The 71,775-nt window shown below is 45.0% G+C and overlaps 2 protein-coding genes across 2 annotated transcripts; one reads left to right on the top strand and one right to left on the bottom strand.

Annotated features, from left to right (window-relative positions):
* Positions 1 to 1,548: 1,548 nt before the first annotated feature.
* rpl36a (ribosomal protein L36A) lies at positions 1,549 to 17,220 on the top strand. The gene is made up of 5 exons (XM_063060554.1): positions 1,549 to 1,671; positions 2,814 to 2,919; positions 6,151 to 6,218; positions 16,536 to 16,658; positions 17,148 to 17,220. The coding sequence occupies exons 1-5, from the start codon at positions 1,669 to 1,671 to the stop codon at positions 17,166 to 17,168; spliced, it is 321 nt and encodes a 106-aa protein (XP_062916624.1). The 5' UTR covers positions 1,549 to 1,668; the 3' UTR covers positions 17,169 to 17,220.
* Positions 17,221 to 35,905: 18,685 nt separating this feature from the next.
* Positions 35,906 to 49,941, bottom strand: gla (galactosidase, alpha). Its single transcript, XM_063060552.1, has 7 exons — positions 49,731 to 49,941; positions 45,280 to 45,454; positions 44,656 to 44,833; positions 44,254 to 44,345; positions 39,083 to 39,244; positions 38,770 to 38,967; positions 35,906 to 37,639 (listed from the first exon to the last, which is right to left on the bottom strand). Exons 1-7 carry the CDS (start codon positions 49,904 to 49,906, stop codon positions 37,313 to 37,315), a joined length of 1,308 nt encoding a protein of 435 aa, XP_062916622.1. The 5' UTR covers positions 49,907 to 49,941; the 3' UTR covers positions 35,906 to 37,312.
* Between the last annotated feature and the right edge of the window lie 21,834 nt (positions 49,942 to 71,775).

Raw genomic sequence — 71,775 nt, 5'->3', positions numbered from 1 at the left:
CCCCACCTTTCAACTCCCCTCCTCAGCTTTTTTTCTCCAGTCCTGCTGAAGGGGTTCGGCCCAAAAGGTCAACTGTACCATTTTCCATAGATGCTGCCTGGCCTGCTGAGTTCCTCCAGCATTTTGTGTGTGTTGCTCGGAATTCAAGTGTCTGCAGATTTTCTCTTATTCCCAACTCAAATGTCGGTGGTTATGAATTATGCATATGTTTCCGTCTATCACATTACCTTACAATAACAATGAAGAAACACCAAACGAGGCGCGAGCCCTGAAGTGGCCTGGAATAGGCGGGTACACTAGGCTGCATGCACATGAAGGACCAAAGGCTCGTTTTTCAGTTGTGAAACACTTAAGATATGAGGATAGAAAGTGGTACAGTACTGAGGAGGACGATCAGCCAATGTTACATTGCAGACATCCCACCCTGCAAAAACTCATTTCAAGGAGGTAGCACTATCAATTTGCGGGAGATTTCCAGGAGAGGTGGGATGTCTGCAATAGAGTAGCTCCTTAGCAGCTGGCCAGCCAGTTTAAATAATGTAAGCTATGCTAATGAACGAATGACACCTGTTAAACTCACCTCTACACATCTTTTACAGTCTTAACCCACCATGGGCAATAGAAAAGTCACTGTTGCAAACAATGCAGCGAGCAACACTGTTATTATTTTTGACCCCTATTAGGCAGGGGTACACTTTAGTGTAGTCTGGGGTGACATACGTTTTATTTTTTTTGGAACACTCTGCCATGGCGCTCTCTCGCTTGCTTTCTCTCTCACAACATGCTGGAGGAACTCAGCAGGTTGGGCAGCATCCGTGGAAAAGATCGGTCGATGTTTCGGCGAAGGGTTCCAGCCCAAAACGTCGACTGATCTTTTCCACGGATGTTGCCCGACCTGCTGAGTTCCTCCAGCGTGTTGTGAGTGTTGCTCTGACCCCAGCATCTGCAGATTATTTTGTGTTTGCTTTTTCTCTCGCTCGCTTGCTTGCTCTCACTTTCTCTCATGGTCGCTCTCGCGCTCTCTCTTGCTTTCTCTCGCTCGCTCTCAAAAAATTTGATTTCCGTGATATTGTATATAATTTGCGGGCATCAGGGAGCCACTATTAATATGCAGGAGACTCCCAGAACTTCCGGGAGAGGTGGGATGTCTGACATTGAATATCAGGGGTAAATTAGAAAGACCAAACGGCCCACACTCTGCTTCTATATCCCGTTGTTCTGACTCAAGACTCCAGCTCCGCCTTCCCTCAGTCCTCCCGCCGCGCCTTTCCCTCAGTCCTCCCGCCGCGCCTTCCCTCAGTCCTCCCGCCGCGCCTTTCCCTCAGTCCTCCCGCCGCGCCTTTCCCTCAGTCCTCCCGCCGCGCCTTTCCCTCAGTCCTCCCGCCGCGCCTTTCCCTCAGTCCTCCCGCCACGCCTCCCCCCCCCCAGCCTTCCCACCCCGCCTTCGCTCAGTGAATCCTCAATACTCTTTCCATGGACGCTGCCCGGCCCCCAGCATTTTGTGTGTGCTGCTGGGATCGCCAGCTCAGCAGATTTTCTCCATTCGCTCAGTCCCCCGGTCAATCGGCTCACCGATATCCCAGAATTCCACCGCCTCTAAAAGCTGCGTGCTGACGTCATCGCGTCCCTTTTTTCCTCTCTCCGGGTGCAGGGCGGCAGCGGGAGAAGATGGTGAGTAGTGCCTTTAGAACTGGCGATCATCCGCTGTCATCCGTGGCAGTAAAGGTCGGGAGCGGGTGGACAGTGGCGCAGCCATGACTCCCGCGCCGGGCGGTCCGGACTTTGACCAAATAGGCCGATGTTGAAGAAGCAGAAGGCAGCGCCGGGTAGAGCCTGCGGCCTTGAGAGAGGGCCTACAGGCCTTTGAGAGGGTGCAGCGACTATTCACTAGGGGAGGGAAGGTTGGTGTCCCGCTCGTGGAAGAGGTGTAGGGAACGTGTCTCGTCCGTGCGGGGTCTGGAGTGTGATGGTGAAAAGGGATTGGATTGACAAGCAATATTGTTATAAAAGTTCAGGAGAAAGAATAGAAATATCTTTAAAAATATAAAAATCATCAATATTTCATAAGTTCCCCAAGTAAAGATTATTAGACACGTGAGGGAGATCTATGAAGGGAGAAACTATCAGATAAAAGTTCCCCCACGTCAGAGCTGTCTTCAATCTAGGATGTTAATTGTTTCTTTCTCCGAGATCCTACTTAAACCAGAGTGTTTTCTGCATAGTCTGTTTTATTATAACATTCATAAGGAGTTCAGTAGACTTGAGGCAGAGAAAATGCTTCCCTGACTGACCAGGGGTTACAGTCTTAGAAAATGTCTTAAGTGGTTTGTCACTGACTCTAGGAGCAGTCCTTCACCTCAGACATTGTTTGCATGGTGATAAATTACTGGATCAAGAGATGTGGGGATAGGGCAGGCAACTGGTACTGAGGTAGAATCCTTTCAATGGCAGAGCAAACTAGAGGGGCTGAGACAGTTCTGTTGCAGTTTTTTGACCCAAAATGTTGACAGTTCCTTTCTTCATGCAAATGCTGTTCAATCTGCCACATTCCTCCAACAGGTGGTTTATTGCAGGAGGGAATGAGTGACCTCTTGCTGTTCTGAACCCTGCGACAGTTTCACAGTGAGAGATAATGTTCCTGTGAAAGCTTACTGTGCAAATCTACAGCACCATAAGATAATGAGATTTGCTAGGGAGAAGCTTGAAGTGCTTGGACTTAAGAGCGTGACTTTCTTAGTGTGCCATGTCATCTTCAACTTGGCAGTGGTTTCAGGGAATGTTGTGTCATTGTTTTTCCTTTCCTCTTCCTGCAGGTTAACGTGCCGAAGACCCGCAGGACATACTGCAAGAAATGTCGCAAGCACCAACCACATAAGGTGACCCAGTACAAGAAAGGAAAGGATTCGTTATATGCACAGGGTAAGTTGAACTAAGCTGACCACTTCTAGTAAGTTTACTAAAAGCAGTCAGAGTGTAATCCACTTGGAGATGTTTGAATGCTGGCTGTAGGCCATTGAGGCCTGTTTGCTGAGAAGGTACTACTCCTTGTTTAAAAGTTAACACTGGGATGATTAGAAATTATAATTAAAATGTGCTTTTTCCAATGTTTTCATTTGCTCATTGGCCAGGTAACCTTGTTTAGAGCTTTTCTACATGGACATCCTATCAGAAACATCACCCCACCCACTTTGAAAGTTTACAAGCTCCTAGTTCTGCTGAAGGATTACCAAACTCGGATGCTAACTCTTATCTGGGCTTTCCATTAGATAGAACAGTGCCGCCTGGGAACGATCCCTTCAGTCTATCATTGATGAGCTGAATGCTCGCCCAACCGATCCATCTGCCTACATGATCCATATTCCATGCTTATCTACATTCATTTTTAGAACTTTACCACTCAGCTTCTACCACTCTTATTTAAAAAAAACTGTCTTGAGCATCTCCTTAAACTCCCTCGGACTCTGCTTCAGGGAAACAATCCAAGTTTGTCCAATCAATCCTTACAGATACTTTATTGATCCCAAAGGAAATTACAGTGTCACGGTAGCAGTACAAACATTTGAGAAGTAGAAGGAATAAAAAATTGGTTACCTCAAACAGTCTAAGGGGAGGGAGTCATCACTTCTCCGGCTATAGGTTGACTCATTATAGAGCCTAATGGCCAAGGGGAAAAATAACCTCATAAAGTGCTCCATTGTTCAGCCAAGGTGGCAAGCAGAGGGTGAGAAACATTGTCCAGAATTGCCAGGATTTTCTAGAAGGTTATTTGTTTCTGCCACAGCCTCCAGTGTGTCCAGTTTGAATCCTATAACAGAGCCAGCCTTTCTAATCAGTTTTTTGAGCCTATTGCCATTGCCCCAGCACACCACCACATTGATGATTGTACCAGAGACAACAGACATGTGAAGAATAGGCCTGCATATTCTGAAGGACCTCAGTCTCCCCGGGAAGTAGAGGTGACTAGCCCTTGTTCACGGCCTCTGTTAATGCTCTACTATATTATGGCTGATACATTCCAATCCAGTTCACATCTCATTCCTCCAATTATGGACGAAGCAAAGTTGCATTCATCTGCATCTTGCTATATTTTATATTCAATGTGGCAGATTAGTTTACATGTGTAACTTGGAAAAATTAGCTTTGCTTCAAAGTTCAGTGTAAACTTATGAAAGTATGTATGTGGTTCATTTTCGTGCGAGCATTTACAGGAAAGTACAATAGAATTTTACAAAAAAACTATACATAGACTAAAACTGGCAAACAACTGATGTGCAGAAGGCAAACTGCAAATAATAACAATGAGAACATGAATTGTAAAGTTTTTGAAAGTGAGTCTGTAGGGTACAGAATCAGCTCAGAATAGTGTTGATTGAAGGTGTACATGCTGCTTCAGGAGCCTGGTGGTTATAGGGTAATAACCTTCTGAACCTAGCGCTGTGGGGCTGGAGTCTTCTGTCTCTCTACCTGATGGTAGTAGCAAGAAGACAGCATGGCCTGGATGGTGGAGGTCTTTGGTGATGCGTGTTGCTTTCTTGGGGCAATGCTTCACGGGAGTGTGTTTAATGATGGGGAGCACTTTGTCTGTGACAGGCTCAGCTATATCCACCTCTTGTCTTTTCCATTCCTGGATACCAGGCTGTGATGCAACCAGTTAACGTATTCTCCATTGTGCATGTGTAGAAATTTGTCAAGATTTTTGCTAATATGCAAGATCTGTGAAAACTTTTAAGAAATTAGAAGTTCTGTTGTGGTTTCGTGATGACACTTGCGTGCTGGTCACAGGGTAAATCCTCTGATATGTTAAACCAAGGAATTTAAAGCTTCACTTCCGTTCACTTGATGGGGGTTGGCTTGTGGTCTCTGGCTTCTATCATTTGTAGTGGTTAGCACAACGCTTTACAGTACCTGTGGCCACTGGGTTTCCTCTGGGTGTTCCAGTTTCCTCCCATAGTCCAAAGATGTACTGTTTGGTAGGTTAATTAGTCATTGTAAATTGTCCGTGATTAGGCTAGGGTTAAATCGGGGAGTTGCTGGGTAGTGCAGCTGGAAGGGCCCATTCCATACTGTATCTCAATTAGTAAATAGTGGTGGTTTTGCTGACATGAGACGTCGTGGCATCAGTCATCCAGATTTTCTGTTTACTTCCTATATGCCAATTCACCATCACCTTTGATTAGGCCAACAATGGTGATGTCAGCAGCAAACGTAAATAACAGCATTGGAGTTGTACTTAGCCGCACAATCATGATTATGAAGTGCGTAGAGCAGGGGACTAAGCACACTGCCCTGTGTACCTGTGCTGATGGTGATCATGGATCCATTTGCACTGAGGCCCGGGTCTTGGACCTCAGTGAGTTTCAAGGGGATGATAATGTTGAATGCTGAGCTGCAGTCAATGAAGAACATCCTAACATGCATCTTCATTGTTCAGCTTTTCCTGAGATGAGTGAAGAGAAATGAAATGCATCGTTTGTTGACCTGTTGTGATGGTAGGCAATTTGGAACAAATCCAGTTCACTTTTCAGGCAAGAGTAAATATGCTTCATGACCAACCTCTTGAAGCATTTCATCACAGTGAAAGTAAGTGCTCAGAACGATAGTTACCGTGCTCTTCTTGGGCACCAGTATGGTTGAAGCCTGCTTGAAGTAGAAGGGTATCTCAGGCTGCAAGGTGAGAGGTTGAAGCTGTCTGGAAACACTCCAGCACAGGTCTTCAGTATTTGGCCAGGTCCACTGTCTGGACCAGGTACTTCCTGTTGATTCACTTTCACTTCAGCCTCAAGAGACTGATCACAAGATCATTGGAGGCAGTGGGGTTCTTGAAGGTGTCTCCATGTTCCATTCGTCAAAGGGAGCAGAAAAGGCATTGAGCTCATTTAGTAAAACCTCGTTGACATTTATGTTTAGATTTGCTTTGTGGGGCTGGTGGCATTCAAGTTTGGTCAGGAATTGCCACTTTGCACATGAGATGGCTTTCTCGAGGTCATGTATGAACCTTTTATACTTTTCCTGGATGACCGGTCCATAATACCACCCATCTAGCCATCTGCAGAATTTGAATCTGTTTGTTCATCCTGGGCTTCTGGTTGGGAAGACTGGGGATCTGCTTGAATGCTTTGGAACTGTGTCTAACTGTACCTCCTCCTTTAGGTAAGAGGCGTTATGACAGAAAGCAGAGTGGTTACGGAGGACAGACAAAACCTATTTTTCGTAAAAAGGTAAGTAGAGAGTAACTTTGTTCACTTCAGTGCTATGTTTCTGTCAGTTCATTTAAACTGACAACCACTAGTCAATGTAAAAACTTAAATGTATTAATTCTGTGCAGAGCATGGTAACAACATAAGATTGCAAATGTTGCTCCGCTATTTAAGAAGGGGGCAAGGAAGCAAAAAGGAAATTATAGACCTGTTAGCTTGACGTCGGTGGTTGGGAAGTTGTTGGAGTCGATTGTCAAGGATGAGGTTACAGAGTACCTGGAGGCATATGACAAGATAGGCAGAACTCAGCATGGATTCCTTAAAGGAAAATCCTGTCTGACAAACCTATTACAATTTTTTTGAGGAAATTACAAGTAGACTACACAAAGGAGATGCAGTGGATGTTGTATATTTGGATTTTCAGAAGGCCTTTGACAAGGTGCCACACATGAGGCTACTTAACAAGATAGGAGCCCATGAAATTACGGGAAAGTTACATACGTGGATAGAGCGTTGGTTGATTGGCAGGAAACAGAGAGTGGGAATAAAGGGATCCTATTTTGGTTGGCTGCCGGTTACCAGTGGTGTTCCACAGGGGTCCGTGTTGGGGCCGCTTTTTACATTGTATGCCAACGATTTGGATTATGGAATAGATGGCTTTGTGGCTAAGTTTGCTGATGATACGAAGATAGGTGGAGGGGCCGGTAGTGCTGAGGAAACAGAGTCTGCAGAGAGACTTGGATAGATTGGAAGAATGGGCAAAGAAGTGGCAAATGAAATACAATGTTGGAAAGTGTATGGTTATGCACTTTGGCAGAAGAAATAAACGGGCAGACTATTATTTAAATGGGGAGAGAATTCAAAGTTCTGAGATGCAACGGGACTTGGGAGTCCTCGTACAGGATACCTTTAAGGTTAACCTCCAGGTTGAGTTGGTGGTGAAGAAGGCGAATGCAATGTTGGCATTCATTTCTAGAGGAATAGAGTATAGGAGCAGGGATGTGATGTTGAGGCTCTATAAGGCAGTGGGTGAGACCTGGAGTACTGTGGGCAGTTTTGGTCTCCTTATTTAAGAAAGGATGTGCTGACGTTGGAGAGGGTACAGAGAAGATTCACTAGAATGATTCGGAATGAGAGGGTTAACATATGAGGAACGTTTGTCTGCTCTTGGACTGTATTCCTTGGAGTTTAGAAGAACGAGGGGAGACCTCATACAAACATTTCAAATGTTGAAAGGCATGGACAGACAGAGTGGATGTGGCAAAGTTGTTTCCCATGATGGGGGAGTCTAGTACGAGAGGGCATGACTTCAGGATTGAAGTGCGCCCATTCAGAACAGATGCAAAGAACTTTTTTTAGCCAGAGGGTGGTGAATCTATGGAATTTGTTGCCATGCGCGGCAGTGGAGGCCAAGTCATTGGTGTATTTAAGGCAGAGATTAATACGTATCTGAGTAGCCAGGGCGTCAAAGGTTATGGTGAGAAGGTAGGGGAGTGGGACTAAATGGGAGAATGGATCAACTCATGATAAAATGGTGGAGCCTTTGAGACCTGGCAACATTCTTATAAAATCTTTGCATCCTTTCATGTTAATTGACATCCTTCCTAGAACAGGCTGACCAAAACTCTACATAATGTCCCAATACTTCTACTCATTGCACTAAATGGTGAAGGCCAGCATGTCAAATGCCATCTTCTACTCTTCAGCCCTCATGCGAAACACTACCATTCACTGTATAAGCCCTGCCCTTGTTTGACGCCCCCAAATGCAACACCTCACACTTACCTAGATTGAAATTTTCTCAGTCTCTTGCCGAGCAGATTAATATTTTCCCTGTTAATTTTTGATACCTTTAACTGTCAATGATTGATTTTAGTATTATCCATAAACTTACAAGCCATGCTTTATACATTCTTGTCTTTTATATAAATGTCCGATCACTGGTCCCTGTGGCATATCATTAGTCACAGGACTCCAGTCCAAGAAACAGCTTCCTACCATTGAGCTAACTTTAAATCCAACAAGCAAGCTCTCCCTGGATTCCTTGTGATCTGGCCTTTTGTGTGGGACCTTGCTGAAGTCTATGTAGTCCGTTGTCACCTCTTTGAAAAATTTTTGGAATTTGTCAGACACGATTTCTCATATGCAAAGCTGAGCTGACTATCTCTAATCAGACCTTGTCTATTCAAATCCTCCATCCTCTCCTGTAACTTCATCACTACTGATGTCAGACCTGCTGCTTGGCGTACCCGGGCTTATCTATGCCACTCTTCTTAAGTACCAGTAAAACATCAGCCACTCTTGCCTGAGTTAAATTGTGTCTGGCTTTTGAATGCATAATGTTGAGGAACTCACAAGTTCAGGTACAGAATTCACAATCAGATTTAATATTGTTGGCATGTGTTGTGAAATTTATTAACTTTACAGCAGCGGTACAATGAAATACATGATAAATGTGGAGGGAAAAAACAAATTGCATTAAGTATACATGTCTATTAAATAGTTTAAGTAGTGCAAATAACAGAAATTTTAAAAAAGTGGTGAGGTAGTGTTTGTGGTGTTAATGTCCATTCAGAAATCGGCTGGCAGAGGGAAAAGCTGTTCCTGAATAGTTGAGTATATGCCTTCAGGCTTCTTTACCTCCTTCCTGACGGTAACAGTGTGAAGAGGGCATGGCCTGGATCGTGGGTATCCTTAATGACGGACACCGCCTTCCTTGAAATCTTGAAATGTCTTGGATATTACAGAGGCTGGTACCCATGTTTGAGCTGGTGCAAGAAGCTGTCCCAGAGCCTGTTGGACCTGGCTTCTATGTTTCCTGGATGGTAGCAGCTGGAATAGATTGTGGTTGGGATGTTATAATTGTTGATGTTATAACAAGTGAGTGTTTTTTGGAGTGCATAGCCATGAATGCATTGAAAAATAACTCATATTTGTATTTTTATTTTCCCATTACAAATCTGCTTACCTGCACATTTACATTTTCCTGCTCCTGCAGTGTAGGTTTACATAAGCATTTCTTATAAATATTGTTGTGGAAAATGCAGTCTTGGCAAGTTCACAATTTAGAGCATTGAAATAATTGCCATGGGGGGGGCTGTTGCGGGATTTACTGTGGGGTGTGACATGGATTGGTTAAAAGGGAACAGAGGCGATTCAACTAATCTCTGGTAGTTTGGTCATCGCTGATCTGTGACCTAATGCCTCTTCCTCAGAAACATTAATGGTCTGATTGCAAGCTTCTAGTGTGTCCTGACATCGCGCCTGAAAGGCTTGATTATTCCCCAGCTGTGCTTTCCTTAAGAAGTGGAGATAGTTTCATATTTTTTTAGAAATGGATCCAGTACCGGAGAAGGATGGTAACTTAGAACACTGGGTGTTCAGTGCTGAGAGGAGAACAGATCCCAAAAACAAGGTTGGAAACCAATGTCTGTTCGATTATGTTGTGCAAAAGCACTCTCGCCACCTTGACTTGATGGATATTTTGGGGGAATGCACCTCAAAGAACTTCGCAGAAATGAAGGACTTTTGATTTGTGGTGGCCATTGAAGAATACAATCGGCCCTCCGTATCCGCGAGGGATTGTTTCCGGGACCCCCCCCCCCCCAGTCCATTATATAAAGTGACATAGTATTTGCATATAACCTACGCACATCCTCCCATATACTTTAAATCATCTCTAGATTACTTATAATACCTAATACAATGTGAATGCTATGTAAATAGTTGTTTTACTGTAATGTTTAAGGAATAATGACAAGGAAAAAACTACACTGTACCTCGCGCTCACAACTCAAGCAGCGAGCGAACAACGCGAGGCGAAGAATAATAATACAACGAGTAAAACTTGTAATAATCTCTAGATGACAGAATTTATAACACCTTATACAGTGGAAATGCAATGTAAATAGTCATTACACTGTCTTATTAACAAGAAAAAAAGACTCGTGTTCATGTTCCTCCTGCTCACAACACAAGCAGTGAGCGAACGAGACACGAGGCGAACAATAATCAAACGAGTAAAACTTGTAGTACACTGTACCTGTACAGAAGTTGTTACACTGTCTTATTCATGGAATAAGGATGCTTTGCAGGAGGCTCAGTCAGGATCTGTGGAGGTTGAGGACTGAGGATCTTCAAGCATTGAACGTCGAGACTTCATAATTGCAGATGCTTTAGTTAGAAACATTGTTATAGGAAGCTGTCTCTTCTTTTTCTTTGCATCATCAAACAAATCTTGCAGTGGTTGTAGGCATGTTGTTATCCCTCAGGTGACACGGAGATTTCGTTCCATCAAAGGATCATAGTCGAGGATCATGTCCTTTAACACTTGTGCCTGTTGAAAAACTGCTGCAAATTTTTCAAGTGTCCAAATTGATGGCTCTGCCTCTTCTAAATCTTCATCATCATCTTCTGCAGAGGATTTCAGCAGATCGTCAAGTTCCTTGTTGGTAAGGGTTTCACTATGCTCTTCTATGTGTTCCTGGACGTCATCTTCGATCATGTCAGAGAAGCCTTCCCCGCCAACGTCCCTTGCAGCATTCAAGATATCCCTGACTTCTGCATCAATAGTGGGGAGGCCCCTGAAATCATTGACTGTCTCGGGCTTTACGATGTCTACAGCCTCTGCAATAAGCACAATTGCATCTGCAGTTGTGAATTTCTTCCATAAATCCAGGATGCTGCAATCAGGGTTAGCATCAAGGGCAACACGAATCCTCCCGAAGGTGAGGCGGGTGTAAATCGCCTTAAAGCACTTCATGATGCCTTGATCAAGTGGCTGCAGCAGTGGCGTAGTGTTAGGAGGCAGAAACATCACTTCCACATTATCGTCGGCGAAGCAGAGAGATTGGGGGTGGCCGGGAGCGTTGTCAATTATGAGGAGAGCCTTCAATGGCAGCTGCTTCTGTTCAAGGTATTTCTTCACTTCAGAAATGAAGCACTGGTGGAACCATTCCAAGAACAAAATGGCTGTCACCCAAGCCTCCTTATTGTGTTGCCAGAACACGGGTAGGCAATTTTTGTTTTTGTTCATAAGGGCTCGGGGATTGTTTGCTCGGTAGACGAGTCCTGACTTGATCATGTGACCGGCTGCGTTGCCACACAGCACCAGAGTAAGGCGATCTTTCCTGGCCTTGAACCCAGAGGCCTGCTGGGCACTCTTATGGATGTAGGTACAATTGGGCATCTTCTTCCAGAACAAGCCCGTTTCATCACAATTGAAGACTTGCTCTGGAAGGTAGCCTTTCTCTTCTATGAGTTTCTTGAGCTCTGGGAACGCTGCTGTGGCCTCGGCATTAGCCGATGCCAATTCTCCCGTGATCTTTACATTCTTGAGGCTGTAGCGCTTTACATAACCAACCATCCATCCCTTACTAGCCTTAAATTCTTTTCTCTTGCTCTCATCAACCCCATCACAGTAGTTCTCATGGAGCTTTTTCACGTATGATTTGGCCATCGACTGGGATATACTTCTGCGACATGTCCTCTAGCCACACAATGCTTTCTCAGTCTTCGCAAGCACTTTATCACGAACCAGAGAGGCCATTTTTGCCATTGTAGGGGCAGCACTTACACTTCCACGGATTTCAGCTTCTTTCTGCTTTATTGTGCGAATGCTCGATTCGTTCTTACCGATCTTACGGCCCACTTCAGAATGCGACATGCCACTTTTCAAAAGATCTAATATTTTTACTTTCTCGGCGTGTGATAGCACTTTTCTTTTTACTTTTAACCTTTGAGGAATTGCTTTGAGTACCTGAGTGCTTTTTAGGAGCTATTTTTCGCAAAAAAGTAGCGCACATGAGGTGAATACAGTAATGCTGGAACAAGTGCTGGAAGATCACTTCCGGGTTTTCTCGATTCGCGGTTGGTTGAATTCGCGCATGCGGAACTCGCAGATAAGGAGGGCCGACTGTAGCTGACAACCTTGAGTTTGGGAAAATCCCACATGTAGTTTTGCTAGGATATAGGTATTAGATAAGACATGGGCAAATTGTTGAAAGTGCTAGATAAGGTGGATGTGGAGAGGGTGTTTCCTATGGTGGGGTGGGGGGGGGGGGATATCCTGAACTAGAGGGCACAGCCTGATCAGTCAGGGCAAAAAAGGATATGGCAAGGCAAGTGTATGGGGTTAAGTGGGATCTGGTATCAGCCGTGATAGAATGTCAAAGCATACTTGATGGGCTGAGTGGCCTAATTCTGTTCCTTTGTCTTATGGAATTCCCCCAAACCAATTTTCTATAAGGTCTTGTTTTTTTTTCCCAGTAGAAGAACATAGTATCCTAGATTGTTTCATTTGAAAGATGTTGACTGTAGCACTCTTTCTGAACTGAATCTGGAACATGGCCTCAGATATTCTTCACTGTAGATATCTCGAATGACATGAATCTCAATGGTGAGGAAGCATTATCATTTACCTCAAAAAGTAGTATATCTTAGAAGGTACAGGCAGGCAATAAGACCTAATTTAAGGTGGTATTTGGTTGCATTTTTTTCTGATCACAATTGTCAGAGCCTCTTCACATGGAAAATCGGATTCTTGTTGAACCAGGCAGGTTCAGCTTTCTCCCTCTGGGCTTATGCTGGTAATGCATATTCGAATATTCTATAGCTGGGATTCCAACTTGGTGTCCACAGACCCCTTACTTAATGTTTGTAATCCACGGCATAAGAGGTTGGAAGTCGTGGTCTGTACTCTTGATGACTAAGTGATAGGTGTATGAATTAATTGTTGGGTTCTGATGGTCCAAGGTTCTTTCAGAAGCCAGGAAAGAGGCACAAAGCTTGTTGCTTCACAATCGTTTTATTAAGTGTTAATAGAACAAAGTGTTGGAAATAAACGTTGATAGAGATCTATTAAATGAAGGGGTATAGAAGCAAACAATGGTGTTGCTAACAACAGGAATTCTGCAGATGCTGGAAATTCAAGCAACACACATCAAAGTTGCTGGTGAACGCAGCAGGCCAGGCAGCATCTCTAGGAAGAGGTACAGTTGACGTTTCGGACTGAGACCCTTCGTCAGGACTAACTGAAGGAAGAGTTAGTAAGAGATTTGAAAGAATGGTGTTGCTACACAGCTCTTTTTATACCTAGGTGAGAAAAATTCCATTCAAATTTTCAGGTAAGTCAGCCAGTCAGAAAGCACCTATTTCAATAATGCAGTACCAGCTTTCCAAAACATAACCAATGTAACCACTAGGGGGCTCATTGAGTAACTGCATTTTCATACTGTAGCCACTAGGAAGCGTACTAAGTGGTTACTTCATTTATTGAAATACAGTGCAGAATAGTCTGTGCTCTACTTGTACATAACTAGTTATATGATACCGACAATTAATTTTGAAGTTGCAAGAAAAATAACAATTAATAGTCATAGTCATACTTTATTAATCCCAGGGGAAATTTGTTTTTGTTACAGTTGCTCCATAAATAATAAATAGTAATATGTAAATTATGCCAGTAAATTATGAAATAAGTCCAGGACCAGCCTATTGGCTCAGGGTGTCTGACCCTCCGAGGGAGTTGTAAAGTTTGATGGCCGCAGGCAGGAATGACTTCCTATGACGCTCAGTGCTGCATCTCGGTGGAATGAGTCTCTGGCTGAATCTACTCCTGTGCCCACCCAGTACATTATATAGTGGATGGGAGACATTGACCAAGATGGCATGCAACTTGGACAGCATCCTCTTTTCAGACACCACCGTGAGAGAGTCCAGTTCCATCCCCACAACATCACTGGCCTTACGAATGAATTTGTTGATTCTGTTGGTGTCTGCTACCCTCAGCCTACTGCCCCAGCACACAACAGCAAACATGATAGCACTGGCCACCACAGACTCGTAGAACATCCTCAGCATCGTCCAGCAAATGTTAAAGGACCTCAGTCTCCTCAGGAAATAGAGACGGCTTTGGTCCTTCTTGTAGACATCCTCAGTGTTCTTTGACCAGTCCAGTTTATTGTCAATTCGTATCCCCAGGTATTGGTAATCCTCCACCATGTCCACACTGACCCCCTGGATGGAAACAGGGGTCACCAGTACCTTAGCCCTCCTCAGGTCTACCACCAGCTCCTTAGTCTTTTTCACATTAAGCTGCAGATAATTCTGCTCACACCATGGGACAAAGTTTTCTACTGTAGCCCTGTACTCAGCCTCATCTCCCTTGCTGATGCATCCAACTATGGCAGAGTCATCCGAAAATTTCTGAAGATGACAAGACTCCGTGCAGTAGTTGGAGTCCGAGGTGTAAATGGTGAAGAGAAAGGGGGACAAGACAGTCCCCTGTGGAGCCCCAGTGCTGCTGATCACTCTGTCGGACACACAGTGTTGCAAGCACACAGACTGTGGTCTGCCAGTCAGGTAATCAAGAATCCATGATACCAGGGAAGCATTCACCTCGATCGTTGTCAGCTTCTCCCTCAGCAGAGCAGGGCGGATGGTGTTGAACACACTGGAGAAGTCAAAAAACATGACCCTCACAGTGCTCGCTGGCTTGTCCGGGTGGGCGTAGACACGGTTCAGCAGGAAGACGATGGCATCGTCAACTGCTAGTTGGGGCTGGTAGGCGAACTGGAGGGGATCTAAATGTGGCCTGACCGTAGGCCGGAGCAGCTCCAGAACAAGTCTCTCCAGGGTCTTCATGATGTGGGAGGTCAACGCCACTGGTCTGTAGGCATTGAGGCCGCTGGGGCGCGGCGTCTTCGGCACAGGGACGAGGCAGGACGTCTTCCACAGTACAGGAACCCTCCAGAGCCTCAGGCTCAGGTTGAATACATGGCAAAGTACTCCACATAGCTGAGGGGCACAGGCTTTGAGCACCCTGGTACTGATACCATCCGGTCCTGCAGCCTTGCTTGGGTTGAGACGTTTCAGCTGTCTTCTCGCCTGTTCAGCCGTGAAGCCCACCGTGGTGGTTTCGTGTGGGAAAGGGGTATCGTCATGAGATCAGGGTGGAGGGGTAGGAGGGGAGAGTGGAACATTTGTTGGTTGGGGGCCGACAACAGATGGCTCGTGTGGGATGGGCAGGGGCCACGCTGTCAAATCTGTTAAAGAACAGGTTAAGTTCAGGCTAACAATAAAACAGTTTGATCCAACGGAGTCCACACAGCTGGTGGTTAATTACATCCTCTGTCCGTGGTGTTGAGATTGGCTTTTCAGATGTTTTACTGTAAAGTGGGAGTACAGGGTGGGTTTTTTTTTAAATTGAGAGATGCAGCACAGAAAAAGCCCTTCCATCCCTTCAAGTTGTGCTGCTCAGCATCCCAAATTTAACCCTCACTTAATCACAGGACAGTTTACGATGACCAATTAAACCTGCTAATCATGTATGTCTTCGGATTGTGGGAGGAAGTCCACGCATTCCACAGAGAGGGTGTGCAAATTCCTTACAGGGGATGCTAGGATTGAACTCCCAATGCCCCAAGCTGCCTCTCACTTTGTGATCATGCCATTTCTTCCTGCTGCTTTAAGTAATTGCCACCTACAGAAATTGTTTTGCCGTGTACTGTAGTTGTCCAGATTGGACTGCTCTCTCATGTCCATTGGATCCCTTTCATCAGAAATTGTTTCCCCATTCACTGAATGTGGTCACCATAGGTTGGCAGAGAGAGTGTCACTCACACCTTCACCAAACATTGCGCCCATTTGGTTTAACAGCTGCTTGCACAGCACATATACAGTACTTTCTGCCCACCGTGTTCTGGCTGAACATGAAGCACCAGTCTACACCAATCCCATTGGCCAGCAGTTAGCCCATAGCTAATGTGTTTTGGCAGTCGAAGTGCACATCTGGATATGTCATGAGAATTTCTTCCTAAGTCCCTTGTCCCTTAACCTAAGCCGAAATCCTCCAGTTGTGCAGGGGTGGGGGGGAAGCTTTGTTATCCAAAACCACTTATTTTTTAAATATATGTTTGCCTCATCTTCTCAACGCAGACAACATCCTGATGAATCTTGTTTACACCTCTGGTGCAGGACACTGCTCCTGTAGTGTAGTGACCAGAACTGCACATTATATGCCTGCTAGTGCAGATGGGTTACCAAACACTTTCAGTATATCTACCTGTGCTGCCACCCTTGGGGATCTGTAGGCTTGTGAATTAGGAGATTTTGTGTACAAGGCAAGTATGATTCTGGTCTGTACGAGTATCCTCTGTTGGAGAAGTATAATCTGCTTTTCAGTATTTACTTGCTGTTTATGTGTGATCCAGAATGATGGTCTGTTGGATACAGACATTAATTCTGCGTGTTTTGACATCTATTGCTAGCTGCTTGGTGAGAGGCTGGGGTATGGGTGAGCCTCTCCTGACCAGCCATTCATGGTGATTGTGATTTCAGGCCAAGACCACAAAGAAGATTGTGCTGAGGCTGGAGTGTGTGGACCCCAACTGTCGCTCCAAGAGAATGCTGGCCATCAAGAGATGTAAGCACTTCGAGCTTGGAGGAGACAAGAAGAGAAAGGTATGTCTGAGCCTGGGACAGTCAGAATGATTTTTTTTGTGAGGTCTTGTGGCTCCAATATGAGAGGGGGCACATTGAATTGTCCTGCTGGATGTGTGGCTGCCATGTTTATAAGAGTACAGTTTTTAAAGCAGATGTGAATGTAGTACAGGACTGAATTCTGAATTGATGCCAGATGTTTAACGTTGTGTGGGTGCTGGAACTGATTATACATCGAGGTGGTGCTGTTTCATGTCCTGGGGCAGTGTAAAGGTAGCTTTAGCCTACTGCACTTAGCCCAGAAATGATGGGCACTGAGAGCAGATATCTGGTCAGTACTGGCTGGTTCTTGGGATGTTATCTGTGGTGGTGCTGCAACTTTGTGCCAATGCTTGGGGAGCTAACCCTGTTGATGAAGATGTTGAATAATGAGTCACTGGGCTGTGCTGTTGCTGTGAGGTGGTATTTTAAATATTTTCTAATGCCCTTTGTTCTCTGCTTGTTTTGCAGGGCCAAGTCATCCAGTTCTAAGCTACGTTATTAGATTTTTGGAGTTCACTTCACAATAAAAGTTATCACATTTTCTGGTTGTTTGCTTTCTTTTCTTACATTTGACAAATGTTACAAAAAACCTTCATTATGGAGTGGAGTAACTTGGCTGCTACACTTTAACAGTGTTATGACCTTGCGGGTTAAAGTGACTCGCCAGAACCAGCACATTATTATTTAGAAAAAGTTGATTGTTAATGGAGAAAATTAAGGGGTTTAAGAGCAACTGGTACAAGGGGTGCACAGATAGGATTTCTTCATCTGAACTGCTGCTCCAAAGCTGTTGCCGTTCAGAAATCATTGAAGCAATTTATAGGTGGAGGTACTGTGGATATAGAAAGTCAACGGTTTTTATCGCATGGATACAGATCCTTTGAACTTGCTGACCAAGTTGCCTACCTGAGCTGGTCTAATTTTTCTGAATCAGGCCCACATCCCTCTAAATCTTTCCTATCCACGTATTTGTCCGAATGTCCTGTGAGCATTGTATTTATAGCAACCTCTACCACTTGCTTTGGCAGCTTGTTGCATAGACCCATCCCCCTCTGTAAAGAGAACTTGTTCCTTAGGGAGATCAAACACAACAGTGCAGAAACAGACCCTTTGGCCCATCTAGTCTGATCTATTAAACTGCCTAGTCCCACTGACTTGTACTCAAACCATAGCCCTCCATACTCATTCCATCCACACACCTATCCAATTTCTCTTGGGTGTTGAAGTCAACCCCACATGCACCACTTGTGTTGGCAGCTCATTCCACACTCACCACTGTGAGTGAAGTTCCCCCTCATGTGCCACTGAAACATTTCATCTTTCACCCCTAATCCGTGACCTCTAGTTGTTGTCCCATCCAACCTCTGGAAAAAGCCTGGTTGCATTTTTCTCATAATTTTCAAATCCACTCAAACTTCCCCTCATTTTTCTATAGGTTATAGTCCTAACATATTCAACGTTTCCCTATAAATTCAGGGCCTCAGCAATGCCCTTAAATTTTCTCTGCACTCTTTCAACCTTATTTACATGTTTCCTGATGGTAGGTGACGAAAACTGCACATAATATGTCATGTACAACTTCAATATAACATGCCAACTCCTGTATTCATACTTTGATTTATGAAGGCCAATGTACCATAAGTTTTCTTCACCAATATATCTACATGTGACACCACATTCAAGGAATTAAGGATCTGTATTCCCAGATCCCTGTTCTACTGCACTCCTCAGTGCCCCACCACTCACCATGCAAGTCCTATCCTGGTTTATCCTCACCAGTTGCAACACTTCAAATTTGTCTGCATTAAGTTACATCTGCCAGTTTTCCAGCTGGTCCATTATCCCACTACAAACTTTTGATAGCCTTCCTCACTGTCCACCGCGCCCCTAATCTTGGTGTCATTGGCAAATTTGCTGATCCAGTTCACCATATAAATCAGACTTGATATAGGTGTCAAAGCACCAAACCTTGTGGCACACCATTCCAGTCAGAGAGGTCACCAACTACTACCACTCTGCTTCTCTGGAGAAGCCAGTCTAATCCAATCCTGAATGCCAGGCAAGCAAACCTTCACCAAGGTTAGTGGCTGAAGATTTAAAAAGGCAGTGTTTCACGGCATTTTTTGGAGATGGACTGCACCCAATCAGTGAACCGGATTCATTAGAAAGGGCAAATTAAAATAAGGCAGGGTCAAGCAGAGTGGCCATTGTGTGAGTGGACCAGTGGAGTAGCTTGGCAAGGTAAGTACCTGGTTAGTTTTTTTAACACTTCATTCCTCATCAGTTAGTGCAGTGTGAATGGCTCCAGGGGTTGCTTTGTTCTGTGTATGAGATGGGAGAACTCCAGTCTCTCGAATAACATCATCTGCACCAGGTGCACTGAGCTGCAGCTCCTATTAAGGAAGTGGACGTGCAGTTCATACAGGAGACTGAGCTGAAGTGATAGATAGGAGCTATAGGGAGGTAGTCACCCCTAGGTTGTAGGAGGCAGGTGGAAGGGAAATGGGCTGTAAGTTCAGAGAGACCCTGCAGCCATTCCACTTTGGAAACTATTGAGGGGAATGACCCACTAGGGGGAGTATAGCGACCAGTTCTCTGGCACTGGCTGATAAGGAGGGGTGATGAGGATGTCTCAGGTTGGATCCATAGTGTTCTAAAAGGGAAGGGTGAGCAACCAGTAGTATTAGTACATATTGACACCAATGACAGGAAAGGTGAAGTCCTGAAGAGAGAATTGAGTGCTGGATAGAAAGCTGAAAAGCAGGACCTCTGGGGTAGTAATCACCACATGCCAGTGAGGGTAAGAATGGGGTGATTTGTCAGATGAATGTGTGGCTGAAGAACTGGTGCAGGGGGCAGGGGTTCAGATTTGCTGGATCATTGGGATTTTTTGGGGGAAGGTATGACACCTAAACCTGAGGTGGGGTGCAATGTCCTCCAGAGGAGTTTAAACTAATTTGGCAGAGGATGGGAACGGAAGTGAAGGGGCTTGAGAATGGGATGGTTGGTTTACAAACAGAAGCAATGTATAGTGAGATGGCTAGTAAGGACAGGCTGGCAAAGCAAAATCGCAGTTGGAATAGGTTGCAATGTAAAGTCAACGAATAAGGTAGATGCATCACTGAATCATGGCCAAAAGATTATTGCTGGGAGCTTAACATCCAAGGATCAAAGGATCAGGCAGAAAGATCCTCACCACCCAGGCAATGTTCTTTTTGGCTACTGCCAACAGGTAGAAGGTACGGGTGCCTTAGGACACCACCAGGTTCACGAACCATCAGGCCCTTGAACAAAAGGGGATAACTGCACGCATTTAAGGATTGTTATATTGTTATTTCATGCTTGTTAATTGCTTTTTATTTATAACTGCATTTGCACAGTTTGTAATTCCTGGTGTTTACTGTTACTGAGATTTTTAAAAAATTAGATTATGAGGACACACAGTCCTCTTTTATTGTCATTTAGTAATGCATGCATTAAGAAATGATACAATATTCCTCCGGTGTGATATCACAGAAACACAGGATAGACCAAGACTGAAAAACTAACAAAAACCACATTATTATAAAATACAGTTACAATAGTGCAGCAACACCATAACTTAATGTAGAACAGGCCATGGACACAGTAAAAAAAGTTCAGTCTCTCGAAAGTCCCACATCTCACGCAGACGGGAGAAGGAAGAAAGCTCTCCCTGCCGTACCACTTCGAGCTCTGATCAGCCCTATGACGCCGAGCACCATCTCTATCTGAACGCTTCAACCTCAGCCTCGGTCGCCAGCAGCAGGGAAAGGTGGGGTTTTTGGGGCCTTCCCTCCGGAGATTCTGAATCGCACAGTAACAGCGGCAGCGAACCAGGCATTTCAGAAATTTCTCCAGATGTTCCTTTTTGCCTTCTCATGTCTGTCTCCATCAAATCAGAATTGTGCACGGCATCCTACTTACAATTACAAATACGATATCATTTCACCGGAGAGCTGCATGTGCTGTGTTGCACTGCCATCTTCTCCTCCCGCCTTCGCTAAGTATGGCCACAGAAAGAATCTCAAGGTTGTATGTGGTGACATATATGTACTCTGGTAATAAATTATACTTTGAACTTTGGATTAAAAAAGTAAAATCCTTAGAGGATGGGAAAGTGTGGAATCCTTATGGGTAGAGCAAAGAAACTGCAGGAGTAAAAAGACCTAGATAGAAGTTTTATGCAGATTTCCGAACAGCAGCAAAGATGTAGTCTACAAATTACAACAGATGATAGAAAAGGCATGTCAAAAGGTCAATGTTACGATAGTCATGGGAGATTTCAATGTACAAGTAGATTGGGAAAATCAGGTTGGTGCTGGATCTCAAGAGAAGGAATTTGTAGAATGCCTACGAGATGGCTTTTTAGAGCAACTCGTGGCTGAACCCACTAGGGGAAAGGCTATTGTGGGTTGAGTGTTGTGCAATGAACCGGAATTGATTAGAGAGGAACCCTTGGGATCATAATATGATGGAATTCACCCTGTAATTTGAGAATTAGAAGCTAAATTCGGGTGTATCAGTATTACAGTGGAGTCCTAATTGTAGAGGCATGAGAGAGGAGCTGGCCAGAATTGATTGGAAGGAAACAGTAGGGATTACAGCAAAGCAGCAAAAAAGGTCATAAAGAAGGAAAAGATGGAATATGAAGGTAAGCTAGCTGATAATATTAAAGAGTTTCTTCAGATAATAAAGTGTGAAAAAGGTGAGAGTAGATATGAGAGTACTGGAAAATGATGCGAGAGAGTTAGTAACTGGGGACAAGGAAGTGGCGGATGAACTGAATAAGTATTTTGTATCAGTCTTCACTGTGGAAGACACCAGCGTGTGCTGGGAGTTTGAGTGCCAGGGCAGAAGTAAGTGCTGCTGTTATTGCTAGGGAGAAGGTGCTTGGGAAACTGAAAGGTCTGAAGGTAGATGAGTTACCTGGACCAAATAGTCTACACTCCATAGTTCTAAAAGAACTGGCCGAAGAGATTGTGGTGGTATAAGTAGTGATCTTTCAACAATCTATAGGTCTATGCGGTTCTGGAGGAATGGAAAGTGGTAAATGTCACTTCACTCTTCAAGATAGGAGAGGGGCTGAAGAAAGAAAACTAGGCCAGTTAGTCTGACCTCCATGGCTGGGGAGATATTGGAGTTGATAGTTAATGATGTAGTTTCAGGGTACTTGGGGGTATGTGTAAAATAGGCTGAAGTCAACATGGTTTCTGACAAATCTGTTGAAGAAACAACAAGCAGGATAGATAGAGGAGAATTGGTAGATGCTCTGAACTTGGATTTTTATAAGGCTTTTGACAAGGTGTCACACATGAGGCTGCGTAACAAGTTAAGAGACCATGTTGTTACAGGAAAGATACTAGTATGGAGAGAGTATGGGCTGACTGGCAAGAGGCAAAGAATAGGAATAAAACGAACCTTTTCTGATTGGCTGCCAGTGGCTAATTGTGTTCCATCTGGGACTGTGTCAGGAATGCGTCTTGTGCAGCAGCAATGATTTGGGTGACAGAATTGATGGCTTTGTGGTGAAATCTGTGGATGATATGAAGATAGGTGGAAGGGCAGGAAGCAGAGAGGCCACAGAAGGTCTTAGACAGATTGAGAGAATAGGCATTGAAGTGACAGATGGAATACCGTGTTAGGAAATGTATGGTCATGCACTTTGGTAGAAGAAATAAAAGCATAGACTATTTTCTAAAAGGAGAGAAAAAATTCAAAAATATGAAGTACAAAGGGACTTGGGAGACCTCATGCAAGATTCCCTAAAAGTTAATTTGCAGGTTAAGTCAGTGGTGAGGAAGGCAAATGTGATGTTAGCATTCATTTCAAGAGAATGAGAATATAAAAGCAAGGATGTGATGTTGAGGCCTCACTGAGTTATGTGAGCAGTTTGGGTGCCTTATCTAAGAAAGAATGTGCTGACATTGGACAGGTTCAAAGGAGGCTTATAAAAATAATCCAAACACAAAGCCTGCCGAAAGTTTTCGGCCTGAAATGTTGACTGTACTCTTTTCCATAGATGCTGCCTGGCCTGCTGAGTTCCTCCAGTGTAGTGTGTGTGTTGTTCACAAAAATGATTGCAGAATTAAAATGCTTATCACAGAGGAGTGTTTGGTTCTGGGCCTGTACTCACTGAAATTTAGAAGAATGAGGGGTGATCTCTATGAAACCTATCGAATGTTGAAAGGCCTCAATAGAGTGGGTGTGGGGGGGGGATATTCCCTACAGTGGGGGAGTCTAAGACCAGAGGACACAGCCTTAGAATGGAGGGCATTCCTTAGAAAAGAGATGAGGAATTTCTTTAGCATGAGTGGTGAATTTGTAGAATTAGTTGCCACAGGAGGCTGTGGATGCCAAGTCATTGGGTGTATTTAAGGCAGAGATTGATAGATTCTTGGTAGAGTCAGGGCATGAAGGGATATGGAGAAGAAGACAGGAGATTGGGGCTGAGTGGGAAATAGTCAGCTATGATGAAACTGTAGGCAGACTCGGTGGGTCAAATGGCCTAATTCTGTTAATGCCAAGACCTCCTCATGTCACCTGTATCTCTTTAACCCCTTTCTTGCACTCTTTCCTAGCAACCTGTCTGATAGCTGCTTCGTTAGTATGCTCTTGACTAGATCCTCCACATCTATTGTCAACCTCACCCTACATCCTTTCCCTGGTCAATGGGACAAACCTATCCAGAACCTTCAGCAAGTCCCCACTAAGGTATTAGCATTAAGGGAAACCCCAACGTATTCTTCACGTGTGAAGAACGAGAGAGTGACTAGAGTGAGGGTAGGACCAATCACACACAAACGGGGAAACGTGCCTGAATTCGGAGTTAGGGGAGGTCTTGATTGAAAAACTTGCTTCAGTTGTCACCAGTGAAAAGGACCTTGAAGTATGTGAGGAGAGTTAAAACAGGCTTGTGTGCTACTATATGATAGCATCAAAGACAATATCCTGCAAATTATGAAAAACGTGAGAATCAATATGTTCCTGATGCCAGACATGATACGTCCCAGGTTAGTACTGGAAGTGAAAGAGATTGCTGCACCACAGCGATGATCTTTGTTTCCCCACTACCCTCATGAGTAATACCAGAAAACTGGAGAGTGGGAAGTGTTATTTCTTTGTTCAAGAAATGTAATAGGGATAATCCTGGAAATTATAGACCAATGAGTCTAACATCAGAGGTGGGCAAAGGTGAGGATTCTTAGAAGCAGGATTTAAGAGCTTTTGGACAGAAATATTTGATCAAGATTTGACAAGGCTTGCCACAGTCAGGAGGCACGGGTTGCAGGTAAACCTGGCCATGTGGATTCAGAATTGGCTTGCCCACAGATGGCAGAGGGTGGAGTGTACACTGCCTGGAGGATAGTGATCACTGGTGGTCTGCAGGGATCTGTTCTCGGACCCGTGCTGTTTATGGATTTTACAAGTGACTCAAATGAGGAAGTGGAAGTGTGGGTTAGTAATTCTGCAGATGACGTGAAGGTTGGTGGTGTGTATAGTGTAGTAGACTGACACAGGTTACAATGAAACATTGATAGCATGCAGATCTAGGCTGAGAAGTGGCAGATTGTATTAAATCTGGAAAGGTGTGAAGTGAAGGCAGAGTGCAGGGTTCTGAGCAGTGTGGAGAAACGGATCTTGGGGCCCACTTACTTAGATCCCTCAAGGGTGCCGCGCTATTTGATAGGGTGATTAAGAAGACATCTAGTACGTTGACCTTCATTAGTTGGAAGATTGAGTTCAAGAGCCACAAAGCAATGTTGCAGCTATAAACAACGTTTTAGACCAAACTTGGAGTTGCGTCATTATACTGCAAGAAGGATGTGGATACTTCAGATAAATAAGTATTTTATGGATCCCAAAGGAAATTACAGTGTCACAGTAGCATTACAAGTGCACAGATATACAAATATTAGAAGAGAAGTAAGAAAGAATTTTTTTAAGTTACTTTAAAAATAAGATGTACAAGATTTACAAGTCAAAAATTACAATTGACACTGATGGGATGATAGTGCAAGAATTTCTGCAGTGTTATACAGTAATGGGTGCATATTCACATTGTCCAGATAAGAAGTAATGGTTTATTGCACTGGGTGTCTGCAATAGTAGGGTGTGGTAAACAGAGTTTAAACAGAGGTTACTAAGTCTAACAGGAGGGGTCATCACTTCCCTGGCTATAGGTTGACTCATTATAGAGCCTAATGGTTGATAAGGATGACCTCATATAACGCTCTTTGGAGCAGCACAGTTGTCTTAGTCTATTACTGAAAGTGCTCCTCTGTTCAGTCAAGGTGGCATGCAGAGGGTGAGAAACACTGTCCGGAATTGCCAGGATTTTCCAGAGGGTTCTTTGTTCTACCACAGCCTCCAGTGTGTCCAGTTTAACTCCTATAACAGGGCCAGCCTTTCTAATCAGTTTACTGAGCCTATTGCCATTGCCCCAACACACCACCACATAGATGATTGTACTGGCGACTACAGACTGGTAGAACATGTGAAGAAGAGGCCTACATACCTCAGTCTCCTCAGGAGGTAGAGGTGACTCTGACCCTTCTTGTACACAGTCTCTGTGTTGGTGCTCCACTCAAGTCTGTCATCCAGGTGCACTCCCAGGTACTTGTAGGTCCTCACCACATCCACAGCCTCACCATTAGTAGTAACAGGGAGCTGTGCAGGCTTCCTCTTCCTAAAGTCCATCACCATCTCCTTTGTCTGACTGACGCTGAGCTTTAGAGTGGGTGCAGTGGTTTACCTCCTGGATTAGAGAGCTTGTCTTGTGAGGATGGATTGAGTGAGTTTGCAGTGGAGGAGGATGAGAGGTGAATTGACAGAGCTGTAATAAGTGATAAAAGGCATGGATGGAGTGAACAGCTAGAGAGATATTTGTCCCAGGGTGGAAGTGGTTAATCCGAGGGGGTCATAATTTTAAGATAATTATAGAGGGGATGACAGAGTTAAGTTCTTTAACCAGAGGGTTGGGTGCATGGAATGCACTGCTAGGTCTGCTGGTAGAGGCGGATGCATTAGGGGCTTTTCAATAAACACATGTGTGAAAGATGGGGGGCTATCTGGCGGGGAAGGATTGGATTGATCATAAAAGATAAGAGATGAAAAGATTGGTAGCTTGTGGGTCAAAGGGCAGCACGGTGCTGCACTGTTTCATGTTCTATACCGTAATAAGGCCAGCCCAAGCCCCTCTGTTCCAGTGGAAACAATTCCAAGCCATGTCGTTTGGTCCCTCTCTGGCTTAATAACGTGCTTCCCAGAGGCTGGCGATTTGAACTGTGCATAACGCTCTCAGCCTCTGGATAAATAGTCCAGTAACCTCATCACATTGATGAGTTCCTGAGAATGGTGTTGCTCTTGTTTGTCTGAGCTGCACTCTTCCACACCACTCTCAGTATTCCCAGTTGTGTGTGGCCAGTGATGGCTGCTCTAATCCATTATGCAGCCCAGTTCTGGATGAACCAACCTCTAGCAAGACAGAAGCAATTTCCAGCAGTCTATCCTACTGCTATCAGTTAAAATATGGTGAAAGTATTTTCTATGGTCCAGTCATTGGTTTAGCAGTGATATACTTTGTTGCTAGGACCACTGACATCTGGTCACCTAAACAGCTGGGGCATGGCTGGGAACTGGGCAGTGGGCCAGAGTGGAATTGGAGCATTGGGAGGAAATGGAAATCAGGAGACATAACATTTCACTGACAGAGAAACGCAAAGTGCTGGAGGAACTCGGGAAGCATCTCCAGACGTGAATAAACAGTTGACATTTTGGGTAGAGACCCTTCACTAGGACTGAAAAGGAAGGGAGCAGAAGCCAGAATAAGAAGGTGGAAGAAGTACAAGCTGGCAAGTGATTTGTTCCCCTCCTCTTTCTTTCATGGTCCATCGTCCTCTCCTATTGGATCGCAGCTTCTTCAGCCTTTTACTATTCCACCACTTCTGAACTGGAGAATTCCAAATGTCACTCCACTCTTTAAGAAGGAAGGGAGGCAGCAGAAAGGGAATTAAAGGCCCATTAGCCTGACTTCAGCGGTTGGGAGGATGTTGACGTCCATTTATTAAGGATCAGGTTTCCAGGTCCTTGGAGGCACATGATAAAATAGGTCAAAGTCAGCATGGTTTCCTCCAGGGGAAATCTGGCCTGGCAAATCTTTTGGAATCCTTTGAGGAAATTACAGGCAGGAGAGACAAAGGAGAGTCAGTAGCTGTTGTTTACTTGGAATTTCAGAAAGCCTTTGACAAGGTGACACACATGAGGCTGCTTAACAAGAGTTTGTGGTATTACAGGGAAGATACTAACATGGCTAGACGATTGGCTGACTGGCAAAAGGCAAAGAGTGGGAATAAATGGGGACTTTTCTGATCGGCTGCCAGTGGCTAGTGGTGTTCTGCAGGGGTCAGTTTTGGGACCACTTCTTTTTCAGGTTATATGTAAATGATTTGGATGATGGAGTTGATGGCTTTATGACAATACAAAGACAGGTGGAAGTGCAGGTAGTGTTGAAGAACCTGGGAGTCTGCAGAGGGACAGATTGGGAGAATGGCCAAAGAAGTGGCAGTTGGAATATTGTGTAGGGATGTGTATGGTCATGCAATTTGGTAGAAGGTATAAGAGTGCAGACTATTTTATAAATAGGGAGAAAGTTCAAAAATCAGAGCTGTAAGGGACTTAGGAGTCATCGTGCAAGATTTCCTAAATGTTAACTTGTAAGTCAAGTCGGTGGTAAGGAAGACAAGTGCAATGTTTGCGTTCATCTTGAGAGGACTAGATATAAGAGTGTGGAAGTGATGCTGCGGCTTTATAAGTCATTGACAGACTGCCCTTGGGAGTAGTGTGAGCAGTTTTGAGACCCATATCTAAGAAAAGGTATGCTGGCATTGGAAAGGATCCAGGGGAGGTTCAAAAGAATGATTCTGGGAATGAAAGGGTTAACGTATGAGGAGTATTTAATGGCTCGACGGCTGTACTCGCTGGAGTTTAGAAGAAAGGGGGGATCTGGTTGAATGATCTGGATAATAAATCAGCCGTGACGGAATAGCAGAGCAGACTCCGTGACTGAATGGCCTAATTCTGCTCAAATGTGTTGTGGTCTTAAGTGCACTAAAATTTACCTTTTTTTTCACAAACAAGAGAAAATCTGCAAACGCTGGAAATCCTGGGGTGTCGACTGCACTTTCTCCCACAGATGCTGCATGGCCTGCTGAGTTCCTCCAGCACTTTGTCTGTGTTGACATTTTCTTTTGTTCTGAGAGATAGATAGATACTTCATTTGTCACAAAGGAAATTACAGTGTCACAATAGAATTACAAGTGCACAGACATACAAATATTACAAGAGAAGTGGAAAGAATTAAAAAAAAATAAGTTGCCTCAATCAGTCTAACAGGAGGGGCCCAACACTTCCCTTTCTATAGGTTAACTCATTACAGAGCCTAATGGCTGAGGGTAAGAATGACCTCAGAGAGCGCCCTTTGGAGCAGCACAGTTGTTCTAATCCATTACTGAACGTGCTCCTCTGTTCAGTCAAGGTGGCATGCAGAGGGTGAGGAACATTGCCCAGAATTGCCAGGATTTTCTGTAGGGTCCTTTGTTCTACCACAGCCTCCAGTGTGTCCAGTTTGATTCCAGCCTTTCTAATCAGTTTATTGAGCCTGTTGGCATCATCCATGTTGATGCCATTGCCCCAGCACAGCACCGTGTAGCAGATTGTACTGATGACAATAGACTGGTAGAACATGTGAAGGAGAGGCCTGCAAACTCCAAAGGACCTCAGTCTCCTCAGGAAGTAGAGGCGACTCTGACCCTTCTGGTACACAGTCTCTGCGTTGGTGCTCCACTCAAATCTGTCATCCAGGTGCACCCCCAGGTACTTGTAGGTCCTCACCACATCCACGTCCTCACCATCAATAGTAACAGGGAGCAGTGCAGGCTTGGTCTTCCTAAAGTCCACCACCATCTCCTTTGTCTTACTGATGTTGAGCTACAGATGATTCAGCTTGCACCAATAGACAAAGTCCTCCACCAGGGCCCTGTATTCATCCTCCCGTCCTCCATTTATTGAATTGAATTGAATTGACTTTATTTCTTGCATCCCTCACATACACGAGGAGTAAAAATCTTTACATTATGTCTCCATCTAAATGTACAATGTGCAATCACAGTAATTTATAATAAATAGAACAGTCAATGTAATATAGAGTACACTCAAGTCAGTGTGAGTTCATCAGTCTGATGGCCTGGTGGAAGAAGCTGTCCCGGGGCCTGTTGGTCCTGGCTTTTATGCTGCAGTACCGCTTCCCAGATGGTAGCAGCTGGAATAGATTGTGATTGGGATGGCTTGGGTCCCCATTGATCCCATGGGCCTTTTTTACACACCAGTCCTCATAAATGTCCTGAACCATGGGAAGTTCACAACTACAAATGTACTGGGTTGTCCGCACCACCCTCTGAAGAGTCCTTTGATTGAGGGAAGTACAGTTCCCATAGCAGGCAGTGATGCAGCTAGTCAGGATGCTCTCAATTGTGCCCCTGTAGAAAATTCTTAGGATCTGGGGGCCCGTATCAAACCTCCTCAACCGTCTGAGATGAAAGAGGAGCTGTTGTGCCTTTTTCATCACACAGCTGGTGTGTACAGACCACGTGAGGTTCTCGGTGATCTGGATGCCGAGAACTTGAAGCTGTTTACCCTCTCAACCCCAGATCCATTGATGTCAATAGGGGTTAGCCCATCTCCATTCCTCCTGTAATGCACAACCAGCTCCCAACTATATACACCTAACTATTGCTGAGCCATCAGAGAATTTCTGCAGATGACATGACTCGGTGTTGTATCTAAAGTCCGAGGTATACAAAGTAGACAGGAAGGGAACCAATACGGTCCCCTTTGGGGCCCCAATGCTGCTTATAGCCATGTCTGACACACAGCTCTGAAGCTGCACAAACTGTGGTCTGTCAGTCAGGTAGTCTCTTATTCAGCATACAATGGAAATGCCAACCTGCATTGAATGGAGCTTCCCCCCCAGCAATGAGGGCTGTATGGTATTGAAGGCACTTGAGAAATCAAAAAACATCATCCTCACAGTGCTGCCCTGCTTATCCAAATGGGAGTAGATCATCGTAGTGGTGTTCTTGTAAAATTTGTGCATGATTTATGTTGAACTCTGTGGTTGCTGCTTGTGTGGGTTGGTACATATAGCTTGGTATAGTAACTGCAGAGGGACGTGGACACCACTCAGCCCATCACGGAAACTAGCCTCCAGTCCATGGACTCTGTCTACATTTCTCATTGTCAGCATAATGAAAGACCCCACCCACCCCTAACATTCTCTCTTCTCTCCACCAGAATCAAGGACTTCGATCCCACTGTTATAAGACAATTGGTCTGTTCTCCAGTACAATAAGATGGACAATTTACCTTGTTATGACTTTGCACCTTGTTGTCTACCTGCACTGACTTTCTCTGTAACTGTAACTTAAGAGTATTGTGAGCTGTTTTGGGCCCCTTACCTAAGAAAGGATGTGCTGGCATTGGAGAGGGTCCATGGGAATGAAAGGGTTAACGTACTGCATGAAGAGTGTTCGATGGCTCTGGCCCTGTACTCGACGGAGTTCAGAAGAATGAGGGGGAATCCTGTTGAAACCTCTTGAATGTTGAAAGGCCTAGATTGAGAGGATGTTTCCTATAATGAGTGAGTGTAGAATCAGAGAGCACAGCCTCAGACTAGAGGGTCATCCATTTAGAGCAAAGATGAGGAGGAATTTCTTTAGCCAGAGAGAAGTAAATCTGGAATTCATTGCCACAGATGGCTGTGGAGGCAAAACCATTGTGTGTATTTAAAGCGGTGGTTGACAGGTGCTTAATTAGTCAGGGTGTCAACGGTTATAGGGAGAAGGCAGGATGATGGGGTTGAGAGGGATAATAAATCAGTCAGGATGGGATGGCAGAGCAGACTTAATGGGCCAAATGGCTTAATTCTGCTGTTGTATTATGGTTTAAGAGATTGCCTTCATTTGAACCAATGTTCATTAACTAGGTTTGTTATTAAATGATGGTCTTATGGTCTTCATCCCCCTCCCTCCTGCACCACCCGCCCCCTCACCAGCTCTCACCTATCACCCAACAACTTGTTCTCCCTTCCCTCCCTCTACTTCTGCCTCCTTCCTTTCCATTCCTGATGAAGGGTCTCGGCTCAGAATGACAGCTGCTATTCCCCTCCATAGATGCTGCCTGACTTTCTGAGATCTTCCCACAGTACGTGTCTGCTGCTCGAGATTCCCAGTTCTGCAGAGCCTCACACAAAGGGAAAGCAGGAGCTGGATAAAATGTGAAGTGACGAGTGCAGGACGACGGTGGAGTCCTGGAGAAACAAAGAAATATAGAAAACCTACAGCACAATACAGGCCTTTCGGCCCACAAAGCTGTGCCAAACATGTTCTTACCTTAGAAATTACCTAGGGTTACCCATAGTCCTCTAGTTTTCTAAGCTCCATGTACCTGTCTAGGAGTCCCTGAAAAGACCTTATCTTTTCCGCCTCCGTCACCGTTGCTGGCAGCCCATTCCACGCACTCACCACTCTCTGCATTAAAAAAAACTTAGCCCTGACATCTCCTCTGTACCTACTTCCAAGCACCTTAAAACTGTGCCCTCTCATGCTAGCCTGGGGAAAAAGCCTCTGACTATCCACATGATCAATGCCTCTTATAATCTTGTACACCTCTATCAGGTCACCTCTCATCCTCCATTGCTTCAAGGAGAAAAGGCTGAGTTCACTCAACCTATTCTCATAAGGCATGCTCCCCAATCCAGGCAACATCCTTGTAAATCTCCTCTGCACCCTTTCTATGGTTTCCACATCCTTCCTGTAGTGAGCTGACCAGAACTGAGCACAGTACTCCAAGTGGGGTCTGACCAGGGTCCTATAGAGCTGCAACGTTACCTCTCGGCTCCTAAACTCAGCCCATGATTGATGAAGGCCAATGCACCTTATGCCTTCTTAACCACAGAGTCAACCTGTGCATCAGCTTTGAGTGTCCTATGGACTCCGACCCCAAGATCCTTCTGATCCTCCTCACTGCCAAGAGTCTTACCACTGATACCATATTCTGCATTCATATTTGACCTACCAAAATGAACCACCTCACACTTAGGGTAGAGTAGGGGTCCCAGAACAGATCCCTAAGGCACACCACTGGTCACCGACCTCCATGCAGAATATGACCTGTCTACAACCATTCTTTGCCTTCTGTGGGCAAGCCAGTTCTGGATCCACAAAGCAATGTCCCCTTGGATTCCGTGCCTCCTTACTTTCTCAATAAGCCTTGCATGGGGTACCTTATCAAATGCCTTGCTGAAATCTATATACACTACAGAGTGATCAGCAGCACTGGGGCTCCACAGGGGACTGTCTTGTCTCCCTTTCTCTTCACCATTTACACCTCGGACTTCAACTACTGCACAGAGTCTTGTCATCTTCAGAAGTTTTCGGATGACTCTGCCATAGTTGGATACATCAGCAAAGGAAATGAGGCTGAGTACAGGGCTACGGTAGAAAACTTTGTCACATGGTGTGAGTAGAATTATCTGCAGCTTAATGTGAAAAAGACTAAGGAGCTGGTGGTAGACCTGAGGAGAGCTAAGGTACTGGTGACCCCTGTTTCCATCCAGGGGATCAGTGTGGACATGGTGGAAGATTACAAATACCTGGGGATATGAATTGACAATAAACTGGATTGGTCAAAGAACACTGAGGATGTCTACAAGAATGGTCAGAGCCGTCTCTATTTCCTGAGGAGACTGAGGTCCTTTAACATCTGCCGGACGATGCTGAGGATGTTCTACGAGTCTGTGGTGGCCAGTGCTATCAAGTTTGCTGTTGTGTGCTGGGGCAGCAGGCTGAGGGTAGCAGACACCAACAGAATCAACAAATTCATTCGTAAGGCCAGTGATGTTGTGGGGATGGAACTGGACTCTCTCATGGTGGTGTCTGAAAAGAGGATGCTGTCTAAGTTGCATGCCATCTTGGACAATGTCTCCCATCCACTACATAATGTACTGGGTGGGCACAGGAGTACATTCAGCCAGAGACTCATTCCACTGAGATGCAACACAGAGCGTCATAGGAAGTCATTCCTGCCTGCGGCCATCAAACTTTACAACTCCTCCCTTGGAGGGTCAGACACCCTGAGCCAATAGGCTGGTCCTGGACTTATTTCCTGGCATAATTCACATATTACTATTTAACTATTTATAGTTTTATTACTATTTATTATTTATGGTGCAACTGTATCGAAAACCAATTTCCCCTGGGATCAATAAAGTATGACTATGACTATCTACTGCTCTACCTTCATCAATGCGTTTAGTCACATATGTGAGGTATAAACTCGGAGGAAGCAATTCCTGTCTTCACCTCCTACTGCCTCTGTAAAATATTCAAAGATACCACCCTCCGATCACAATACAAAAACCTGAAGTCATATTGTTCCTGCTGTTTTAAGACCGAATGCTTCTCTCGGACAGGAAGTTGAATTCTTTGCCTCATGATCTCCCTCATTATGACTTTGCACCTTGCTACCTACCTGTGCTGCAGCACTTCCGTTCTGCACTGATATTTTACCTTGTATGGGGTGTCCGGGGAGAGCAGCACCTCCGGTGAGGGGGCTTGCCATATCTGTTCTGGGGGGTGGGTGGGTGCAGCTCACTCAACTTTGGTCCCCGATGGACACTCAGCTGTGACCGCAGCCACACCCCAGTACATCGCTTGGACAGGCAGGCTGAGCCAGGTGAGGGTAGCCGATGGCCTCATACCCCTGTGAGATAGAGACGGGCCTGGCCTAGTATGGGATGTCAGTTCCAGCGGACTGGGTGGATGAGATTTACAGGGTGATCCAATGACAGGGAAGGTGGTTCTGCAATGCTCCGTGGAGAGCGAAGGGCAGGACAAGGCACAGAAGGTCATCCCACCTGCAACAAGGACGACCCCACTTTGTGACGCTTGTTCGTACCACTGGACCCAGACTTCTGAGGTCGAGAGGGTCCAGAGTGCAATGGATTTTCCGCTTGAAAAACTCTCCCGCACAGGTCTCCTCGTCAGACACGGTGGACAACCACCACCTCAGAGCATCATTGTCATAAGCTGATCTCCATGGAAAGTTTTCTAGGGCCAGGCAGGTTTTTTCACTGCTCGTCAGTACATGTGACAGTAATAAACGAATTCACCAAAAAGACAAGACCTTAAAAGGATGGAGGGCAAGAGAAAAAGCAGGAGAAGATGTAAAATCTAGAAACGCTTGTGGGAAACAGCAAGTGTGGGGCAATAAGGGAGGAAAGAGATGTGTGGGTGAGATAAAAGATACAGATGTGCAGGAAGATGACTGGCTGAAGCTTTATTTAACCAGTGCCACTGTGTAGTGCACACAGCTCCATTTTCTGCATGATTGTTTATCGGGAAGCCACAGATGTGCTCTGTAACTAGGCACATAATTAGCAGTGGACTATCCAGCCCCCTGAGCCTATGCCACCAAACCTGTTTTTAAATGTTTGGAGCAAAACACTGTGGATGCTGCTGAACTTCTGAAAAACCCTGGAGGTTATTTTTAAAACAGTTTTGGACCAATGTGGCAAAGCCTTTCTGTTTCCATGTATTTCAGATAGTCTCTGTATCATTTTGTTTCAGCTTTTGTTTTGTTTTTTTAATTGTGACCTTGCCAACTTTGGTCTGCTTTGCACCACAGGTGTTTCCCTCTGTTCATTCCTCCCTTCTGAACGTCAAACCTTTCATTGAAAAGTTTGAAACAAGGGAGCTTAATATAAAATGTCACTCTAGTGTTGTACCCCACTGATGCTACCTGACCTGCTAGTCACATCTAGCATTGTGTGTATTGCTTTAAGGAACTGGGTAAGGGTAGATCAAATTACTGTCAAAATCAATGAGCCTCAGGCTCAGTAAATTAAGGGTAGGGCTGAGTAAATTAATGGCCTTTGATTTCAAAAAAAGTCAATTGTAATGAACCAAAGTTAAGATGAAGAGCCTTTAAATTTCAGATTTCAAATATTACCGTGGTGTCTCAAATTACCTAATGCAACAGTCTGAACCGATATAGAGCCGGGCACATGGAGGCAGCAGCATTCTGAAATACAGAAGCCATGCTGTTGCACACAGCCAAGACACCAAACTGAGCACAGGGGCTTTTTTCCACAGAATGTATTCTGCTACTTTTGCCTTCTATAACTTTTTTAAAATGGTAATAATAAAAGCATTTATCAATTCCTACAGTGAGATCTCATGTGCACTACAACAATAAAAGCACAGATGTTGACGTTTGCAGCCAGGACCGCGCTTGCTGCATGTGTGTGGAAAAAAACGATAACCACGTGTCTTGACTCATCCACAAGCCAGTCGCTACCTCACAATCAAATAGTCCCAATTAGACTTGACTACTTGGCAGTTTTCAGAATGGAATGTGAATCCACGCTCTTTCGATTAAAGAGAGAACAGATAAGGCCTGGGCCATTGTGTTAGTGATCAAACCTGTGGGTAAAAAACAAACATTTTGAATTCAGAGACTGCAGCAGAAGTTGAGCGAGTCACTGTGGGTAGGGATTTCTGAAGTGTACTCGGTGTCCTTTGGTAAGAATAAGCTGATTGTTTGGCAATCCTGATTTGGCCAATTCCCATGTTCCCTTTAATGCTCTCGGTTCCTGGTGCTCACATTTCCTCTAACACAGCTGGATTCGGGTTCCTACACAACTTGCAAACTCGCCTGCTTTTTGCTGCAGTGCTTTGCAACTCACAGAGTTCACTAGAAAATTATACTGCTGTTCTGTTTAACATCGTTAAAAGCAGTGGATTGAAAGTGTGTTGTAGCATTATTGGGAAATGATATCAAAACAATATGGGGAACCTAGCCCAGTAGCGGTGTTGGATTAAAGGAGTACTATCATATTGAGAATTTAAAGTCCGCATATCAAATGAGGTTTGCACTATCTCCTAAGTTACCCATGCAGCTTTGAAAGAGTTTGCAGTTCTCATAGTGCACCTCCTCGATCCACACAAACCAGAGTGGAGGTAGCCTACCCTGGTTTCCCAGGGCTCGTAAGAAGTGGAGGAAATCTCTCCTTGAACTGTAAAGATGAATGGATTATCTGAGATAACATCCTTGAAGCAAATGAAACTCAAGTCAAGAAAGTAAAATTCAGTAAAATGTTTATTACATCATAGATTATCGGCTTAGAATCCAAATAAAGGACCAGCTATGCTGTTCACTGACTTCACGGCCAAATGGCCCACACCTGCTTCTATCTCATATCCTTACATGAGAATTGTTAATCTCTTCCCACCTTGTTACTGCAAATCAGTTATAGAACTATTGCAAAATACATTCCTCAATAAAAGAGAAATCGGTTATGGCAAAAATCAACTGATTATCTTAAAAAAAATCACACTTGTCACTCAGTAAGTAGCTACTCTGTGGGGCAGCAGGAATGCAGGGAGGCACTTGTGGTGTGGGTGTGAGAGTCAGGAGACGGGGCTGACAAGGGAAATGCAGGGAATCTCCGTGCAATCAGCTCTGACCACTCAACCATATTGTCTCAGATGGACTGCTGCTGATGGTTGGGAAAAGAGTTAAGACAGCTGAACTAATTGGGTCAGTCTTGCACAAGAACCTGTAAACCCAGAGGAATATAGGGCAAAAGAATGTGATAGTTCAGTCCCAGTCTGCTCAGAGACTGGTGAATGAGAGGACAGTGGGGAACACCAGTGGACGAGAGGAGAGTGGGGAATACTAGTGGACGAGAGGAGAGTGGAGAACACCAGTGGATGAGAGGACAGTGGGGAACACCAGTGGGTAGAGGACAGGATCCCATACACATGCACGCACACATACCCTCTCAACATCAATGATCATTACCTGATGACTCGGGAAGCCCAAGCACAAAGAAAGCAGGACGTTCGGGGTGAGGTCGATATTGATAGAACGAGAGGCAGACTTCTGTTCCAGCTACAAAACCCAGACTGCGGGAGGAGCAGACGCCCCTCCCTTCCACTGGGAAAGTGTCCGGGAGCTGTTGCAGCCGACCTTTCCGTAGGGAAACCACACTGAAAATGACTGCAGGAAACATTTTCTCACAGTAGAGGTAGATAAAACCAGAGGACGCAGGTTTGGCATAAGGGATGAGAGTTTCAAAGGGGATCTAATGTGAGCCTTCTTCACCGAGAGAGAGAGATGAGTACCCAGAGTGTTTGCCCAAGAGAGTGGATGAATGATTATCAACGTTAAAGTCTTGACGAACACTTGAACCAGCTAGACATAGAAGGCTATGGATCAAGTACTAGAAAAAGAAACAAATAGGAATGGTTAGCATGGATGACTAGGGCCGAATGGCCTGTTTCATTGTTATATGATTCTATGGGAACATCGCTGCAACTCATGCCTGTTCCAAAATCCTGTCCCCAGCACCAACGCTCTCGATTCTGTACCCCATACACAAAACATTCTCATATCAAATTCTACACAAATAAAAAAACTTGGCCAGGTCACGTAATGAGGAGAGGTAACATTTGTTACTGCCGCTGTATTGTAGTCTGGAGGCAGAGCAGTCATCTTCACAACCTCACTCTATGTCTGCGACTGTGCCGCGGCGACTGCACCTTGAGTGACGGCTTCGAGCTGTGGGGGAAAACGGTGAAGAGGACGGTGCCGCTGGGGTTCACCCAGAAGTCCACCACAGACGACGGGCTCTTGATTCCCCGGAACTGGACGTCAGGCAGGATCTCTGTGACCAGGCATTTCTCCTTACAGGCTTTGCCCTCGTCCAGTCCGAACATGACGATGGGGAACTTTTGCGGACCACCAATCTCTGCCCAGTTGATGATGGCATACGCGAAGCCCCTGCCCGCCAGCGGCCGTGACCACAGATCGAAGTTACCTTGCTGAAGGGAGAATGTGAAACAGTCAGATCTTTCAGGTGCTTCTATCTACCAATGCCTTCATTGACAGTGCAGGAGAAAGGGAACGACTTGTATCCAACCCCCAACTATTGCAGTTCCCCATCACAGAAAGCAGATCACAAGTAAAACCATTATCACAAGCAAAGCTTTCTCTATTTAGTTCAAAATGGAGATCACTGTAAATCAAAGTATAGAATGCAAGAGCTGTGACGTTATATTGGGTAGGTCTGCCTTGGACCATCGTGTAGCGGTCTGGATGACTCACCGTAGACAAGGTGTGTTTAGACTGGAGATGGGGAAGAGGAGGTATAGCAACTCTGAAGGAATTTGTTTGTGGGAAGAGATGGGGTGGGGTGGACTTGTTTATCCGGGAGTGAAGTCGGCCGAGGGTGAGCTGGTAAAGTACATAAGAGAGATAGAATGAGAGAAAGGAGGAGAGGGAGGACAGGATTGGGAGGGCGAGGGATGGAGGGGGAGAGGGGAGTGTGAGGGGTGAGGGGAGGGAGGGGAGAGGCAGGGGAGAGGGAAGAGAGAGGGGAGAGGGAAGGGAGAGGGGAGAGGGAAGGGAGAGGGGAGAGGGAGGAGATTGTAAGGGGATCTGAGGGACACTCTACATAGAGAATGGTTGATATATATGGAACAGTGGTGATGAGTCAGATACAAAAGTCTGGGTTGAAGGGCCATTTAGTTGATCACTTGAATAGCCCAGGTTAGAAGGACACAGACCTATTAAAGACAAATGCAGTAACTATAATGGGGTGTGGCATGATCATGATGGGCTGAAAAGCCTCTTCCTGAGTGGTATGACTGAGAGAGACACTCGATCAGCTAGTCCTCGTTCCATTTCAAGATTTTCACTCACCAATTCTCTGACCTCACCCTCCATTCCGCTCCCCCCGCCCCACCACCCCCGGAGCAGCTATGACTGAATGATGATTGTAAACAAGACAAGGCGTTCAAAGCAGAGTCTAGTTCCTCAGCACAAGCCCAGGTCTCCCCAGAAAGGGTCTTGATAATCACAACTATCCAGCCAGCCAAAGCCAGACTGGGGAGAGGGACTTGAAACAAACCCATGGTCAGTAAGGCAAAGGAAAGGGAGGTCTGGCACTCACCTTGGTCACTCGATGACCTTGGATTCCCAGAGGGTCCTGGTTAATGGCGATGACAAATCGGTTCTGAAGCAGAGCCTTGGACTCGGGGTTGAGGTTGCGAAGGTCATTTGACATCAGCAGAGGGGCCGCCATGATGGCCCACAGTACCATCTGGGTCACCTGCTGGTCCTTGCTCAGACCAAAGTTACCAATGACAAGCTGTGCAAGCAAAGAGAGAAGTCAGATACTGTACCGCACGGGGGCAACGGGAGCACCTCCATAACCCATTGACAACTGGGTCTTTATCTGGGACCACCACTGGCCACGTACTCACCATATCCGGGTCGTTCCAGCCACCAGGTCCTGCCACAGGCTGAATCAGATTCTGATGTGTGGCTGTCCAGCTAATGATGCTTTTCACCGAGCTCCATGAGTCACTGATATCGATATAGTTCCTCCACTGGTTGCAGTGATTCCTGATGTCCGTGTAATTGGGCTGGGAAAGGGAGAGAATCACCAGCAAAATCATACAGCCGCATTTGCGCTCCACCTCATTTCACACACTCTGATCCCTCTCTGTGTCCCCTCTCTTCCTGACCTGGTGCCTCTTGTATGAAAAGATAAACTCTCGACCTCACAATCCATCTCGTCGTAGCTTTGCAACCGATGGTCTGCCCGCGCCCCAGTCTCTCTGGGGCAGACGGTCTGCCCGCGCCCCAGTCTCTCCAGGGCAGATGGTCTGCCCGCACCCCAGTCTCTCTGGGGCAGACGGTCTGCCCTCGTGCCAGTCTCTCCGGGGCAGACAGTCTGCCCTCGTGCCAGTCTCTCCGGGGCAGACAGTCCGCCCTCGTGCCAGTCTCTCCGGGGCAGACAGTCCGCCCTCGTGCCAGTCTCTCCGGGGCAGACGGTCTGCCCGCGCCCCAGTCTCTCCGGGGCAGACGATCTGCCCTTGTGCCAGTCTCTCCGGGTCAGACAGTCTGCCCTCGTGCCAGTCTCTCCGGGGCAGACAGTCTGCCCGCACCCCAGTCTCTCCGGGGCAGATGGTCTGCCCGCACCCCAGTCTCTCCGGGGCAGCTGGTCTGCCCTCGTGCCAGTCTCTCCGGGGCAGACGGTCTGCCCGCGCCCCAGTCTCTCCGGGGCAGACAGTCTGCCCTCGTGCCACTCTCTCCGGGGCAGACGGTCTGCCCTCGTGCCAGTCTCTCCAGGGCAGACGGTCTGCCTGCCTCCCCCCAGTCTCTGCGGGGCAGACGGTCTGCCCGCCTATCCCCAGTCTCTCCGGGGCAGACGGTCTGCCCCCCCCCCCAGTCTCTACGGGCAGACGGTCTGCCCGCCCCCAGTTTCTCTGGAGTCGACTGTCTCCTGCACAGGGTTCTGCACAACAGGAGGAGCCATGGCCCCATAGCGCCAGAGACCAGGGTTCAGTCCTATCCTCAGATGATGTCTGTGTGGAGGGTGCATGTTCTCCCTGTGCTGGAAGGCCACAGCCTGAACCGTTAACCCTTCCTGCTGGCTGATGCTGTCTGCTCTTTTGCCAAAAGATTTTATACCATCAGTCACTCCAGAGAAAGTGCAGCAAGGTTAGGTGATAAACACAGCCCGGTCAAAGGTCAGGTCATGACCTCACTGTATAGAGTGAGATATGGCATGGAAACAGGCCATTTGGCCCATCAAGTCCAGGCTGACTATCGACCACCCATTTACATTAATCCTACACTGACACCATTTTTTTTTATTCTCCCCATGTTCCCAATCAATTCTGTCTCCTTCTGATTCTACTCCTTACTCACAACTTTTGGTATTATTGACTAATCTGCCTTCATATTTCATCTTTTCCCTTCTTATAGTTTTCTTAGTTGTCTTTTGTTGGATTGTAAAAACTTCCCAATCATCCAATTTCCCACTCACTTTTGCCACCTTATATGCCCCTTCCTTGGCTTTTAGACTGCTAAGTACCATGTTATCACATTCCCCCCCCCCCACACACACTACTGATGTTAAATTATTAATTAATATTACACCAAGGTATCAATTTAAAAGTCAAAGCAAGTGAGGGAATCTGGTCTACTTTCAGAGGCTATGAGACCAGTGCACCCCATTGGTGACACTGAAAATCCATGGTCTAGAGCTACCCAACCTGTTCCAGTGGATACAACATGAGCAGAGTTTCATGCAGAAGATTGCCCAGGTAAGCCTCAAAGACAAAGCACAGCACAGTCTGGCTAATTACAGCACAAACAGTCAAAGCTCGGTCGTCAGCAAAGTGATGGGGGCTGGGGCAGGGGTCAACAGCTCTACAAGACAGCATGTATTCACCAATAACCTGCTCACCAGGACCACTGGGAACCTCGACCAAACAGGGAAATGTCAGAGCAGAGGTGAGAGTGACTTGGCTTCAACATCAAGGCAGTGTTTGACTGAGTGTGGTAAAGCTGAAGTCAATGTGCATCCCAGGGGAAATCGCTCCAGTGGCTGGACTTATACCTGGAAAAATGGAATTTGACAGTGGATGTTGGAGATTGAGCTCCCCATCCCAGGATCTCACTCAGGCACCAGTGTCCTGGGACCAGCGACATCATCAATTGCTCATCAGATGTGAGATGTTCAACAATGATGCACAATCCCTTACCCTTGACAGGTGAAGCAGCCCGCACCTGCACGCTGGGGGACCAAGTCAACATGCAGATTCGGGCTGACGAGTGACAAACAGCATCAATGTCACATAAGCCTGGGGGTAAGGACCATCTCCATTGAGAGAATCTAATCATTTACCTTTGACATTCAAGGGGAGCTGACCGCTGTGGGACTCTGGTACTGACAGGCGGACGAGACTTGGGGCAGAGTAACCATGATCATATTCAGTGGTAGCACGGGCTAGATGGGCCAAGTGGCCTATTCCTGCTCCTATTTCTCATGCACTTACATTACTGTTCCTAAGTACCACAATCAGTATCCTTGGGGAGGGAAGGGCACCAATTACAAAAAAACCTCAACTCAACCAGACACAAAGATACAAGGGCTACAAGGGCAGTCCGGAGAGGAGGTATCCTGGCCTAAGTGACTCCTGCCTGACACCTTGAAATGCTTCCACTATCTACAGATCACAAAACAGAATGTGATGGACTTGCCTGGATGCCCTTCAACTCTCAGGAGATCACCATCACTCAGGACAAGGCAGAACGCCATTGTCCTACACATTCATTGCCCCCACCACTGGTATACAGTGGCTGCAGTGTACACCACCTACACAATGCACCACAATGACTCGCCCGGGACACTCTGACAGCACCTCTCAGACCCACAACCTCTCCCCTTCTCCCACTGAGAAGGACTAGGGCTCTTGGAAAGGCAGCTACTTAGAAGCACCACCACTTTCAGGTTCCCCTTTGCATCACCCCCCACCTAACTAGGAGATACAGAAACAGCCCTTCATTATCACTGGATCCAACTTCTGGGATTCCCACCCCTAATGACATCTCCACGCGAGCACCTTCGCCAGAGGCCTGCAGCTTTTCAAGAAGCTGGCTCACCCCCACCTCCTCAAGGGCAATGAGTGTTGGGCAGATCCCAAAAAATGATTAAAAGGTCCAACAACTCAAAGGGACAATTTATTTTTAAACCATTAGCGAAATATCAATGCAGAATGGGTGGGCTGCAATTGTCAACTGGAACCCAGTTGGATGGAACACTGATCAGCACCATATTTAAGCTTGCTGATGACACCACTGTCATTGGCTGGATCAAAGGTGGTGACGATTGAGCACACAGGAGGGAGATTGAAAATCCGGCTGAATGGCGCCACTACAACAACCTCTCACTCAGTGTCAGCGAAACCAAAGAGCTGATTATTGACTACAGGAGGAGGAAGCTAGAAGTCTATGAGGCAGTCCTCACTGGGGGATCAGAGATGGAGAGGGTCAGTAACTTTAATTCCTTGTCTGATATTCTCAGAGGATCTGTCCTGGGACCAGGGACCGGGACGTAAGCGCCATTACAAAGGAAGCACAGCTGCACCTCTACTTTGTTAGAAGTTTGCACAGATTCAACACGTCATCTAAAACTCTGACAAACTTCTGAAGATGCACAGTGGGGAGTACCCAACCAGATGCACCACGGCTTGATAGAGAAACATTAATGCCCAGGAATGGAAAGGCCTACAGAAAGTAGTGCATATAGCCCGGTCCATCTCAGGAAAAGCCCTGCCCACCATTGAGCACATCTACAAGGAGCACTGCCACAAGAAAGCAGCCCCCACCATCTAGGCCCTGTTATCTTCTTGCTGCTACCACTGGGAAGAAAGTACAGGAAACTTAGGTCCCACAACCACAGTTAGGAACCTTTGAACCACTAGGTTCCTGAACCAGGGTGGTGAACTTCACTCACCTCATCACTGAACTGATTCCACAACTTTGCATTAATGTTGAAGAGGTCTGACTTAATTCAAAGGTTTGTGGATTCAGCGATGCAGGAGAGGAACTGTCTTCCTCGCACTGACCAATCGAAAGAATCACATTCTTCACAAGATCCTGAAATTCTTACACCACCTTCCCAAATATCTGCACTACATAGGGCAGTTGGGACTCTCAGAACTTCTGAGCCATCAACACTTGGCACAGCGGGCAACGCAACAAGAGGAGCCATGGCCCCATAGCACCAGAGACCAGGGTTCGGTCCTGTCCTCAGGGGGCAACACAACAGGAGAAGCCACTGCCCCATAGCACCAGAGACTAGGGTTCAGTCCTATCCTCAGCTGCTGTCTGTGTGGAGGTTGCAGGTTCTCCCCGTGACCACGCTGGCATCCAGGCAACATCCTGGCCAATCTCCTTTGAACTCGCACCTTCACAACCACATCCTTCCTGTAGCCTGGCTATTCTAGTAGCGATCTAAAAATTGTTTTGTAACGTTGAAACATAGCTTTCCTATTTTTACATTCTCTACTCTCACCAATGAAGGTAACTATGGCATAAACATTCTTCACCAGCCTGACCACCAATGTTGCCAGTATTAAGGTCTCTTTGTTCATCGACACTCCCTAGGACCCTGCCATTTGCTGTGTTCATTCTACTCCCATTTAACCTCCCAAGATGCACTCACGGGATTACATTCTGTCTGCAAGGAAGTTGTGTGTGGACTGTGAAGACCAAACATTGGGGAAGGAGTGGTCGTGGAGGACAAGGACAGATCTGGTGCCTTCTGCCCTTCACTCAGTGCAGACATCATTGGTCAACCGTATGGCCTATTAGTCTCGCACTAACGGCCCATCAGACAGCCCTGTGACAATGGCTCCAGTCAGAACATCAAGGGGAAATCAAAGAAGAGTCCGTCCATGAACATTTTCCGCCTTGCAGACTGGAGGGACAACCAGCGCCCTTCTGTTCCAAGATGTCTGACAGTGTGTGCAGTCAGGACTTGTGTCCCTGATCCCGGACGGAGTAAGCTGCCTCCTGCTTTGGTGCAGTGGGAGAGCAAGGGAGCGAGAAAGTGGGAAGCCTGGCTGGCAGGCCCTACCTGCACAAAAGGCCAGAGGTATAAAGGCCACTCACAGGAGTACACAATACTTCGCCCCGTCCGATTCAAGGCCAGTGACATGTTCTTGTAACCTGAAAATACAGAGGACAAGAAGCCAGGTTAAACCGACGACCGAAGAGATGCCCCTCTACTTCCCGTTACAGAGAGATCTGTGACACCATGGCCACATTCCGTTGGGCTGGCAATCCCTCAGCGCTACAGACGAGTGGCTGTCAACATCAGACGGCAAGGGATGAGTTAACCCCAGAACCTTGTTACTCAGTTTAGACACGAGACAGCAGGCACAGGTTTCCAGGAGTCACACCAATCGTTGTCCATAACGCACTCAATCTCCCAGCAGGAACACCACACCACATTGCGGCCCCTCTCCCCCCAACTCACCTTCAATCAGCATGTCTAAGTTAATGAAATTGCAGCCATCAAACTTCAGCAGGTCCACGCCCCACTCCGCAAAGGTCTGAGCATCCAGCTCGTAGAAGCCATAACTGCCTGGATATCCGGCACAGGTATGGGTGCCCACATCCTGATAGATGCCCAGCTTCAGGCCTTTAGAGTGCACCTGCCTCGGGAGAAAGTGGGGCAGGGTCAACATCAAGCAGCAGAGCAGCACGGCCGCACAGCTAGTTGAGGTGGCGCCCCACGGCGTCAGGGGCCTGGGTTCTATCCTGACCTCGGGTGCCATCTGTGTACAGCTTGCATGTTCTCCCTGTGGCCGCATGGGCTTCCTCCCACATCCCAAAGACATTTGGGTTAGAGGGTCAATTGCCATTGTAAATGGTGTGTAGGTGAGGGGTAGGACCTGAGTTCATGGGAATGCAGAGAGAACGAAATGGGATTCAGGTGGGATTAATCTAAGTAGGTGGTTGGTAGTCAGTGGTCCTTTTAGACTGAGGGTCAAAGGGCATGTTTCCCTGTTGTATCTCTCTCTGATTCAAAACCTCGTGGGCAGGTTAGAAAAGGGGTAGAGGGGCAGCATCGTGGGGTCTGTCCACCGTTGGTACTCACATAGTCAGCCAGGTGTTTTATCCCACTGGGGAAGCGCAGGGGGTCAGGCTGCAGGCGATTGTTAGCATCCCGCCTGGGTGCCAGCCAGCAGTCATCGATGCAGACGTACTCGTAGCCAACGTCCTTCCAGCCCTCCGCTGCCATGACGTCAGCCATCTGCATGTAGAGTTGCTCGCTGCAGCAGAGAGAGGGACGCAAGACAAACTCAGCATGTCACTCAGAGTGCATTACCTGGCACTGCAGAAAATTGCAGCGATCGTGGCTCTTAAGAAGTGCCAGGCTTCTCACAAAGTTTGGGAAGAACTGCAAGCCTGCATTGCCTTGCCACTTTTGGTCAAAAGTGACCGTACCTTGTGAGAACTGTTAGGAGCATTCCCAAAGGTTTCGGAAATACTCCCAATAGAATGGAAAAGAAGCTTTATGTGAGCCAACTAACATTTAGTTACAATGGTGCTAGAAAGTTGGTGAACCCTGCAGAATTTTCTCTATTTCTGCATAAATATAACCTAAAGTACGATCAGATCCCCATGCAAGTCTGAAAACTAGATAAAGAGAACCCAAATAAATAAATAACACAAAAAATTATACTTGTTCAGTTATTTATTGAGAAAAAATGATCCAATATTACACGTATTTGTTGGAAAAAGTTTGTGAATCGCTGGTGTTATGCCTTCTACAAAAGCTACTTGGCCTCAGGTGTTCCAATCAATGGGATGAGATTGGAGGTGCAGGTTGTAGAGGTGCCCTGCCCTATATTAAAAAAAAGACACAGAAAGTCAGGTTACTGACAGAGCCTGCTCTTCTCAAGAAAGATCTGCTTATCTGCACCATGCCTCGATCAAAGCAACTTTCAGAGGAAGAATTGTAGGGATGCATCAAGCTGGAAAAGGCTACAAAAACATTTCTAAAAAGCTGAGTGTTCGACAGCCCACAGTAAGAGAAATTGCCTACAAATGGAGGAAACTGCCCTCCCTAGGAGTGGGCATCCTGCAAAGATCACACCAAGAGGACAATGCGCAATGCCGAAGAAGGTGAGAAAGAACCCGGAGGTAACAGCAAAAGGCCTGCAGAAATCTCTAGAATTTTCTAAAGTCTCTGTTCATGTGTCCACTATAAGGAAAACACTGAACAACAATGGTGCTTATGAAAGGACACCGCGGAAGAAACCACTGCGCTCCAGAAAAACACATTGCTGCACGTCTCAAGTTTGCAAAAGACCACCTGGATGTTCCACGACACTTCTGGGGAAATGTTCTGTGGACAGATGAGACAGCAGTTGAACTTTTTAACAGAAATGCACATTGCTATGTTTGGAGGAAAAAGGGGAACTGCACACCGACATCAAAACCTCATCCCAACTATGAAGCACAGTGAACGGAGCACCATGGTCTGGGGCTGCTTTGCTGCCTTAGGGCCTGGACAGCTGCAATCACTGAGGGAACAGTGAATTCAAAATTGTATCAAGACATTTTACAGGAGAATGTCAGGGGTAGCCATCCATCGCCTGAAGCTTAATAGAAAATGGATAATGCAACAAGACAATGATCCGAAAGGCAAGAGTAAATTAGCAACAGACTAGTTTAAAAAGAAGAAAATTTGTGTTTTGGATTGGCTGAGTCAAAGTCCTGATCTTAATCCTATAGAAATGTTGCAGAAGCACTTGGGTTCTTTCTCACCTCCTTCAGCATTCCACGTTTTGTAAGGAGCAGTGGCCTAAAATTCCTCCCAGCTGACGCACAGGACTGATCAACAGTTACTGGAAACGTTTGGTTGAAGTTATTTCTGTACAAGCAGGTCACACCAGTTACTGAAAGCAAAGGTTCACACATTTTTTCCAACAACTACTTGTAATATTGGATCATTTTTCTCAATAGGTAAATAGAGTAGTATAACTTTCTGTGTTATTTATTTAATGAGTTCTCTTTATCTAGTTTTAGGACTTACATGAAGATCTGATCACAATTTAGGTCATATTTATGCAGAAGTAGAGAAAATTCTGCAGGGTTCACGAACTTCCTAGCACCACTGTACAACACGCAGAGAAGTGGGAATGGTTGAAGAACTAACTCCCATGAATGCTCATAGTAGTGAGTTCTGCTGCTTCACAACTCCAGCAAGCCAGGTTAATCTGACCACCAGCACTGTCTATATGGAGTCCGCACATTCTGTCTGTGACCATAGTGTTCCCCCCCCCCCCACCGACCCCTGGCTACTCTGGTCCCCAAAAGATGAGCAGCTCAGAAGGATAACTGGTCACTGTAAATTGCTCCAAGTGTGGAGGTGAGTGGGGGGACCTGAGGGGAGCTGGTGACAAGCCAGGGAGAATGGGATGGGTTTAATGTGGGATTCGTGGATGACGGCTTGTTTTATAGAGGTACAGCACATAAACAGACCGCTTGGCCCACTCAGTTTGCACCAAATATCTACACATCAGGGTTGTTCCTTCCTTACCCACAGGCCAGACCTCCCTACTCAATGTGGCACAGCTGGGCGGAAGCTGCTGCCTCACAGGTTCAGAGACCCGGATTCAACCTGGACCTCAGGCACCATCTGTGTGGAGTTTTCTCATCTTACCCTTGTCCGTGGGATCTCCCCCTCCCCACCCCCCAGGATTTCCACTTGCCTCCCACATCCCAAAGACGTGCAGGTTGCTGGGCTAATTGGCCACTATAAATTACCTCAAGTGTAGTGAAGTGTCAATCACACTGGAGTTCCTGCTCACATGAGATAGAATAAGTTGCAACTCCAGGGAAATAAGCACAGGAAATGGGGACTGATGCAGTTGTTTTGCAAGGAACCAGCAAGTCCCCGAAGGGCCTGTCCTTATAAACATGGATATTTCTGAATTTGTCAAATGACTTTAGAAGACAACAAAAATAACTATTTAGAACTAAAACACCTATGTTTAAGCATTTGAAACAAAAAAACACAAACATAGCTTAAATTAAGAAAATATTTTTTAAATTGGAAAGATTTTAAGAGTGTTTTCAAAAATAAACTGTGGTAAACCATGTATATATGTTGTAACTCGGTTACCTGTCTGGACACGCCCCTCTGCTGACTGCCCCTGTGGCTCCTCCCACAGAGTCCTGTATAAAGGTGTTCGTCTTGCCCCTCCCCCTCAGTCCGGGGGCAGACACTCACTGTGGAGGTCGTATTGTACAGCGAATAAAAGCCTTTCAGTATTTTTACCAAACCTCAGTCTTTTGGAGTAATTGAAGGTGCTTCATAAACATATTAACAAATTCTTGCCTTTCAAATCAACTACAGCCTTCACACCTCACCCAACTACAGAGGGACTTTCTAAGGACTTTGATTAACTACAGGACTACCTACCCAGGTTCTTGAACCTCAGCTGGCCTTGCATAGTTAGATCCACACTGGGGTAGGTTTGGAGAGTTGCAGGCATCCCCTATGCCCAGCTATTTGCCCTTCAGGCAAGTGCAAGATATGCTCACACTTTCCTAGGGCCAGGGTAAGGACCCTAAGGATGGCCAACATTCTCTCTGAAAAGGAACTCAAAGACTCACATGGTGCATTGATGAGTGGGACTGGGCCATGGCTGATACCCTCACTCTCTCAACATTATGACAGAGACCTAAACTTCAAGGTCCCCAAAGCCCTCAGCTGCGTATCCATTACTTGGCACCAGTGGCCGGCCTGTGAAAATATGCAAGTCACCGATGGCTCCATTTACCTTGCACACAGACCCGGCGGAGCACACCCTCACTGTGCCACAGTACCCCCTGAGGCACCTCCTCACTGCTACCACCTCCCCCCGGCAGCACATTCCGCCCACCTATCATTCTGTTTACTTGATCCTCAATCTCCTTTGAATTTCTGCCGTCTCACCCACGTTCTCTAGTACTTGCCATGTCCAGCTTGGGAAAAAGACTCCGCTTACGCTATCTACACCCCTAGCGATTGTAGTTCACCCCCTCAGCCTCCGATCAGAACTGCAGGCGGTACTCCAAGCCTGGCCTGACCCCAATATGACTTTCCAGTTTTTATATTCAGCCACTCGATGGGCATGCCATAGCCATTCGCCACCATCCTATCATCCCGTGTTCCCACTTTCATGGGGGTATGGACTTGGATCGCCAAATCTCTTACGTCAATACACCTGCATACTTTCCGCTTGCATTTGACTTCCTAGGATACAACACCCCTTTCCAGCTCAGTCATTTATCATTTCTCTGTCGGTACCTCAAACTTTTTGTTTACTATCCACAACTCTACCTGTTTTCTTCAAACTTACGAATCAGCTCACTTCTATTTTTGACCCAATGATTTACTGAACTCCCAACAGCGATCCAGCGGAATACCTCTGGTTACAGACCTCCCTGTCAAAATCACTACTGGCCTTTCCTCTGCGATCCACTCCGAGCCCACCGCCAGGAGCTCCTCTCGCCTCTCCATGCCCCAGCCCTCCTGGCGGTGCGATCCCTCACCTGATGCAGTTGTGGGGATCGCTCCGGCAGTCGACATTACACAGGAACCTCTCCCAGTGCAGCCAGCCCATGACCGGGGTCCGGGCCAGCCCGTTCTCCAGTCCCCGGGTTCCCCGGAGCAGCGCCGACACGGCGGTCAGCAAACCGAGCAGCCGGCCGCAACGCCTCAGCTCCATCGCCGCTCCACTTCCGCGAAAGTCAGCTGCGAGGGCCCGGCTGACTGACTATGAGAATAATCAATCAGCGCCTGCCCCCGGTTCAGACAACCAATCGTCGATTGGGGGCGGGGCCAGAATTCATGCTGGGGGCGGCACCGGATCACTGATTGGAGACGGCCGAGTCCCCCGTGAAAGAGCCGCTGGAGTTCAGTAACTTTATGAAGTTGGTGTCTTCCTCGCTATCTCCTCACACTCCTGATTCCTTCACCCTCACTCGTTGACCTAAAATAACACCCTTGCCCCTCTCTCCTGCTCTGTATCCTCTTCTCCCACAGTCCACCTATCTCCTACCTCCATGCCCCGCGCTCTCTGCCATTCCCTCTCATGCCCTCTTCCTCTTCACCTCCTGCCCTATACCCTCCACCTATCTCTCCTTCCCCCTGATGTCTTCCTCATGTCCTCACTTCCTCCTCCAGCTCTCCTCTGCTCTCGACCCTCCCTTTCTCTGCTCCAGCCTCTCGCCACTTCTCCCCTCTTTCCCTCCTCTTTGCTCATTCACTTCTCCTGTCCCATTTGGCCTCCCATAACCAGCTGCCTGCATCCTCCAGTGCGGGAGGTAATTGCCCAGCTCTAAGCCCAGTCAGAAGTGGGAGAACTTATAATGAGGTATAAACAGGAGCAGAGTGATTAAACACTCTGGGTATGCTTCTTTAAGGCACAAATAACTTTCTAAAAGAGTGGGAGTGAAAGGTTTATCCTATGAGGGGCACTTGATAGCACCTCCCATGTGCTACTCTGCCCAAGCCTGTCCTCCAGCTCGCTCCTGTATTCCTCTTTAGCCACCTTAATCTTCTCCTTTAGCTCCATCGGCACATATTTCAATTCCTCCCTGTCTCCTGATCTAAAGGCTGCCATTTTGTGGTTGAGAAAAGCCTTTAGATCACTGTTGACCCATGGATTATTGTTCAGGAAGCAGTGAACAGTCCTTGATGGTATTACAGTGTCCAAACAGTTGATGTAGCCACTGATGCAATCAGTAAGTCCATTAATGTCCTCCCCATATGGTTCACAAAATACATTCCAGTCAGTAATCTCAAAGCAGCTCTCTTCAAGGCCTCGATGGCCTCTGGAGACCATTTCTTTACAGTCTTGGTGCTAACTAACTGTTGCTGTACTTTGGGTGTGTACAAGGACATGATGTGAACCAGGTTGTGATCTAATCTTCCAAGTGGGGGAGAGCTGTGGAGCTGTATGCATCTTTAACATTTGCATACAAGAGATCCAGTGTTTTATTTTCTCTTGTATGGCACTTGACAAACTGATTGACGGTGGGTAGGGTTGTCGAAGGAGAAACAAAGTTGAAGTCTCCTGATACTGCAAGGAACACATTGGGGTGTTGAGTCCGGAGTGTGGTGGTGTTTATGATGTCACACGCTGCATCGAGATTGCGTCGGGAAGGTGGAATGTAGACAACGCAATATGGCGTGGCTGAACTCACGCGGTAGATAAAACAGACGCAAACTCACAGCAAGCAGTCTGATGTCTGGACTGCCTTTTCACAGAAAGAGGTGATATAGGATTGGAAGATGTAGAATCCTTGTGAAGAAAGTGAAAGGGTAAAAAGACCCTGATGGGCATTATATACTGGCTTCCAAACAGTGCCAGGAAGTGGGAGACAAATTACAACAGGAGAGAGAAATGGCAATGTTACAATAATCGTGAAGGATTTCAATGTGCAGGTAGATTGGTGCTGGATCCCTAGAGAGGGGATTTGTAGAATGCCTACAAGATGGCTTTTTAGAGCAGCTTGTGGCTCAGCCCACTAGGTAAAAGGCAATTTTGGATTGTGTAATGAATAGGATTTGATTAGGGAGCTTAAGGTAAAGGAACCCTTAAGAGACAGTGATCATAATATGATAGAATTCACCCTGCTGTTTGAGAGGGAGAAGATAAAGGCAGATCTATTATTGTTACAGTAGGGTAAAAGGAATCATAGGGGCATGAGAGAGGAGCTGGCCAAAATTATTTGGAAGTGGACGTTAGCCAGGGACGATGGCACATCAGCAATTTGTGGGGACAATTCGAAAGGTGCAGGATCGGTACATTATAAAGATGAAGTACTCTAAAGGTAGAATGAGGCAACCATGGCTGGCAAGGGAAGTCAAATACAATATAAATAGAAAAGAAAGGGCATAAAATATAGTAAAAATTAAAAGAAAGTGGGGCCATGGTAGCATATCGGTTAGCGCAATGCTATTACAGCTCGGGGCATCGGAGTTCAGTGTTCACTGTAAGGAATCTATACGTCCTCCCATGGAATGCTCCAGTTTCTCCCCTCAGTCGAAGGACATACCAGGTATGTTAAATGGTCATTGTAAATTGTCCTGTGATCAGGATAGGGTTAAATCGGGGTTGTTGGGAATCCTGGGTGGTGAGGCTTGAAGCTGTACTCCGCACTGCATTGGTAAGCAAATAAAAATTAGTGGGAAGTTCAAGGATTGGTAAAATTTAAAAACCAACAGAAAATGTCTAGAAAAGCCATAAGGAAACAAAAATGAAATCTGAAGGTAAGCAAGCCAACAATTTAAAAGAGGATTCCAAAAGAATTTTCAGATATATAAAGAGAAAAAGGGAGACGAGAGTAGATATTGGACAATTGGAAAATGACGCTGGAGAGGTAGTAATGAGGGACATAGAAATGGCGGGTGAACTGAATAAGTATTTTGCATCAGTCTTCCTTGTGGAAGACACTAGCAGTAGGCCAGAAATTTGGGAGTGTCGGGGGCAGCGGTGCGTGTAGTTGCTATCACTAAGGAGAAGGTGCTAGGGAAGGTGAAAGGTCTGAAGGTAGATAAATCACCTGGACCAGGTGGGCTACTCCCCAGAGTTCCTGAGAGGCAGCTGAAGAAACTATGGAGGCATTAGTAATGACCTTTCACTGGATTCGGTTTTGTTCTGGAGGACTGAAAAATTGCAAATGACATTCCACTCTTTAAGAAGGGAGGGAGGCAGGAGAAAGGAAACTATAGGCCAGTTAGCTGACTTCAGAGGTTGGGTAGATGTAGGAGTCCAGTATTAAGGATGAGGTTGCAGTGTACTGAAGGCACTTGATTAAATAAGCCAAAGTCAGCCTAGTTTTCTTAAGGAGAAATCTGTTGGAATTTTTTGAAGAAATAGAACATAAAACATAGAAACTTACAGCACATTACAGGCCCTTCAGCCCACAATGTTGTGCTGACCATGCAACCTTCTCTGGAAACTGCCTAGAATTTCCCCACTGCATAGCCTTCTAGTTTTCTAAGCTCAAAGTACTTATCTAAGTCTCTCTTAAAAGATTCGATTGTATCCACCTATACCACCATCACTGGTAGTGCATTCCACGCATCCACCACTGTGTGTGAAAAACTTTCCTCTGACATCCCCCTTGTGGCTACTTCCAAGCACGTTAAAACTATGCCCGCGATGTTAGCCATTTCAGCCCTGGGAAAAAGCCTCTGGCTATCCACATGATCAATGCCTCTCATCATCTTATACACCTCTGTCAGGTCACCTCCCATCCTCCATCGCTCCAAGGAGAAAAGGACAGGTTCACTCAACCTATTCTTATAAGGCATGCTTTCCAATCCAGGCAACATCCTTGTAAATCATCTCTGCACTCTCTCTCTATAGTATCCACATCCTTCCTGTAATGAGGTGACCAGAACTAAACACAATACTCCAAATGGGATCCAACTGAAGCATTACACAGTTGTAACATTACCTCACAATTCTTGAACTCCATCCACACGGTTGATGAAGGCCCACACACCATGCGCCTTCTTAACAACATTGTCAACCTGCGCAGCAGTTTTGAATGTCCTGTGGAGAATTCTGTGCTGGAGACGAAGGCTGAGTAAGGTGGTAGGTGAGGACAAGAGGAACCCCATCCATGGTAGGGTGGTGGGAGGATGGGGCAAGAGCAGACGTGTGTGAAATGGAAGAGACGCAGTTGAGGGCAGTGTTGATGGTGGAGGAAGGGAAGCCCCTTTCTTTGCAAAAACAGGACATCTTCTTCGTTCTAGAATGAAAAACCTCATCCTGAGAATAAATGCAGTGGAGACAGAGGAATTGAGAGAAGGGGACAGCGTTTTTACAAGTAGCAGGGTGGGATGAGATATAGTCCAGTTAGCTGTGAGAGTCTGGGTTTGTAATAGACATTGGTGGATAAACTGTCTCTGGAGATAGAGACAGTTAAATTTGAAATAGGAAAGGGAAGTGTCAGAAATGGTGAATGTGAGGGCAGTATGAAATTTGAAGGCAAAGTGGATGAAGTCAACAAGTTCAGCACAGGTGCAGGAAGAAGCAATCGTCAATGTAACTTAGGAAAGGTGCAGGATGGACACCACTGTAGGCTTGGAATTAAAATTATGCCTGATTATATTAGCCATTTCCACCACGGAAATAAGTCCATCTAGCCAGTCTATTTCGGCCTCCTATCATCTTGTGCACCTGTGTCAAGTTACATCTCATCCTCCTTCACTCCGAAGAGAAAAGCCTTCTCTTGCTCAACATATCTTTTCTAAGACACACCTGCTAGTCCAGACAGCATCCTGACAAATCTTCTCTGTACCTTAGACCACAAGACCATAAGACCTAAGAGCAGAATTAGGCCATTGTCAGCCACGGTAGTGTCCTTCTTCGATTTGAAAATTTCTTCTTATTTGGAATATATCTGTCTTGCACTTGATTAAATAAGCCAAAGTCAGCCTAGTTTTCTTAAGGAGAAATCTGTTGGAATTTTTTGAAGAAATAGAACATAAAACATAGAAACTTACAGCACATTAAAGGCCCTTCAGCCCACAATGTTGTGCTGACCATGCAACCTTCTCTGGAAACTGCCTAGAATTTCCCTACTGCTCCATATACCTATGTACCTCTTAAAAGACCCTACTGTATCCGCCTCTACCACCATTGCTGACAGTGAATTCCACGCACCCACCACTCTCTGTGTGAAAAACGTACCCCTGACGTCCCCCTTGTACCTACTTCCAAGCATCTTAAAACTATGCCCCCTCGTGTTAGCCATTTCAGCCCTGGGAAAAGCCTCTGGTTATCCACAGGATCAATGCCTCTCATCATCTTGTACACCTCTATCAGGTCACCTCTCATACTCTGTTGCTCCAAGGAGAAAAGGCCAAGTTCACTCAACGTATTCTCATAAGGCATGCTCTCCAATCCAGGCAACATCCTTGTAATTCTCCTCTGCACCCTTTCTATAGTATCCACACCCTTCCTGTAATGAGGTGACCAGAACTGGACACAGTACTCCAAGTAGGGTCTGACCACAGTCTTATATAGCTGTAACATTATCTCATGGCTCTTGAACTCAGTCCCACGGTTGATGAAGGCCAACACACCATGCACCTTCTTTACAATACTGTCAACCTGCACAGCAGCTTTGAGTGTCCTATGGACATGGACCCTAAGATCTCTCAGATCCTCCACACTGCCAAGAGTCTTACCATTAATACTGTATTCTGTCTTTGAATTTGACCTACTGAAATGAACCACTTCACACTTATCTGGGTTGAACTCCACCTGCCACTTCTCAGCCCAGTTCTGCATGCTATTGATGTCCCGCTGTAACCTCTGACAACTCCCCAGACTATCCACAACACCCCCAATCTTTGTGTCGTCAGTAAACTTACTAACCCATGCTTCTACTTCTTCATCCAGGTCATTTATAAAAATCACAAAGAGGAGGGGTCCCAGAACAGATCCCTGTGGAACACTACTGGAAACCGACCTCCATGCAGAATATGAAAAATCTACAACCACCCTTTGCTTTATGTGGGCAAGCCAATTCTGGATCCACAAAGCAAGGTCTCCTTGGATCCCATGCCTCCTTACTTTCTGAATGAGCCTTGTATGGGGAACCTTATCAAATGCCTTACTGAAATCCATACTGACTACATCCACTCCTCTACCTTCATCAATGTGCTTTGTTACATCCTCAAAGAACTCAATTAGGCTTGTAAGGCACGACCTGCCCTTGTCAAAGCCATGCTGACTATTCCTAATCAGATTATGTCTCTCCAAATTCTCATAAATCCTGCCTCTCAGAATCTTCTCCAAAACTTGCCCACCACTGAAGTAAGACTCACTGGTCTATAATTTCCTGGGCTTACCTCTACTCCCTTTCTTGAACAAGAGAAGAACATTTGCAACCTCCAATCTTCCGGTACTTCTCCCATCCCTACTGATGATGCAAAGATCATCACCAGGGGCTCATATTCTTATACGGCTCATCCTCTTGCTCTTCACATACTTGGGGTTTTTCTTAATCCTGTCCACCAAGGCCTTCTCATGGCCCCTTCTGGCTTTCCTAATTCCATTCTAAAGCTCCTTCCTGGCAACCTTGTCATTTTCTAGAGCTCTAACAGTACTAGTTTCTTGAACCTTTTGTACGCTTTTCCTTTCTTCTTAACTAGATTTTCTCATCCTTTGTACACCATGGTTCTTTTACCCTACCATCCTTTCCCTGCCTCAATGGAACACCATGCAAATGTTCCCTGAACATTTGCCACATTTCTGCCGTGCATTTCCCTGAGAATATCTGCTCGCAATTTGTGCTCCCAAGTTCCTGCCTAGTAGCATCATATTTCCCCCCATCCCAATTAAATGTTTACCCAAATTGTCTGCTTCTATCCCTCTCCAGCACTATGGTGAAGGAGATGGAGGTGTAATCACTACCTCCAAAATGCTCTCCCATCGAGAGATTTGACACCTGACCAGGTTCATTTCCCAATGCAGATCAAGTACAACCTCTCCTCTAATTGGCTTCCTGCATATTTTGTCAGGAAACATTCCTGAACACACCTAACAAACTCCACCCTATCTAAACCCCTTGCATTAAGGAGATACCAGTCAATATTGCACACAGTAATTTTAAATTCAGGTCTCTTTCCTATACATAACTCCCCTTGTGACTCTCCCATTGACAGAAGTATGTCAACATCTACCCAGTGTCGCCCCTTTAAAATCTTCTATGTTTGAATAAGATCACCACTCATTCTACTAAACTCCATGACCCAAACTGTGTTGCTACATCTTGATAGGAATTAGCCTAGTGAATCGCCTCTGACCGGTCTCCACTATTATGATATTCTCTTGCAAAGGGACTAAAGCCCTGAATAATATTTCACGTATGGCCTCACCATTACCCTGTACAACTGAAACAAACCCTCCCTATTCTTCAACTCCAATCCTATGCAATAAAGACCAGAACCCCTTCTTGAGTAGTACTAAATACTTGTAAAAACTAATCTCTGCTAACTTCTTGTGACTTGGGTATTGGAACACTGAAGCCCTCTGAGAGGGCATTTCACAATGCAGAGCATCCTCAGTGGGGAGACCATGACAGATTGCCAGAGGTGACAGCAGGACAGAGGTACGGTTCCAAGTCCGGACCACAGCAGCAGCTGAGAAGGTCCTGATTTTTCAGTGCTCTCGAATATCGCTTGTTTGGTGTTTGGTGGCATTGTAATTCAGTGGTCACTTAATCGCAAGGTCTAGCTCCAGGGTTGATTAGTTACTCCGAGAGTAAATCCGAAAAGACAATGATATTACTGTGTCAGCGCGAGGCTTCCAAATCACACGTTAACAAACACACAAAATGCTGGAGGAACTCAGCAGGCCAGGTAGCACCTATGGAAATGAATAAATAGTCATCATTTCGGGCTGAGACCCTTCATCAGGACAGGTTAACGAGGAGGTTCAGGCACAATACTGATCCCCTGAGATAATGCTGTACACCTTGTGATCAACCTTGTGCACTGCTGGATTTCTGTTTGCTAAATCTCTCTCTCTTTCTTTTTTACACACACTCACAAAGATTGACTGTGCACCTCCGGGTCTCTTCCCTAATTCCATTAGAGGCTGACATGTTGAATGCCCTGGTATCCTCTTTCCAATGCTGAGTGAGATCTCGACCCCTTGTTGCAGTTTCAGCAGCAGGTGGGCTGCGTTTATATAGCACCTTTAGCAGGGTGAAAGCAGAGCTTGCAGTTAGCTAGAGAGGTGAAGAGAAGAACAGTGTTTAAGAGAACACAAGGTCATGTTTAAGAAAGGAGTGCCTGAGATGAGAAGCTCTGTGGTCGGAGGTGTAAAAACAACTCTGTAGCATTGAAATTCTCATAAGGCTGATTTTGGACAGTGCTGTGCCTTGAAGGATGTAAAGGTGGCTGGGACAGCAGGCACAGAGTGCTGGGACACAATGTGTGAGTGCATTGAAAGGTAATTTGAGAACTGGATTGCCAACAATGGAGCTAGACTTTCATGAGATATATTTCTAATTTTGCTGAACGTTTCAAACAGAACAGCCCATGACTTGAATGGAAGATCCGATGTCGAGATGGTGCTTTGAATTTCTCGCCCTGTCCCACACCAACACTAATTGTGCCACACAGCAAGCTGCTCTATCAAAGAGGGACTGTATCAGGTTAAAAGCCAACAAAGCTTTAAACTGCTTAACCACACAATCCTCAATTTCCAGATAAAGGTCTTTATCCAAGCCATTGTGTGAGCTAACCCCCAAGTACACAAAAACAGTAAACAGTCTCAGACACGAGGGAGGGTGGTTGGGGGTGCGTTGTCTGGGAGGCAGAGCTGGCTCCTGGAGACTGACATTGTGAGTTCAGAATGAGACCTATTTACTCCCAATTAAATGAAGTTTGATAGTCTGAGAGATAATTCTTGGGCAAGGGTGAAGGTCCACAGAGAGCTGATTAGTCAGAATCTCACTGAACTTTAGTGCAGTTTGAGGGACTGAGATGTTTTTCTTGAAAGAATAAAGTCTAATCATGGTTCAGACAGTGATGATCATAGAGCCCTGGACTAAATGCATGGTTAGTAGGGACAGGTGAGCACTGAGCAAGTGGGCTGCCAGGGAGAACTCAGCATCTGTGGAGAGAGATGGGTAATCAATGTTTTTGATAAAGACTCTACTCTAGACCAATGAAATAGACAGAAGAAGGGTCGGTCATCGATCAGTCCAGGGGAAGGAATTTGTCCACTTCCCTCCACAGCTCAAAGTTGAAGGTGAATTTATTATCGAAGTATGTGTATGTTGCTGTAGACTACCCTGAGATTCATTTTCTTGCAGGCATTTACAGGAAAAGACAGAATAAAATTTTATGGAAAACTATAAATGGACAACCAATGTGCCAAAGAAGACAAGCTGCAAAATAAAAAATAATTCTGAGAACATACATTGTAAGGAATCCTTGAAAGAAAGTCTGCAGACGTTGGACTTAGTTCAGAGTAATGGTGAGTGACTGTCTTTGCTGAGATGTCCACCACCTTGTCTGTTGTTCCAGATTCCATCACCTGCTGCTGTGCTTCCAGCGGACCAGAGCTCGTCCATGCCTTCTCCAGCACCTCTGTATCATTTGACCATGTAGGGGTATAAAGAAGGGAGGAGACATAAAATGGGCCCAGTTAAATAACTGGTGCTGCAAAGGACTGGGTTAGCCTGGGGCGGCACTGTAGATGAAAGTGGCATATATCAGGGGGCACAGAGGCATGAGTCACTGCCTCAGAACTCTGGCTTGATTCTGAATGCTGCTTGCATGTATTCACTGTGACTGATTGTATTGTTAAGGATGAGGGTTGGGTTATTTGGAGTTATATGTTAAAATAGGCCAAAGTCAGCAATGTTTGCTTAAGGGGAAATCTTGCATGACAAATCTGTTAGAGTTCTTTGAGGAAGAAACAAGCAGGTGGACAAAGGAGAGGCAGTGGATGTCATTTACTTGGATTTTCAGAAGGCATTTGATAAGGTGCCACACATGAGGCTATTTAACAATCTATGCATTACAGGAAATACTGGCATGGATAGAGGAATGGTTGACAGGCAGGAGATAGTGAGTGGGAATAAAGGAAGCCTTTTCAGTGAGGTGAGGTGGTTCATTTTGGTAGGTCAAATATGAAAGCAGAATATCGCATTAATTGTAAGACTCATGGCAGTGTGGAGGATCAGAGGGATCTTGGGGTCTGAGTCCATAGGACACTCAAAGCTGCTGCGAGGTTGACCCTGTGGTTAAGAAGGCATACGGTGCATTGACCTTCATCAACTGTGGGATTGAGTTTAGGAGCCGAGAGGTAATATTGCAGCTCCATAGGAGCCTGGTCAGACCCCACTTGGAGTACTGTGCTCAGTTCTGGTTGCCTCACTACAGAAGGGTGTGGAAACCATAGAAAGAGTGCAGAGGAGATTTACAGGGATGTTGCCTGGATTGGGGACTGTGCCTTATGGGAATAGGTTGAGTGAACTCAGCCTTTTCTCCTTGGAGCGATGGAGGAGAGGTGACCTGATAGAGGTGTACAAGATAATGAGAGGCATTAATCGTGTGGATAGTCAGAGGCTTTTTCCCAGAGCTGAAATGGCTAGCACGAGAGGGCATAGTTTTAAGTTGCTTGGAAGGAGGTAGAGAGGAGATGTCAGGGGTACATTTTTTACGCAGAGAGTGGTGAGTGCGTGGAATGGGCTGCCAGCAGCGGTGGTGGAGGTGGAAATGATAGGGTCTTTTAAGAGACTCCTGGATAGGTACATGGAGCTTAGAGAAGTAGAGGGCTATGGGTAAGCCTAGGTAGCTCTAAGGTAAGGATATTTTCGGCACAGCTTTGTGGGTCGAAGGGCCTGTATTGTGCTGTAGGTTTTCTATGTTTCTGGTTGGCTGCCAGTGACTAGTGGTGTTCCTCAGGGGTAGTATTGGGACCACTATTTTTCACATTGTTTGTCAATGATTTGGATAATGGAATTGAAGGCTTTGTGGCAAAGTTTGTGGATAATACAAAGATAGGTGAAGGGGTAGATAATGCTGAGGAAGCAATGTGATTGCAGCAGGAATTAGACAGATTGGAAGAATGGGCAAAAAAGTGGCAAATGGAATACGGTGTTGGGAAATGTATGATAATGCATTTTGGTAAAAGGAACAATAGTGCAGACTATTATCTAAATGGGGAGAAGGTTTAAACATCAGAGGTGCGGAGGGACTGCAAGCCTCCCAGAAGGTTAATATACAGGATGAGTCTGTGGTAAAGAAGGCAAATGCAATGTTGGCATTTATTTCAATGGAAATAGAATATAAAAACAAGGAGATAATGCTGAACCTTTATAAGACACTAGTCAGGCCGCACTTGCTAGAGTATTGTCAACAGTTTTGGGCCCCATATCTCAGAAAGGGTGTGTTGTCATTGGACAGAGTCCAGAGGAGGTTCACAAGGACGATTCCAGGAATGAAGGGGTTAACATATGCGGAGTGTTTGGTGGCTTTGGGTCTGTACCCACTAGAATTTAGAAGAATGCAGGGGGGTCTCATTGAAATCTACTGATATTGAGAGGCCCAGATAGAGTGGGTGTCAAAGTCATAGAGAAGTACAGAAACAAGACTTTTGGCTCATCTAGTCCATGCCAAACCCCCCGCCTACTCCCAACGACCTGCATCAGGACCATAGCCCTCCATACCCCTACTATCCATGTACCTATCCAAACCGCTCTTAAACGTTGAAATCGAGCTCGCATGGACAACTTGTGCTGATAGCTCATTCCACACTTGTCAGATCTCCTGCAGGTTGTAAGAGTGGCCTCCCCCACCTCCACCCCTCTGAGTCTCAATACAGGAGCTCCTCAGGGCTGTGTACTGTCCCCTCCTTTACTCCCTGCATACCCGTGACTGTGTCACCACCCACAGCTCTAATCTGCTAATTAAATTTGCTGACCAGACTACATCGATTGGCCTTATCTCAAACAATAACAAGGTGGCCTACAGGGAGGAAGTTATCTCTCTGACACATTGGTGTCAAGAAAACAACCTCTCCCTCAATGTCGCAAAAACAAAGGAGCTGGTTGTGGATTACAGGAAGAATGGAGATGGGCTAACCCTTATTGATATCAATAGATTATTTTTTTAGATTATGAGAACACTCAGTCCTCTTTTATTGTCATTTAGAAATGCATACATGCACTAAGAAATGATACAATGTTTCTCCAGAGTGATATCACAGAAAACAGGACAAACCAAAGACTAACACTGACAGAACCACATAATTATAACATATAGTTACAGCAGTGCGAAACAATACCATAATTTGATAAAGAACAAACCATGGGCATGGTAAAAAAAAGTCTCAAAGTCCCCAAGTCCATCGACCCCCGAGTCCCCGATAGCAGGCAGCAAAAGGGAGAAACTCCCTGTCATAAACCTCCAGGCACCGTCAACTTGCCGATGCCTTGGAAGCAGCCGACTACAGCTGACACTGAGTCCGTCCACCTGAAAACTTCGAGCTTCCGACCAGCCTCTCTGATACAGCCTCCCGAGCACCTTCAACCTTGCCCCGGCCGTTGAAACACGCAAAGCCGAGGATTTCGGGGTCTTATGCTCCAGAGATTCTGGTTACCACACAGCAGCAGCAGCAGCGAGGCAGGCATTTCTGTAGTTTTCCAGATGTTCCTCCATACTCTCACATGTGTCTCCATCAAATCAGAATTGTGCACCGTCCTCTACTTGACAGATAACAGACATCAGCACCAAAGTGGCCACGCGATAGGGTTGATTTGGGGTTGAGAGGGTGAACAGCTTCAAGTTCCTCGGCATCCAGATCACCAAGAACCTCACATGGTCTGTATACAGCAGCTGTGAGGTGAAAAAGGCACAACAGCGCCTCCTTCACCTCAGACGGTTGAGGAAGTTTGGTACAGGCCCCCAGATGCTAAGAACTTTCTACAGGGGCACAACTGAGAGCATCCTGACTAGCTGCATCACTGCCTGCTATGGGAACTGTACCTCCCTTAATCGTAGGATTCTGCAGAAAGTGGTGTGGACAGCCCAGCGCATCTGTAGTTGTGAACTTCCCATGATTCAGGACATTTGCAAAGGCAGGTGTGTAAAAAGTGCCCCAGGGATCATTGGGAACACGAGTCACCCCAACCACAATCTATTCCAGCTGCTACCATCCGGGAAACAGTACCTCAGCATAAAAGCCGAGACCAACAGGCCCCGGGACAGCTTCTTCCACCAGGCCATCAGACTGATGAACTCACACTGACTTGAGTGTAATTCTATGTTACATTGACTATTCTATTTATTAAAAATTACTATAAATTGCAAATGGCACATTTAGACGGAAACGTAACATAAAGATTTTTACTCCTCGTGTATATGAAGGATGTAAGAAATAAAGTCAATTCAATAAAGTGCTGACCTATTCAATCTTCCAATATAACTCAGATCCTCCAGACCTGTAAGCTTTCTCTGTACTCTTTCAACCTTATTTATATCTTTGCTGTATATAAATGACTCAAGCTGCACACAGAATTCCAAATTAGGTCTCTTTAATGTCGTATGCAACTGTAACATGACATTCCATCTCCGGTACTCAATACATTGATTTATGAAGGCCAATGTGCCAAAAGCTTTCTTTACGACCCTATCTACATGTGACACCATTTTCAATTAATTATTGCACTTGCATTCCCAGATCCTTCTGTTCTATTGCACTCCTCAGTACCCTACCTCTCATAGTGTAAATCCTACCCTGGTTGGTCCTACCAAAGTGCAACACCTCACACTTGTCTGCATTAAATTCCATCTGCCATTTTTCAATGTGGTCCAGATCCTACTGTAAGCTCTGATAGTCTTCCTTGCTGTCCACTACACCCCCAATTTTGGTGTCAACCACAAATTTGCTGATCCAGTTATCTATATTAACATCCAGATTATTGATATAGACAGCACACAAAGGACCCGGCACTGCTCCCTGTGGCACACCACTAGTCACAGGCCTCCTGTCAAAGGGGCAACCATCTGTTATCGCTCTCTGGCTTCTCCCACAAAGCAAATGTTGAATCCAATTTACTACCACATCCTGAATGCCACTGATTGAACCTTCTGTGCAGGAACTTGTCAAATGCCTTGCTAAGGTCCATGCCTTGTCTTTCTGGTAACTTCCTTGAAAAACTCTACAAGACTGGTTTGATATAACTTACCATACATGAAGCCATGTTGACTATCCCTGATCAGTCCCAGTCTATCCAAATACTCATATATCAAGTCCCTTACAGTACTGTCCAATAACTCACGAGCCTATAATTTCCTGGTTTATTCTTAAAGCCTTTCTTAAACAGAGGAATATTAAATATCCTCTGTACCTCACCCGTCGCTAAAAATGGTTTAATGATCTCTGCCAGGGCCCCAGCAATTTCTGCACTTGTCTCCCACCGGGTCCAAGGGAACACCTTGTCAGGCCCTGGGGATTTATCCACCCTAATTTACCTTAAGACAGTAAACACCTCCTCCTCTGCAATCTGTATAGAGTCTATGACCTTGCTGCTGCTTTGCCTCATTTCCAGAGACTCTGCATCCATCTGAGTAAATACAGATGTAAAAAATTCCATTTATGATCACCTCATCTCTTTTGGCTCCACGCATAGAATACCATTCTGATCTTCCAGAGAACGAGTTATGTTCCTTGAAATCCTTTCACTCTTAACATATCTGTATCATCCCTTAGGACTCTCCTTCACCTTGTCTCTCACACCTTCTTTTAGCCTTCCTGATTTCTATCTTAAGTATTCTTTTTCATTACATAAATACCTCATTTGTTCCAACCTTTCTATACCTGTTCTGTACCTCCTTTTATCCCCTTAACCGGGACCTCAATACCTCCTGAAAACCAAGGTTCCGTACACTTGTTATCTTCACCTTTTATTCTGACAGACACATACAAGCTTTTACTCCCAAAATTTTACTTTTGAAGGCCTCACCAAGTACACCTTTGCCGGAAAACAGCCTCATTTGTGGAATGACTGAAACAGATGAGTCACTGACCAATTCTATTTAAATAAATTTGCCGTTCACTTCTGGTGTAAGCAATATTTCTTGTACAGTATCTTGTTAGTTTTCACATTATAATTTGTTGACAATACAACCATTGTTGTTAGAATCTCAGGTGGTGACGTGAGGGCATACAGGAGTGAGATATACCAACCAGTGGAGTGGTGTCGCAGCAACAACCTGGCACTCAATGTCAGTATGATGAAAGAGCTGATTGTGGACTTCAGGAAGGGTAAGATGAAGGAACACATACCAATCCTCATAGAGGGATCAGAAGTGGAGAGAGTGAGCAGTTTCAAGTTCCTGGATGTCAAGATCTCTGAGGATCTAACCTGGTCCCAACATATCGATGTAGTTATAAAGAAGGCAAGACAGCTGCTATACTTTATTAGGAGTTTGAGGAGATTTGGCATGTCAACAAATACACTCAAAAACTTCTCTCATTGTACCATGGAGAGCATTCTGACAGGCTGCATAACTGGTTGGTATGGAGGGGCTACTGCACAGGACCGAAAGAAGCTGCAGAAGGTTGTAAATCTAGTCAGCTCCATCTTGGGTACTAGCCTACAAAGTACCCAGGACATCTTTAGGGAGTGGTGTCTCAGAAAGGCAGCGTCCATTATTAAGCACCTCCTGCACCCAGGGCATGGCCTTTTCTCACTGTTACCATCAGGTAGGAGATACAGAAGCCTGAAGACACACACTCAGCGATTCAGGAACAGCTTCTTCCCCTCTGCCATCCGATTCCTAAATGAACACTGAATCTTTGGACACTACTTCACTTTTTTTAAAAATAGTGTTACTGTTTTTGCACTTAAAAACCTATTCAATATATGTAATTGATTTTCTTGTTTATTTATTATTATTATTTTTTTCTCTGCTAGATTATGTATTGCATGAACTGCTGCTGCTAAGTTAACGAATTTCACGTCACATGCTGGTGATAATAAACGTGATTCTGATTAATCTCAAGGCCTCGCAGTCCTTTGTCACTTTTATCATTATCAGAGTTTTCATAAATAACATGCAGATTAATGCTCTTTTTGAAACTAATTTGACTTTTATCTCTTCACTGAGTAGTCCATTTATTTTTGTCTGCTGACATGCTCTTTGATTTTTTAAAATTTTAATTTTTATTGAACACAAACAAAAACACTAAACACATGCTAACAAAGCAAGGGAATCACAAAAGCAGCAGCTAATATATATAACTATTAACTTTAAGTATACGAATAAAAAAGAAAATCCACCCTAAATACTGTTGGACAGAAGGAACTATATCTAAAAGGAGTCACAAAACAAAAACATTTACAGAAATAACCCGAAATGTTGATAAATTTGTACAGTCTTTACAGCTTTCAGGTTATAGGAAGTTTTCAGAATATTAATGTATAGTTTGAAGTCTGACGTAAAAGTTATAGATGAAGGTTTCTTATTGCTTATTTGCATTTATGGATATAAAATTTGCTGTAAATTAACAGAAGATTTATGATAAAGAAATGATCCCTATGAGATTTGGTATTATTAGTAAACCCAAATAAAACATTTTCAAAAAAAAAAGTAAAATCCACATTAATATATTGATCTATAAATTGACAAACAACAACCCAAAATGTTATAACATATTCACAATCCCAAAACAGATTAAATAAATTCTCTGGATACAAACCACAAAAAGAAGAGTTAGTTTCAATATCAGAATTAAACCTTGTCAAATAAACATTGGTTGGATAATATCTATGTATAATTTTAGATGAAATTTCTTTAATTTTATTCCTCAATAAAAGTTTATTAAGTAAGCCCCAAATACTCCTCCACCTCAGATTTCCCAAACGACTATTCCAAAAACTAACAGCCGTAGGAATAGTAGTAATGACTTTTTGAAACAAACTTCAAATACCTCTATTATTTTTTTTAAAAGACAGAGGAAAACAAATCTTTCCTACAGCTGTACTAGATGGATCCAAGCTGGGTAATTCGACTACTGAATATGATGTATTTCTAAACAACATAATTACACCAGAGGGAATTGCATCCATAACAACAGCAAATTCTTTTGGAGTCACAGAAAATTCAAAGGTGGATAAAAACTTAGTATAACTTAATTAGGTACCGCTTGAATTAAATAACCATTTAACTAACAAAATATTATTATAAAACCAAGCTTTATAAAACAAAGATTTATTCTTATAAGTTATGTTGTGGTTATTCCAGACAAAATAACTATGAGGAGAGAAATCGTGTTTGTAAATCAAAGACCAAGACAAAAGCATCTGTTTATGAAACTGAGATAAATGGAGAGGAACTTTGTCTATTTTGTAATTACATAAAAGAAAAAATTTCAATGCACCAACCTGGGAAAAGACAAAAGAAGGAATACAATTCCATATAGAAATAAGATTATGTAAAAAATTGTTTAATCCAATTAATTTTAAAAGTATTATTAAGACTGTTAAAGTCAAGAAAATTTAGACCCCCCCATGTCATAACTATTCATGACAGCAGATTTTTTAAAATATAATGACTTTGTTTTTCCATAAGAAGTTAAACAACATGGTATCTATCAATTTACAGATTTTTAAAATTGATGTATAAGGGGAGAGTTATATATAAGTCTGGAAAGACCTGCTTTACAAAGCAAAACCCAGCCTTTCAAAGGTAAGTCCCTTTAAAGCCACTGGTTTAATCGTTTTTTGGTTTTATCTATAAGAGGTTGAAAGTTATCCACACACCTTAAGCATTCTTTTTTATCAATAGTTATCCCCAAATATGTGACTTTGTCTTTTACAGGAATATTATTAATTATAGATTGAGTGCAACCTTTAAGAGGAAACAATTCACATTTGTGAATATTTAAAAAGAGGCCTGAGGCTTTAGAAAAAACAGAAATATAATTTAAAGCCAATGAAATTTCAGAAACATCATTTAAGAAAAGAGTCGTATCATCTGCAACCTGACTGATCAGAAAATTGGAATTTGCACAGGAAATGCCTTTTAGAGGACTAGACTTGATGGAATAGGTGAGTAGGTGAGCACATAAAAGGAATAGATAAGGTGAGATAGGACAACCTTGTCTCACCACCACCCGCCATTCACATCACACCTTGGTGAAGTCCCCAACTTCAACTTTATAGAACTATTAGTGTTTGTGGACAAAGCCTTAACAGCCTGACAAAATAATGGACCAAATCCAAATTTACCAAGAGCAGAGAAAATACACTGATGCACAATAGTATCAAAAGCTTTGTAGAAATCTAAAAACAGTACAAAACTATCATTTTAAACAAGATGAGAATCATCAATAAGATCTAAAACTAATCTGACATTTATGAGATATGACCACCCTTCATGAAACCTGACTGTGTTTCATCAATAATAAATGGTAAAACTACTTTCATTTTGTTAGCAAAGATTTGGGCCAGAATTTTATAATCACTATTGAGAAGGCAAATAGAACGCCAATTGTCGATAAATAATTTATCTTTTCTTGGTTTAGGTATTAAAGTAATAAGGCCCTGTGTTAAAGAAGTAGGAAGAAATTCTTTATCAATACAATCTAAAAACAATTTTAGTAAAAAGGGAGCTAAGGTGTCAGAAAACATCTTATAAAATTCTGCAGTCAGACCGTCCACACCCGGCAACTCATTTTTTTTTAAATTTGAAATGGCAGTCTTAACCTCTCCCAGGGTAATAAGAGCATCACACAGGTCTTTCTCATCATTGGACAGGTTCCTAAGAATATTAATATCATTTATGAAATGTAGTGCAGATGCTTCACAATATTTTGAGCTATACAACTTACTGTAAAAAGCAGAACAATATTTTGCTATTTTTTAGAGTCCTCTGTAATCACACCATCTGTAACCTGATGAATGGTATTGAATTGGGCATGCTGCTTTTCTAAAAGAAAGAAATAAGCTGTACTTTGTTCACCCTCTTCCAGTCATTGTTTTCTAGATCTCACATACGCACCTTCTGCCTTTATAAGATAAAAATGGTTTAACCTATCCTTTAACAAAGCCAGCTCCTCTTTATCTCTCCATGAAAGGTTATCTGGAAACAATTCACGTAAATTTGCAAACTTTGAGATCAATAATTGTTCTTCCAATTTTCTTTTCTTTACTAAATCATGCTCTTTGTACATGTCCTAATTTGAGTCATTGAAAATGAGTGCATAGGTTGTGGGATCAGTTCAGTGTTGGGGTGGTAGATGTTCACGCCATCAGGTCCGAGGCTACCCAGACAGAATATGAGGTGTTGGAGGGAGGAGAAGATGGCGGCACGACGGCAGTGCGCGTGGCCACTTCGGTGGTGATGTCTGTTATCTGTCAAGTAGGGGACCGTGCACAATCCTGATTTGATGGAGGTGGATGTGAGAGCACAGAGGAACATCTGGAAAACTTCTGAAATGCCCGCTTCGCTGCCTCTGCTACTGTGTGGTAACCGGAATCTCCGAAGCAGAAGGCCCCGAAAACCTCGGCGGGGGCGAGGTCGAAGGCGAAGGCGCTCGGGAGGCTGGTCGGAAGCTCGAAGTTTTCGGCTGGATGGACTCAGTGTCAGCTGCTTCCAAGGCATCAGCAAGTTGACAGTGCCTGGAGGTTTATGGCAGGGAGTTTCTCCCTTTTGCCGCCTGCTATTGGGGACTCGGGGACTTTTGAGACTTTTTTTACTGTGCCCATGGTTTGTTCTTCATCAAATTACGGTATTGCTTTGCACTGCTGTAACTATATGATATAATTATGTGGTTCTGTCAGTGTTAGTCTTTGGTCTGTCCTGTTTTCTGTTATATCACTCCGGAGAAACATTATATCATTTCTTAATGCATGTATGCATTTCTAAATGACAATAAAAAGAGGACTGAGTGTTCTCATAATCTAATCCATCCTGTGGGTGGCCTCATTGTGGCAAAAGAGGAGGCCATGGGCCAACGTGTGGGAATGAGAATGAGGAAAGAAATTAAAATGGTTGGCCACTGGGAAATCTTGCTTTTTGCAGATGGAGCCGAGGTGCTCAACATAGCAGTCCTCCAATTTCCATCTGGTATCACCAGTGTAGAGGTGGCTGCATCGGGAGACTGGATACAGTAGACAACCACTACAGATGTGCAGGTGAAGTGCTGGCTCACCTGGAAGGACTGTTTGGGGCCCTGAATGGAGGTGGATGGGCAGCGTAGCATTTCTTTCGCTTGTAGGGATATGTGCCAGGACGGAGAGTAACAGAGAGAGACAAATGGACAAGGGAGGAGGCAGCTATCCCTGTGGAAAGCGGAGATTGAACTAAAGGTGTTGTGTATTTAATATTTCAGTAACATTTGAGTAATATTGTATTTGCACAATAGTTGTCCATCTTTGTTCGTGTGCAGTCTTTCATTGATTCTATTGTGTTTCTATGTATTTACTGTGAATGCCCACAAGAAAATGAATCTCAGGGTGGTAGATGTTGACGTATATGTACTTTGATAACAAGTTTAGCTTGAACTTTGAACAATAGTATGTAGATGCTGCCTGAGTTCCTCCAGCATTTTCTGTGTTGTTCTACTGTTCACTCTTGTAATACTGACATATTCTAGGTAATTCCCTGAAACTACTGGCACACCATTCCCAGTGACCTCAGATAAAAACTGGAATGGTCCCAGAGCTGCCCCTGTAAATACTGACACACACTGAGAGCCCTCTGTGACCTCTTGAAAATAGTAACACTCTCAGGGACCCTATGCAATTAGTGACACACTTCAGCTAAATCTACTATATATAATGACACACTCCAAAAACCTCCGATAAATACAGACACACATCAAGGTGCCCATGAAAACTGACACATTTTGGGTGACCCCTGTAAATAGTGACATTGTTCCAGGACTGACGAAGGGTCTCGGCCTGAAACGTCGACTGTACCTCTTCCTAGAGATGCTGCCTGGCCTGCTGCGTTCACCAGCAACTTTGATGTGTGCAGGCTGATGAAATAATCTGTTTTGCTCCTAGTTTATAAACTATCTGCTGAAACAATCCCGACATAAAATTACTACCTTGATCTGATTGTATTTCCTTAGGCAACCCGAAATAAGTGAAGAATTTTATAAGAGCCTTTGTCACAGTTTTGTCTGTTATATTCCTAAGAGGTACGGCCTCCAGAAACCTAGACGCTGTGCACATAATAGTTAACAAATATTGATGTCCAGTTTTAGTCTTTGGCAAAGGACCTACACAGTCTACAATGATTTTTGAGAACGGCTCACCAAATACTGGAATTGGTTGCAGTGGGGTGAGTGGAGTAACCTGATTAGGTTTACCCACAAATTGACACGTATGACACGTTCTACAAAATGTCACCACATCTTTTCTTAAACTAGGCCAATAAAAATGTTTAGAAACTTTGTTCTTAGTTTTCTTTACACCTAAATGACCACCCAAAGGAATACTATGAGCCATAGTTAAAATCTCATTTTGGTAAATTTTAGGAACTACTACCTGATGATTAACCCCCCATTCCTCACTAGCAGGAATTGTAGGCGATCTCCACTTTCTCATTAATACTCCCTTTCAAAATAATATCCAACTGGTACTTTTTCAATTTCACTGTCTGGAAGAGCTTATTCTTTTAATTTAACTATCTCAGGATCTCTACCTTGCTCTGCTATCATCTCCTTCCCAGACAAAGACAAATCTTCCTGGTCAGACTTACCACCAAAATCCCGATCAAATAATGTAGGTAAGAAAGTTTCTGATACATCCTCAAAATTCAAATCTTGATTCGAACTGTCATGGATAACAACCTCATCTTGTACATCAGTCTTTTTAGTCATAGCTCTTGTTACAACACAGGAAGAATCTGTGTTGGAATCCCTCTGTGGTTCCTCAGAATTAGGATTTATTGTCAAATACACTTCAGGAAAAACTTGTCCACCTGCTAAATCATTCCCTAACAAAAGAGAAACATCATTCACAGGTAAACTGGATTGTAGCCCTACTTTAACGACCCCTGTAACTAATCCTGACCTTAAATTTACTCTATGTA

The sequence above is a fragment of the Mobula hypostoma genome, chromosome 10, assembly GCF_963921235.1.
Source record: "Mobula hypostoma chromosome 10, sMobHyp1.1, whole genome shotgun sequence".
Taxonomy (NCBI): domain Eukaryota; kingdom Metazoa; phylum Chordata; class Chondrichthyes; order Myliobatiformes; family Myliobatidae; genus Mobula; species Mobula hypostoma.
Note: the sequence above shows the minus strand (reverse complement) of the source record. Positions and strands in the feature narration are given on the sequence as shown.

Excerpts from the sequence above, each read along its gene's own strand:
- rpl36a (XM_063060554.1), top strand. Across the intron at positions 2,920-6,150 it reads GGATTCGTTATATGCACAGG|GTAAGAGGCGTTATGACAGA; the intron begins GTAAGTTGAACT and ends CTCCTCCTTTAG. Across the intron at positions 6,219-16,535 it reads AACCTATTTTTCGTAAAAAG|GCCAAGACCACAAAGAAGAT; the intron begins GTAAGTAGAGAG and ends TTGTGATTTCAG.
- gla (XM_063060552.1), bottom strand. The coding sequence starts at position 49,906 with ATGGAGCTGAGGCGTTGCGGCCGGCTGCTCGGTTTGCTGACCGCCGTG. Across the intron at positions 45,455-49,730 it reads GATCCCCACAACTGCATCAG|CGAGCAACTCTACATGCAGA; the intron begins GTGAGGGATCGC and ends TCTCTGCTGCAG. Across the intron at positions 37,640-38,769 it reads AAGGTCATCGAGTGACCAAG|CAAGGTAACTTCGATCTGTG; the intron begins GTGAGTGCCAGA and ends TTCTCCCTTCAG.